The following is a 65,773-nucleotide window of genomic DNA, read 5'->3' on the forward strand; positions in this document are numbered from 1 at the left end:
TATTATAAGATAGATTAAATTGGTGGTACAAGCTCAGTTAAGTCCTCAACTTAACAAAACCAGGTAGATTGAGTCTCTCTATTTAAAGCACACACACTCTGTATACCAAGCCACAGTGTGCCATTATTTAATATGAGCCATATTTATACCATATGTTCATAATAGAACTGAACTTTTCACAAACAAAGGCTCACAGTTGGGTACTGTCTTGCTCGCAGATGCAATTGGGCAAAAGGACAATATTTGAGAGGGTTTGTACTGTGTTGTGTGTAGGAGGAATGATTAGCAAAACCAACTAGAAGCAGGATGGAAATGGTAAGCCTTGCACTCAGACACACTGTCTCTCGGTTAAATTGCTCAGTTGTCTTGGAATAAAAGGCCTGGTGCATGTCTGTGCTGTTAAAACTAAGTGTGCATTTTCGTTCAACTTACTTTCACAGCTGGGAATTAATAGCAGTGGCAATGGTGGGATGAAAATGACATGTGTTAGTACATGCTTTCATATATTCTAATTGGGTGTAACAAATACCTAATTTCATTACCCGGAATTAACAATAAGCCACCCAATTAGACCAAACAAAAAACACACACTGGATTCTTTTCTTGGGTGAAGATACATTACAAGGCCTCTGGAAACACAACTCCCTGCGCTGGTTTCAATTCCATAGCCTTTTAGGTCACAAAATAATGAGCCAAAATGGCTCAAGCATGCACATTATGCCCGCTGAATCATTTTCCACCAAACCAATTTACTTCCATGATTAAATATTTTTTCCAAGTGAGTCACAAAGCCAAAGCAGATTTGGATGAGGAAAGGGAACTTTCTGGTGTGGGTTCTGGTGCTAAACGAAAGCAAGGAGAGCCATTCTATTAAATCAACTAAAACTTAAAAAAGAATAGTTTTAATAGCAGGTATTTCCTGTCTCTTGATCTAGGCAGGAAAAACACATTTCTCTCCACAGGGTTCAGCTTATAATAAGTTGTAGTCTGATGCCAGAAGACTACAACAACTTTTATTGCAGCTCAGCGCAAAAAACAAGGATTTTTACACCAATTTGTGGCTCATGAGGACGTCTGGTTGAAAGCAAGATCGACAGCCAAACAACCTCTTCGGCATTCAATTGTGCTCACTCCCACACACAGCAGAATTTATACAGTGGCTTCAAGAACATTTGAACGCCTCAGATATTCTTAGACAAAGTATTTTTCATATTCAGAGAGAGAGGAAATGTGACTTAAGACAGGATGTGACTTAAGATCACCCTTCAAGGGTTTATAGTGGAGAAATGAGTTGATTCGTATGTGCAAGGACAATGCTGACAACCTAAAATGTGGTTTGTCTGGCTGTTCTAAAACAAGGAGACAGTACGTTTAAGTTTAGAATGAGCTGTCCATTAAAAATAGATCCACAGAACTGAGGTCAATGATACAACAGTTCCCGCTTACTTACAAGTGATAGATTGGCAATAGTGTACTTGAGGCATAACTTCATATAAGGATAAAAAGATACCATAGACTTAAGACAGAGGATGTCCTCTATAAGATTCAAAGATACTAAATTATGGGAAATGCTCTGCAGTATTTTAAAAAAAAGCATTGCACAGGGCATCTATTATGTAGCAGTGTGTTGTAGATTATTTTTGAGTGTTATTTGAAATGTACTTTAACAGCAGTATTTAGTTAATCTGAGGTAAATTCAGGCAGCTGTTTGGTTTGTAAGAGTTAATTTACAAATGTAATTAGTTACACTGGGTTTTGACTCATGTTCTTCTCCTGTAAACATGGACATTGGACCACAGCTGACCCAAATTGAATGCATTTTTCATAGACTATAACAGGATTCAAGTCTAAAATAAGTACTTTTGTCAATCGTCTGGAGACTATTCTTCTTCATTAAAAAATAGCCTTTCAGACACATTGCAGTCCTGCTACAAGGTTCCACCAGCAGTATATTGACAAGCGTGCAAAATGGCGCAAAGCCCCATAAGACATATAGTTATACAAAAATAGATCTGAAGTCCATCCAAAGCAGGTAGAAAGGCATTCTAACGAATGTCAAATACCTTTAGTCAGGGTACAGAGTCCTGTTCAGAAGAATGTGCCGACACAAGTCAGGACGACAGAGGACAGCATCTCTTGACAAATCTGTTGAAAAAAAGCTTGACAAATAAGTGAATCAAGTCAGAGGATTGCAAGGTCATATTACTTACAGTGCTGGAGGATTATGGAAGCTGGCACCCTTTCTGGCAGAATTCAGTATTGACACACTCATTTCCTATTTTCTAGAAAATGACAAATATTTCTGCAATCTACGTGTCTCTTTTTTTAATTAGTGATTGTAGCTCTCATAGTGTTTGAGAGCATTTTATACCTTAATACAGTAACTTTTCATGAACGAATGACGTGTGTCAGGCTGTGGGATTTGCCAGCAAAAGCTAATTCCATTACCGTCAATTATCACTATAAAAAGCTAGTTGTTTTGGCTTGATAATGAGCAGCTTGTAATTATAGAAAACACATTTTAGTATGAGAATGAATAGGTAACCATGGAAACTTCACACCAAAGGTGAGCTTAATTAGATAAAGCTTCTGGTCATACTTTACCACAGTACAAAAGCAATTTAAAAGCACAAGCTATCTCACAAGCAGTAATGTTGTAGAGAAACAAGCATTGTTTATTTCATTTTTCGGATTACCATGGATGCATTTCAATGACAGTAAATCAATTAGTCAGCATTTTGAAGTTAACTGTGCTAATGCTTTCAACAGCTAAATTGAAAAACACATTTAAAATGACATTTCGTAGCACCAATTGATGCTGTCAAAGCCAAGAGGAAAAATGCAATCTGTGTTGAATTTACACATTTTGCATCTATTTATAACAGAGCTGTGAAATATGGTTCCAAAGATCAGGACTGCTTTCTGGTAAATAAATACTTTGGTGAAGTTTATGTAAAGGCCAACCATCTTGCCCAGCTCTTTATTATTAATCAAATGTTTAAATAGTTGTGGTAGGCCTGTTATGAGTATTGCAAACTCATTCCATAAACCCTTGAATCACTGTCCTGCGGTTTCATGTGATTAATTAAAAGACACTTTTATATATGCAGAGTCTTAAGTGTCAGGCAGACAGACACTTGGTGTCAACAACCACATGTCTGAGGTAGGATTTACGCTGGGTGTTACATGTTTGCATGCCTGCTTGTTTTCTTTCCTTTTGTAAGTTTCTTTTTTTGGGATAAAAAGGAAGCTTTTTAGGATAAACATGGCATCGCATTTTAAATTTACAAAAAACACACTGGTAAAATAAAATGAAATGGAAACACAGAAATGGTAGGCAGCAGAATATATGTGTGTGTGTGTGTGTGTGTGTGTTTAGAAAAAAAGTGTGAAAAGGATCCATTATCACTGGTCTACCTTTTCTTATACTAAAAATATTGTATTTTGAACTTGAAGGAAAAGTTGCTTCTGCTTCCTTGTACCACATCACCTACTATACTGTAGCTCAGTTGTACTCCAATGATCTAGTTGCAATCAGGTGATCTACTACACAGGAAGTGATTAGATACCACAAAGAAATAGATTTGTTGTATTTAAAAAGCTGTATATTCTGAATGAAAGTATAAAAAACAAACAAAAAACCTGATGCTAATAAGATGTAATAAAAACTAATGCAGTTTTGTATTTGTGCATGTTGACACATAATCTACTTAATGGCACTTTAAAATATGGTGTTGTTAGGTTCTGAAACGGCAGCATTTTGTAAATCTCTGGTTCAACCTTTGCAAGTGAACGAAAGGTTAGTAAATCCACCTCAATCTACGTCAATGTTAAATGAAAACCCCAGTGAGTGTGATCTGCATGTGAATGTGTAGCCTGTCTGCAGCCCTGAAGCAGAGACATGTTGGGTTATTTTCTGGATGTTATTCATTGAGAAAATAATCCAACATAAGTTTGTTCAAAAGTCTCCACTTCTTCTTCCACGTGGGACTAGAAAAGCAGCAGGGTTACATCTGAATTACCCAGCCCTGCTAATAGAAGCAGAAAGGCTTTCTCATGTTGGAAGGATCATCCATTTTCTTAGACTGCCGTGAAATTTTATAGGCATATGATAGGCATATATATATATATATATATGAAACTAAGTCAAGTAGTCAGTTTTGGCCTATTTCAATAAGAAGGCGGCACCAGCCCAAACATGTGTCTTATAATTTGACCTTAGAATTCTGGTGGCATGGTTTGAAGCTATGGATTGTATATTGTATTGTGCTTGTGCCTGAAGGGGCCACATTCATAAAACCTAAACATGCATTGTATTATTTTTAAGACTTTCCAACTGATTTGTTTTCATACACATACACAGTAATATAAAAACATACTAGATTACTGTTTTCCTTTGCTTCAGTGGCCTCTAAAGAGTTAAGACATGTTGTTCATTGTCACATGATGTTGCGAATACCGACAAAACCTGATCCCCTAGTATGCACATCTTGCCTGCAGATGTGGCGATACCACAAACACTTCAAAGTGCCTCCCTCAGACCGGCTCAGTGTTCTGACGCCAACTGTAAATGTCCTGGACACGAAGAGTGGAAAATATTAAACATTTCAAACAGTCTCGAGGTTGCTTCAAAAACATTTTATTACAAATCTTGTGATTTGAAGAAAATTGCAACAAAGAGCTATCTCTATCCCTGTTTCAAGACATAGCCAAACACCAATTGCCATACTTATGTTTTTATTTGATCTGACAGCCTATAGGCCTGTTATTTACCCTGCAAAAATCTACCAGAGATCCATCAATACGAGCACCTTACATCGTAATTCTGGCCTTCAGCTTTTTTTGAAGTTAACATCATGTGGACAGCAGACATCCATTTAAGATTTTTTTTTTCAATATCCTTCAGTCTAGCATCATAGAAAGTACAATCCTCCAAGCTCTATGAAAATGACAGCAGTTTTTTTTCAACATTGATGGGCAATGCAATGACTTCCTTTTAGTATAGATTTATTATGGAATCCTTTATCTTGATACGAGGCTGCCTGTCCTAACTAATAAAATAAGACAGAAAATACTGGTTGGGTGGCTTTGTGATATAATGTAATGCTTTCACTGATGCAACACTGTATCTATTCTTGAATCTAACTCCAAATTATTTTCATCTTTAATGGCTGAGCTCCATAAATCCCAGGATGTTTGTGTTGAGTTGATTTCCTATAAATCAGACAGTGACCAAGATGTTACTGAAAATCAAATCCCATCATCATTAGACACATGTAAAAATCATTATCTTGTTGGATGTAGTCATGGTTTTCCAAAATTGTTAATTCATTTTGCAAGGCATACAAACACAGCCCTCTGGCAAACTAACAACATTCACGACACTGTAATATACAATAATAATAATAATAATAATAATAATAATATTAATAATAATAATAATCAGTCAGTGGCAGAGGTGGGATTTGAACAGGGACCAAGCAATCTCAGATCTGTGAAGCGAGGCATTGATTCTATTGCTCATCTCATATATATCATAAAAGTCAAGTTTTGGAAGCCAGATTGAAAAATTACATTTATTGATTGTATATCCTTGTTTGCGTCTCATAAACTAGTGAATCCTCATCAGGAACAAGAACACAATGTAATTGACATTTTAGTAATCAGTTACAATCTACACAAAGTAATTTTTAAAGTCATTGCAAGAAAAAAAAAGAATACAAATAAAAGCTTAATAGATTTTGATAGTGTTTTGGGGTTTTTAAAAAGGCAGTTCACGTAATTTGTAACATAGTTAAGACAATATTTCAGTTGGGCAAATTTATTTTAATTTCATCAGTGACATTGACCATTTCCACAGGGAAAGCATCCCTTGTCAGAAACCAATGTCTGTTGGCCCAAATGGTTAAGCCTGCATAATAAAGTCTTGACAACAATATTTCATTTAGTGCCTACACCAGAATGCTATTTTGCATGACGGAAGATACTATGCTGGCCAATGTTCAGGCTAGGCCTGATTAGAGAAGAAGCTGTACAGACAGGATATTAAAGATAATATTGGAGTGAGGAAAGTGAAAACAAACTTGTGTTTTATTGCCAAAGCATCCAACATAAAGGAAAGTTACATTTGTTAGCTTTGATTTCCTCAGTGTAAGTAAAATATATTGGAGATATTATTTTGTATTGTTTATTTAATGTAGATAATAGTAACAGTTCAATAATACTAATAGATCAACAATTGTGTGGAAATGCATAAGGGACTGCATTCATTTCAGAGAATTTAAGTTCTATGGTCCAAGGATGGAATTTTTTGAAGATGAAATGTATGGTCAACAACAGTTCAAAAAGACATGTTCTGGCAAAATACACAACCAATAATAGGAAAAAATGCAGAACAAATACTACACCCACCCAGCTCGCCTCCCTGTGAGGCCTTCGTGTTTACTAAACTGAAGACGTTAAAGGACATCGCACCACTATGGACAATGTTTCTGAAGTCAGGAAGACCCACCAGCAGTTGTCCTCAGACACACTTTTTACAAAGCAGAGATGAGAGGAATAAGCCAACAGTAGAACATTAAAATGTGGAGAGCCATGATGTTTTGTCAGTTATTAATTTAAAACCAAGTCAAAGCCAAAAAAATAAATAAATAAAACTTAATCTCTCAATACATTTTATGTCAGTAGAATTCTTATATTAAACACTGAGACAGTATTTCTTAGAACAGCATTATGGAATGCTGGGAACAAAGCGATGTTCTGCAGAGTTGCAGTTTTCATGTTGTCTCTGTTGATGCCACATGATGAAGAAAACATACAAGGAAAAGCCTTTGTATATAAAAAAGAAATGTAAGTCTGTTCAGAACCTCTACTTCTCATAAGTATGCTGATTCACCAGGCATAAGGTCTGCAGATGTCTAAACAGTTTACTTCCAAATCTGTCTGAAATATCTCTAGACATTCAATCTATAGTATAGAGAAAGCTTACCCACTGTGGAGTAGCTCATTACAAAAACTACAAAAACTGTCAGGGAGTGTCACAGCAACCTATTGACATTTTGTTCTTGCAGTTTTTCTTTGGACCATAGCAGCTTTGTTCAAATCCACTGTGGAATACTGTGGTGAAAAGTTTGTGAGCACAGGAAATAGCAGGCAATCGAAATTTTCGTCAAGCAGTCTGTATATATACGGACAGGCATATATTATATATAGTATATATATATATATATATATATATATAGATATATATATATTATATATATATAATATATATTTTATATTATATAAGCGCAATTGAAGACTATTAACCATATGAAGACTATTGACCATAAAAAAAACACTCGATTTTTACATTTTTTAAATATATTATTGATAGAGATATACTGTGATGTCTTGTATAAGAAATTGGCTTTCTTTAACCTCAAATGTTACATAGTAACGGCCTACTAAAAATGTTATGTTTGACGACTTGTATTTTCATGATTTTTTGTGTCATTTCTGTTTTTTGTTAATCACTGTATTCTTTAGTATATTATTGAAATAAATATTACATGATTGATGGATTTGGCTGTAACATATATTAGAGCCAAGCATACATCTGGTATTTCATAATCTGCAGCAAATCAAGCTGTTGGTCAGATTGTCATAAATGAGAGTTGAGTTCATTTTTCTTTTATACCGCAGTCTGGGTGTGTTTATGAATGACGGACAGGAATAAACATATTCCTTTCAAATTTTTTTTTTAAAAATCCATTAAAAGGAAAATATTAATCATTACTCACAATGTACAGATATGTCCAAAAGTTTTGCATCATCTTATAAACTTAACAAATTTTGTTTCTTAAAGTCAAATGAAACCTGGTGAATAATGTTACGTTAACACATTGAATTACACACCACTTTGTTGTTTTCCATGTACTTAACGAAAAACTGACAAAAATAAAAACATTTTGAAATCTAACATGAAATACTGTACTGCTATTATGGCATTCGGTAGACTTTTGCTATATCATTTTGTATTTTATTTGTTTACATGATCTAAATTCTATATTTTTAAAATTTTAATTATGTCTCAATCCTAAAATTTTAGGTGATGCAAACCTTTTGGCCATAGCTGTAGAACAGGGACTGTAATTAAAACTAAAAAATGTGAGAAAAAATGCATTATATATTTACATATATATTTGTGTTTTATTTTTTGACAGCAGCACTGCCATGTTGTCGTGTGGAAAGCTAAAAAGTAGTGGTAATACACACTAGACAGGGGTGTTTAGAAGGTCCAGGGTTCCAGATTTAGTTTGTTTGGGCTTCAGTTTGTCGCTCCATAGTACAAAACCCAAAAACCAGATCCATTGTTTGGGAACACACAACTTCTCGTAGCCAAACTAAAAAAAAAAAAAGCAAAAAAAACAAACAAACCAAGAGCTTGTTTTCCTAGTTAAATACAATGGAGTATAAACATTTTGACCATAGCCATCTATTATTGTGCCTAGTGTATTGTATTACCGTAATCCTAGCCCTAGCCCTAACCATAACCCTTAACCTTATTTATAGGTATTGCCAGCAAGGAAAATAACAGGTTACCACTATGATAACTACTTATTAGTTCTATATTTGATCACTGATTTTTCTTGAAGTTAGTACTATGCTTTGATATATTATGTGACAAGTAAGCTTAAACATAACTCATAAATCAATCGAATGAGAAAGAAACCTGTTTCTGCCATGCAGAGAAGTGCCGTGCAGGTGCTGGTTTTTAAATGCAGCCCCATTAGGCTCCACGCTATAAAGGAAAATTCTTATTTGACAACCACAAATAATAAGGTATACATCATCTAGACAAATCATGGCTAAATATATTACTTGGAAATTGCTTTTTTAGTCCACCCTTCAATAACAGATGATGTGACTGAAAGTTTGGTCAATCTACAGTTGATACCAATACACATTTCAATATTGTCCATCTGGATGGTAAATGTTAAAATAACATGGAGGATTGATGAGTTGTTGAAAAGGTTGTAAGAAGTCTTCTGGACTAAGGTATCAGATGTATATAATTGTTAAAGTGTTGGTACTGAGAGAGACAACATTATTTTACCCATATGGGAAAGAAATGCATATCCTGGCTAGATCTATATGAGGAGTTTGAGGCATATGGGGGGTTCTATGTGAGAAGTTTGAGGCATATTTTTAAAAGCATTTTTTTACTTTTCACATTTGAAACTAAATGTGATCAGATTACCCCATCCTGACCGTAATGCTTGACAGTAAAATGTCAGAGTGAGTCCCTAAAACTGAGTGTTACTGTCGCCTTTGAGATAAGTAAACACCATGCCCCCATCATTTATCTGAATGATGTTGGGTTACATTTAATTTTCCACAAGATAAACAAGCATTTTTTTCCAAAGCGTTGTAAACATTTAATTAGGTTCATAAAGAGGTTTAGATAGTAAATTAGAGCCGTCTGTGTGTGTTGTTTGAGTGTGGTTAGAGGGGTGGGGCAGGGAGTACAAATGTATTGAGCATATAAATCAGCTCTGGTCCTTGGGGGGGCCATGGTTCGTACAGCATTACCCAGCATTACTGGGGCTCAAGCCAGCTACTTTTTTTAATTAATATATAAAACACCGAGCAAACTATTTTCAAGGAGGGGGAGAAAGAAAGAAAGAAGTAAAGTCGAGCCACACGGATTTGCAGTTCGTTTGCCAAATGTGTCGTGTTGATAGTTAAGATTTAGTAATTCATAGCAGATGTTCATTAATGAGTTTTTTTAAACTTTTCAGGGAATGAGCTGTTAGAGTGCCCAGAAGGAATCTGATCTGAACAAGGCTTAGTCTGGATATTCTTTACATGAAGAGAAGTGTAAAAAGTGATTTTGTCTGAAACTGGGAAAGGTGCGGAAGACTGAAGCATTAGAGACTTCTGAAATTGAGCAACTTTATGCTCACACTTTTTTTTTCAAACACTTGATAAATCACTCATGGGTACCAAACGTAATTAAAGTTACCAAGTGAGAGTGGAAATGGGATGGAACTCTGTGGTATAAAGTAGGCAGTACACATCAAGCAATATTTCAGCTGTATAAAGCTTTACAACTTCACAAAAGCTCTATTTGACAAAGAAGCAAAGCGCAAGTCACTGAGTTTGCATTTGCATTTGTTTGATTTGGGTTGCCCTGCCTGGTTGTTCTCCACATCAGTATTAATAGAAGAATGTTACTTAGCTGTCAGTAAGGAATATTTTCCAGTGCATGTCATGTAGATTTGTATTGACTGACAGGGCAAGACAGCTTAAAGAATGCAGATATAGCTAATTACAGAACAAGCTGCCTTCTCTATTAGAAACTTCTTCTCTTTTGCTCACACAGTAATCCACAGTGACACATCTTTGAGGAAGCTCTGACAGTACAGCTGGAAGAACCCTTCATGTTGTGCAGGTGACAGATCTGTTGTGATTGCATCACTGGCCACTGCATACAAGGGTTTGTGTCTGGGTTGTGAGAACACTGTGTAATGGGAATATGGCTGGCCAGACAATTCATGCCCAGGGTTTATATGGAAGTCAGCAATCTAGAAAGGGGATGGAGCTATGGTACACTAAATCATCAACCCAGAAAGGAAAACAATGTGGCTGCCGCAGATTGGAGGAGCTGTTGCACTAGTTAACCAAGGGCTCATGATTGACAGTACAACAGGGGGACATAGCTAAGTGATCTGTTCCTTTTGTATGGTTAAAGCTGAACCAGAAGGAGAACATTAATTGTAATCATGAGTGTTTGTTTGTTTTGTCAGGTCTAAGGAAACACTTTGTTTGTTGTTATTAGATGGTTGAACACGATCCAGAGCTGTCGCCAAAAGCCAGCACTTACCCAATCTGCACCAATTGTTTCACGAATAAACAAATTTAATGCCTATTTTCTTAATGTCAAATATATTGGACACTGTGCAGCAAAGGGTTAATCAGGCCAATTTCTCACTATGTTAGCTGGAATAGTGTAGTCCAATGATCCCACTATAAAATTTGGAACCCCACAATATATTTGGACAAATGTGAACCTACACAAATACCTGTTTATAACTGTTTGACAATACTGGTAGATTATGCAGCAAGCAATCTCGTTTTCCTATAATAGTTTGTCCAAGATGTTGAAAGTGCCAGGCCAAGTGGCTTTATCATTATTTTAATCACTGAATAAAAAGTGAATCAGTTTCACTTTATTATAAAACACTTAATGCAGCCAGTATACACATTTAAATATGGTTAGTAATTTACAGAGTTGATTAGGAATGTGTGTTTGGAATCAATATTATAAAAACATATATACTTTATGTGTGAAGATTTAAGATGGTTTTCATGAGAGAGTTTGTGCAAGTGATTTGAAATCAGTGGGTGGGATCAGTCAACCGATTTATTGAATTTTATAATGAACTGGCAAGCATTTTGAAACTAGAAAAAATGGCCCATAGTCTGGTTTATCAGATTAAAGAACTTGACAATGTGGCTTCACTTTATTCATTATCTGTGTAAAGGGTAAGTTTGGAGATTAAAAAATCTCTTATTTTCTTTTCTTTTTGTTATAGTGTTTCAATAACTTTTATTGCAATTCCAAGTTTCCAAGTTATTTTCAACTATACAAAATAATTTTTTTTTGTTTTTGTTTAATTCTGTTTATATCGTACTGTTTTAAAAGATTCCAGTGTTTTGCATTAAGCCTTTACTTAGATACACAAACATCTTTGTTGAAGCATCATTACCAAACACTGGTAGTGGTAAGAACAAGCTATTACTTAATCTCTAGTGCTGACCTATTCCTGCAGCGTGTTACTTCATTATTCATTAATAAACAGCGCAACAAAAACAACAAATTACCCTTAAATAAGTTTGGAGAAACGTGTCTCAACTGGAGAGCTCTTAAGCAAACAGTCATCTCTTTATAGTTTTGGTTTTCAATAGAGTAACAATCCCATTCTGGGTTTTTCACATTATATTCACATAAACATCTCAGAGAAAAAAAACAGAACAGTATATATTGTAGATATAAAAGGTCTGTCATTATGTTGGTTTTTAATATCATAAAATATATTTGAAGCATCAAATGGAATAGATATGTTGTTGGGTATATTGATGCTTGTATCACACAATCTTCTTTGCAGGAGCAGCAGAACTTCTTGGTTTTCTAAACCTCCTCATCGACTGGTAAATGCTATGCTCAGATGGTAGCTCATGTTGATATAAATGACCACATTCATCATTTAGCTTGGCCAAGGATTCCTGTTTTCCCTCACTGCTTGAAGATTTATTATTAAAACTGTTTGATTATTATTTATTCTCACAGTCACAGTGTAGAAGTTGTATCTGCAGTTGCTTCCAGAAAGTGTAAATGACCATTTCAATAAATATGCTATTCTATTTATCGCAGAACAGATACGGATACTCTGAATAACTTGGCAATGCAGAACAGTTTCCAGTCTAAGGAGGTTCTAATTAGACATTCTCATGTAAATCCATTCAATATGTAATTCAATTCAACATGGTTTCAATAGTAAATTCGTTCCTTGTTTATTTATTTATTTTAGTTTTTTTGTTTTTAAATGATAAAATAGTAATTAATTTCCATTACTAATAGTTTTTGTTATGCACAAACACAAACACACACAAGGGATCACAGGGCCAGCATCTGAGTTTCTATGCCAAGCTTCTGATGCTGATGGGCAAGATTTTTATAATTCTTGCCAGATGTCTGCATATTCTCAGCTTGAGCAAGAGACAAAGAATAAAAGAGATGCAGCGCCAGCCAAAACCATCATCATTTATTTAATAACTGACAGAGATTGAGGTGCAATATGGTACTGTATTTCTCAACTGCAAGTTAAATGGCAATGGTATAGATTTATTTCGTAACTCCTTAGCTGTTAGATTTTTTTTCACTCTCCCATTGAAGAAAGAGTTCCTCACTGGCTCTTGTGCACAAATGGACTATTTACAATTGATCCCTGCCAGCTATTCATGTATTAATCCCTGTTTGAAGGAAGGACACATCCTTTCTCTCTTTTGCCAAAGAGGAGCAAACAGCAATATTCATCAAAATAGGCTGAACATTTTTATTCTGTTTTTCTTTCTCAACAAAAGTTATTACTGTCACCATGTTTGTAGTAGGTTGATGTATCCCAAGAAACGTTTTTTGCTTCTTTCCAACTTGACAGCATATGCATAAGGAACCCACTCACTCTATTCAATTACAACCCATTCAACCCTTAACACAGCAGTACAGATTATTCAGATGTAGACATCGTTTAGAACAGCCATCTGCCAGAATTTAATACTGAGGGGTCTCAGTGTTAGTATAAACTGTGGAAGATAAACTGTGCAAATTTCCCACTTTAATATTCATTTGAAATGTTACTTTGACAGTGTAATTACAAAGAAAAAATGTCTAGCTGAACCTGTTTACCAGGAGGAGATGTTGTTCTCTTTAATAACTTGCTGATTTATTATGTTTGTAGCCAGAAACAATTATGCCAACCTGCAATTCTGAGAGAAACGCTTGCTAAGCAAAGACAAAGCAATAAACCAGCCACAAAACAAGACAGTTTTGCAGCTGTAAAAAAAGTTACTGGTTTTCAAACCTCAATTATTCCTGCAATTTAGCACCTGACAATTATTTTGTTGTGTTGTGTTTTTAAGTAGTTTGCAATAAAGAAAGTTAAATGATGCATGAATATTGTTTACTACAGCTGTAATTACATGTTATAAAACCATACATCACACATGCGGTCTTGCCAGCCTGAGGGACAGGTAAAGAAACACTTTTACCATAAATAAATAAATACATAAATAGATAAATAAATAAATGTATCACAGAGAATTATTTTTATTTCTATGACTGTGAAACATGCAATTCACGTGACCAAATATCCAGAAACAATGCTCCCTTTTTATAGTAAAAAAAAAAAAACTGTTCTGTATAGTGTAGCAAAGCCAAATTTCAAGGAACAGCAAGACGGCTGTTGAAGTAAATGGATAATCACCCAAGGTTTACTTGTGTATAGCAGCACTAATGGTTACAAGCATTTAGAAACAGAGCTGCAGGGCACATACGCTATACCAATTCTCTGTAGGGAGCAAGTCTAAGTTGTCAAAGAAAGAGCAAAGGCATAATCAAATAAACCTACAATCCTGTTATTAGCAATAGTATCTCAGACACCAGATCAAGTTAACAGGCCATCGACCCCCTGGCACAATCCCAGCCTCCTCAAGCTCAAGCTCTCTCTGAAATGCAGGAGGTGAGTTTTGTACTTGATGTCAACCAGGGCTATTACGTCAAACACAGTGCAGATGGCAGGACCAAGGGTCTTAGATGGAAGCAAAAGAAGAACAAATTCAGAACAGAAGTCAAAGAATTATCAATGTGCTGAACAGAGTACTGGGAGAGGTCAGAGAGGCTAAAACAATAGGGTGATCTAAAAAAACAAAAATAATTAAGAGACAACATGGGGAGACTTGGTATACCAAAACTTTGTCTGTATTGTTGATATCAGCCTTTGTGTGTATCTGTGTTTGCTGTCAATGGAGAACCAGCTGTGGAACAAAACAAACTACTGTGTGCATCTATGTTTATAACCTAAATCAGTTGTTGCTCTAACCTGTATATACTTGTCAATACATATCACCTTTAAATTCATATAAAAGCAGTGGATTCTTTTTTTGGTTGATATTCCTACTTATAGCTCACAAAATCTAACTGTGAGTACAAAGCAAGTGCCAATGTGATACATACAACCATAACATTTATTGGATGTGTCCTGGGAAAGTGGCCCTGTACTCATGAAATGGGTCTATATACGTGGGTCTATAAATACTATACTGTATTGACTGATTTCCTAAGATTGGTCAATTACTATAGATTCTAGACGTGATTACTTTTTGGTTAAACGGCACCTTTCATTAAGGACGAGGAGGTTACTAGAGATCCTATTGAGAATACAGTGTTGATCAATTCTCTCTCTGGACAGGCCTTCTCATGTGTAACAGGGAATCTGCCTAGTCTCTTATAGACCCAGCTCAAAGCCAGCAACGCCTGGAAGGTGTTACAAATGACCGTTAAATCTTCTGACATCTGGATCCCATGTAAAAGCGTGTCTCAATGGCCTGTGAGATTTATACCCTCCTGAGGTGTTCCACATTTTTAGCACAGAAATAATTGGCTGCCAGATGTGAAAAAGATGCAGCGCTTAGTTTTATAGGGCGCATGTTTTATGGTTTTGTTTGCAAAGAACACAAAAGCGTGTAAAACATTACATGCCTGGTTTGTAATTTTGTTTTTGTTTGACCAAAGCGATACCATTAAAAAAAAACCATTAAAAAATAGACTATATATATATATATATCTATATTATATTATATATATATATATATATATATATATGTATATATATATATGTGTGTGTGTGTATGTATATATATATATATATATATATATATATATATATATATATAGAGAGTGCACGGAGATAGGCAGCAGCAGGGCTGGTAGGTGACATAATCACACACAGGTATTTAAGCCTGATATATGCTCCTTGCTTAGAAGCGAATCTTTTGTACAGTGGTATTTGTGCTATGCTTTAGTGCGAGAGGTCCCAGGTTTGTGCCCGCCCTCTGTCTGTGTGTGGATTGCCTTGCCCTGTGTGATGCACCTGCATGTGTTAACCTATTTCGCTACATTGGTGTCAGAAGTGGACACAGGTACCCAGGCACAAACTCCTCGGACTGTAGACTGGTGAGTTAGTCTGGTGCAGACTTAAAGCTGGCAGGGGAAAGTGTAAAATGCACAGGGGTAAGCAGCAGCAGGGCTGGTAATGGATTGGAAATTGATGTAATCACACACCTGCCCTCTGCCTGTGTTCGCCTGTGTGTGGATTGCCTCGCCCAGGATAATTGTGGTATAGATCGACAAATACCAAGCATGCAGAGTGATTTCCTAGTCGCAGTTGAAGTTTGATACACAGATACTGTTCCAAGTTTGGGAAGTCTAACTGTTCATTATTAGTTTAAAATAAATGTAACAGTAATGATAGATGTGATTGTTAGTTTAGTCTTAACTGGTCTGGCTATGACTTGTAGTCCCAGAAGCTGAGCTGCATAACCTGCCTTGAGAACCACTGTGATGTTTGCTATATTTAACATCATATTTTCCCATCTGCTATATTTATTAATCACATGCCTCCACCGTCTATTAAATGAGCAAGTTTTAAACAAGAATTGGTTTATAAAAATGTGTTTTCCTGGAGAAGTGGAAATTATGCCAACTGAGTTTCCCTCATTGGCTGTGAGGTTTCACTTATAACTGCTGCAACAGGAGGAAATAATATCCAAGCACTGTGTGTGAAAAACTGTTTTACATTGTCTGTCTAAGTAGCACAGGTTTCTGTTTCCCTGGAGGTATGGTAATGTATATGAGTGAGGCTGGGTGCTGTGAGTCTTCCGGTATCCCAGTATGATGCATTCTACTGCCAGGCAGTGGAACAGTTAGAGCGCTCAGGCTGGTGTAAGATGTTATGAAACACCATTTCCTGTTTCCTGTCTGAATAAGTACACCGCTACGGCACATCCCCTCTAGGGATAGGGTACACGCCACAACACATTTGTCAAAAAGGCCTGGCAATTTCCATGAGTTAACCAATTTCAAAGATAATGGAGTTTTGAGTTATAAATCATATCATAGAAATAAGGGATCTAGCATCTAAGCAACTAGAAGTTAAAAGGAAGCATATGGTTTAAAACTGTGTTCTGATGTTAATTGCAAAAGGTTCTCCCAATCAATAATTGTGGTTAATACTTCTTTACAGATAACAGATATCCATGTGTGTTTATAAAACTTGAAGAAAAGGTCTGTAACCAATTCTGCATTACTAAAATAAGACAAATATTTTGATGAGACACTTTTGCTAATGCATTTGATGTTACACAAAGATATTCTTTGTCAAAAATTCAGTTTTTAAAGAAATAAGTATTTATTTGTTTGGGTATATATATATATATATATATATATATATATATTATATATATTATAATATATATATATATATATATAAAACATCCTGAAATTATGGATGGTAATAAGTTTCACATCCTTACATTCTAGTTGGAGTCATCGAGTCTCTAGTGTGCATAATACACAACCAGCTTTTATTAAGTCTACTGGTATTTCATAGACATTTTAAATAAAAACAGCAATCAGCCAACTACCCTTTATATTGTCCATTTTAAACAGACTTCTGTTTCTAAGTGTGATGACAGCCAACTCTGAAAGACTGATGAGAGCATGGATAGCTAATCTGAAGATGAATGGTTTTATGACTCAAATCTGGCCACTGTGTTCTCTGGCAAGTGAACATTATGGCTATGTCTTATATTTCAAATATCAAAAGCAAATAATAGTAAATTGAGTTCTGGTGTTGCCCAAAAGACAGATGTGTTATAAAAACTACAGAACCAAACCAAATAGCTAAATCAGTATGTGCAATTGAATATGGTTACTGCATCATTTCAAAATCAAATAGAATGTTTTTCCATTGTTATGTCATTACAGTGTAGACAACTACACCAGCCTGTCACTATCCTACTCATTTTTTCACATCACAGCTATAACCCATTGCAGTGCTACTGCATGATGATGATAATAATAATAAAAAGTAGTTTGGATTTAATAGTGTGTCACTTTTGTTTTAATGGATTTTATCCTGGCATCTGCCAACTGCACTTCATATCAATTTAAAGTGCAATTACAACTAGTGAGATTCAATTTATATGGTGTGTGTCTTTGTTCTAAGCTGTTTTTTCAGATTTTGTTCCTTAGAATGCTTTTTTTGAATTCAACAAACTGGCTTATCCAACCTAGCTTGGCCCCAGATGTTCCATATCAAAGTCTCAGCTTTGCCAGTAAAGTCTGGCACAGTAGAAAATATTGTGAGTAATGGTCCTTTAAAAATACCCCTTTTTCCTCCATTTTTAGCACTCGGAGGCACTGGAGTTGTACTGCGGGTGTCCAGTGGATTACTCGTCGGAACTGAAGGCGCCTGGGCAACCCACAACCCTAAGGGCAATGTCTGGGGCTCTAACCTTTACACTGTCGTTGAAACATTTCCTGCTAATAGTTCTTCAATGATGAAGGCTCTTATTTTTGAAATGCAAATGAGGACAAACCACTTCAATTTCAAACAAGCAAGAATAACCACAGGCAAACAAACAAAAAAAAAATGCAAAAAAGCTAGTAGAGGGACAGGCTGTATAATATACTGTGTACTTGTTTATATACTGCACATTTCTTGGATAAATATTTTAAGCAGTTTGTACACACATAGAGGAGTGTTTGTAGATAAACTTGACATTAGTGCAAAGCATAAAGCAACTTACCAGTGATGTATCTGTAGCTTTGATAACTAAGCAATATTAAATTGTACCAAAGGGAGCCAATTATAGATAACACAAGTGGCTTTCCACAATCCAGAGATAAGAAGTACTTTCCAATTTGAAGAGCACAAATGTAAAATGGTCAAAGTCACTTCCATGTCAAGATTGATAACAATGGCATGTCCTTGTCCACATGTCAAGGTGTATTGATGAAAAATACCAAACCTGAAAATGGTCATAGACCTGAGTGTTACTGAATTAAAAAAGGTTTTATTGCAGAGCAATGTATAAATGTAAAGAAAATTCATAGCTGTAGTTATTTAGTTAAACGTGGTGTAATGGGTCCTGAAGTAATCATCTATATGAAAACAAAGCTACTATACATCCCACAGGAATCCATAGATAGCATTAAACCTTGTCTCTTTGTTCATACATCAAATGTAGAAGTCTCACAGACATCATTCAGTCCATGCTTGCAATTAACTGTCTCACTCAAAAAAAAATATTAATAGAAAATAAGTTCACTGATTTGTCTGAGTAAAGTTAAAATATTTTTAGAATAGTAAACAGATATATATATATATATATATATATATATATATATATATATATATATATATATATATATGTTATTCTTGAGCACTTTACAGTTATGTCAATTTTAAACAGACACTCATTTACCTTTCAATTATTTATTAATACAGTGTGAAGGTCAGCCACACAGCATTTAAAAATCAAATACCAACAACAGACCTTTATCATTTATTCCTCGTGGTTTTATGCAGCTTTCAATATCTTGGATTCCATCCGGAACCAGTGTAACTGACTTTAAGAATTTGATTCAGCGCTTATAGAGAAGTTGGCTTTATCTATGTATCTGAGCATTCCAAATCTGGTTTCTGCAAGTGATGTTCTGTTTTATATATATATATATATATATATATATATATATATATATATATATATATATATATATATATATATAACACACACTGCTATGAAAAAGTCTTAGAGATGTTGTATTTTTCTACTCTGATGCATTATGAGCATCAACAATTTACTCAAAGCAAAGAAAACAAGCATTGAATTAACAACAAAACTGTCAGAAAGCACATTGTCCATCTATCAACCGGTGATCAACAGTACGAAGTCACTCTTGTAGTCAGGACTTAACGGATGTGTTGCAGTAAGAATACATCTGTTAAGAAAGGGGAACAAGACTAAAAGGCTAAAATATGCACAAGAACACAGAAATTGGACTATGGAACCATGATCAAAGGTGCTTTGGACTGTTGATGGATGGACAATGACACCTGTGCCTTCGCCAGTTCTGTTGTTAATTCAATATTATCTTCAAGTATTGCTCACTCTTGTTAGACAGCTTTTTGGGTCTTCCAGTCCTGGGTTTGTGAATTACAGCTGTCTCTCTGTACTTGTTGATTATGCTTCGGGTACCACACCTTGAGAATCGTGTGTGCTATTTCGCTCAGTGTTTTTCCTTCTTTATGCAAGTCAAGGTTGTTATAATAGTAGAAAACACCAGTGGAGGCTTTGAGTAAATTGTTGATGCTCATAATGCATCTGAGTAGAAAAATGTAACATGTCTAAGACTTTTGCACAGCAGTGTGTGAACATTCCACCCCATTCTCAAGCCTGTTTAGTATTATAGCTATAACGGTGAAATGCCCTTAATTAGTATGTAAGGTACTAAAATAGAGGCAATGTTGTTTCATTGCCATGGTATTGATCAGACATGTGGTGTCATACCATAATCAGCCGCAGATGTCGCTATTACTAACATTCCTTAAAGATTTAATTATTTAGTGATATTGTTTTTTTTTATGGTACTAATTAGGCCAAACCCTAATCCTAAATAAAATTGTCTTAGTTGATATCCAGTAACTATATAATGTGTACTAAACAACACATTTTATAAATATCTTAGTTATGATTTCACTTTAGTATTTGTTGTACTAAATAGGTGGAGAGCGTCTTGCACCATTCGGTTCAGATGTTAATATAATACGAAGCCCAATTTAAAACAACGTGAGATCTCCTGGGAGTGTTGGAATTGGAAACAGCGCTATTAAACTGTACGATGCACAGCATAATATAACAGAGATGGTTCAGATAAGACTATAAACTAGAATATAAGCAATAATATAAACTAATGCCTGTTCAAAGAGAAATAAAAAGAGTTCATCTGTTTTTAAATAACTTGTTATTATATTAACTAATATGAGGCTGCATCTCGCTCTGGATACCAGCTATTCAGAAACTACACACTCTGCCTACAGTTGAAACGTAAATGTGACGATAGTCAGTTTCGTCTTTCTTTTTACTTTATTAATATTATTATTATTATTATTATTATTATTATTATTATTATTATTATTGTTGTTGTTGTTGTTGTTGTTGTTGTTGATGGTGTTGTGTTGTTGCTGTTTGTTGTTGCTGTTGAATTGTTTGTAATTGTGCATACTATTCAGAACATTAATAAGATAACCTTGGCAAGTCTTAACATGAATAAAGGGTGTAGTTTAAATACAAAATTGTCAGAGATGTTATTGGATATAATGCAACATTTTGGTAAACGTTATCAAATAGTAATTATTTTTTTCTTTAGGAAATGTTCACAATAGCATCTAACACATTTATTTTCTAGTCGTGTAAATTCCTTTTTTATCCTCAAAAGCTGACACCAGAAAACTGTATGAATAAATGCATACCTGTCAACATTGACTTTTCAAAATACGGGAGGTTTTGTAAACTGAAAATGCTAAGAAAGTCACAATGGTTTTGATGTCGGCCAACGTCCCGTTGTCATGGGAACTGCTCGAAGCACGTGATCGTCCCGTCCCCCGTCCCGCAGTAAAAAATATGATATGAAATAAATAAAATAAAATAAAATGAAATCCACCCACATATTAAATTGTTATGAATGATATTCTTTGATCTAGGGTTGTACAATTCATGTAAATCAATCGCTTTGTCAGGCTTCATACCTGACTGCAATAGGGGTCCTCGTTTGGGTCCTGTACGTACCTGTGGTGGTTGCTTAGCAAGCAAGCAAAGAGCGTAGTCATTTTGAGTTATGCTTATGATTTTTTTAGTCGTTGAGATTAAAGGATTTTGTCGTGCACTTGTGAGGCTCGGCAATGGCTGGCTGGGCGGGATTTTCAGAGGAAGAACTTCGTAGACTGCAGCAGAAAGGTATGGGAAACTAGAACAATTATTGATTAGGGCTTTGCTTCATTGCCAGTCTCGCCTGTGTGGTGCAAAATGTCTTGTACAAAATCTGTGTCACTAGCACTGTAATGCAATACGTGCCCACACAAGGTAGTTTTAGGAGGATGGGTATTTTAATTAACATTAACATTTAAGTACCTGCCTTTGTACTGCAGCAATCAATGTATGTATGTATTTGTTTTATGTAATTGATTATATTTTGGGCAATAGATTTGTATTAATAATAACATTCTGCTATTAAATTTCTGATTAAACATTGGATAATATGTTAAAGCGAAGCCTGCGTTAATTGAGGATTCTTGTGTTTGGAACTAAACAGAAGGGAAATTCTTGTCACAATTCAGTGACCAGTAAAACAATAAATAGTAGCATATATGTCAAACAAAACACAGAAATCCACAACATGCATGTCAAATCGTCAGACACTTCAAATAAATTGCTCTGCAATTAGGGTTGTATGTTGGGGCTTCTGTGAGAGTGGAAGTGGTTCTCTGAAATGTTAAATATTTTTACTTGAGGCATGTCTACTATGAAGTACATAGGAGTCCTGTCTTATTGCCTGTAATGATTATTTGGTATCTTATGAAAGCACACAAAAGTAAACATCACAAAGTTTACTTTTGGGATGATTTTATTTTCTGCCTGGTGCCCTACAGTATGTCTTATTACTTAACTTAATGGTAACATTCCAAAATGCCCAGTTATTGTTTGATAGTCTCAGCTCATTTGTTTTGTGTTCTCTCACAGAACAACCTGCACGTAATGGCCCAGTGCGGGGCCGAAGACAACCTCTGACCAATAGGAGCCGTCAGCAGTTGCAGCAAGAAAGAGCCATGCATCAGGCAGCTCAGCTGAATGAAGCCCCTTCAATCCCTCCTGAGCAGCAGCTGTCCTGGCCCAAACCACAGCCTTCTACTCAGAAGGCACAAGCATCAGCACCAGCACTAGCCCGGGAGAAGGAGGCCATTCACACAGCTAAGAGCCAGGAGAATGAGCCCCGAGTCCTGACCTATCCCAAACCACAAGGAACAGAAGCAGAAAAGTGTCCAGCCTTTGAAGAACCAGAGAAGCAGCAGTTGGAATTGTTAGTAAGTCTATGAGTTTAAGGCGGGTCAGGATTTAGGCTAATTTTTGCTTGAAAAATGTAAGGCATGTGGTTATAAGTGACTTTTCTCATAGGCCTTATGTATAGAGCCATAGACTGAATTTCCTACAAATTGAAACTATTGAATGTTAATCAGATTTATTTTTTAAATACATGACTTCCCATCACTTTACTACATATAAGAAATAGGGCAATCCTATTAATTTAGTTAATAGGTAAATCAAAATTACTGTCTTACTTTGACAAGAAATTAGTCGCAGGGTGCATAAGAACATTGTAGCTGCTCTATATTGTAAAGCTGTGTTTTAGTTCTCAACGCTGTTCACACTATTCTGTTGGTGTTCTCTTAAAGGAGAGAGAAAACTCGTCTGCAGCATCTGCAGCAGGAACAGCGATTCATGGAAGAGAAGAATAAACGGAAAAAGGCAGTTCTGTCAAAAGCCATTGCAGAAAGGTAGGAGCAATGCACATTACTAATGGAACAAGAGACTGGAGATGAGATTGTCAGCAACACAAATGTTGATTGTTAATACTCTTTTCTATTGTTCTAAAGTTAAAACTGATTTTCTTTGTAGGTCTAAGCGCACACAGGCAGAGGCTATGAAACTGAAGCGAATCCAGAAGGAGCTGCAGACGCTGGATGACATGGTGTCCAATGACATCGGGATTCTGCGCAGCCGCATTGAGCAAGCCAGCTGGGAGTATTCCCAAGCAAGGTACTGTAAGCACTTAAATGGGCTAGGGGCTGTAGTTTTCTTTTTAAAACAAGACTTGGCAGATTTGTGTATTGTTCCATTAGTGTGTTGATCTGAAACGTTACCAAACTTTTCGTGGCCTTCTACTGCAGTGCACAGAACAACATACAGAATTTTCAACTGTAGTCTCTTTTGATTGTCCTCCTGACAGTAAATCTGCCCCCCAACATGACATCCCCTGAAGAGCTACATTAGGAATCATTCTATTCTCTACTAAACAATTACATACATACATACATACAGCTCTGGAAAAAATTAAGAGACCACTGCAAAATTGAGTTTCTCTGGTTTTACTATTTATAGTTATGTGTTTGGGTAAAATGAACATTTTTGTTTTATTCTATAAACTATTGACAACATTTCTCCCAAATTCCAAATAAAAAAATATTGTCATTTAGAGCATGTATTTGCAGAAAATGACAACTGGTCAAAATAACAAAAAAGATGCAGTGTTGTCAGACCTCGAATAATGCAAAGAAAATAAGTTCATATTCATTTTTAAACAACACAATACTAATGTTTTAACTTAGGAAGAGTTCAGAAATCAATATTTGGTGGAATAACCCTGATTTTCAGTCACAGCTTTCATGCATCTTGGCATGCTCTCCACCAGTCTTTCACATGGATGTTGGGTGACTTTATGCCACTCCTGGCGCAAAAATTCAAGCAGCTCGGCTTTGTTTGATGGCTTGTGACCATCCATCTTCCTCTTGATCACATTCCAGAGGTTTTCAATGGGGTTCAGGTCTGGAGATTGGGCTGGCCATGACAGGATCTTGATCTGGTGGTCCTCCATCCACACCTTGATTGACCTGGCTGTGTGGCATGGAGCATTGTCCTGCTGGAAAAACCAATCCTCAGAGTTGGGGAACACTGTCAGAGCAGAAGGAAGCAAGTTTTCTTCCAGGACAACCTTGTACTTGGCTTGATTCATGTGTCCTTCACAAAGACAAATCTGCCCGATTCCAGCCTTGCTGAAGCACCCCCAGATCATCACCGATCCTCCACCACATTTCACAGTGGGTGCGAGACACTGTGGCTTGTAGGCCTCTCCAGGTCTCCGTCTAACCATTAGACGACCAGGTGTTGGCAAAGCTGAAAATTGGACCCATCAGAGAAGATGACCTTACTCCAGTCCTGTACGGTCCAATCCTTATGGTCTTTTGCAAACCTCAGCCTGGCTGTTCTTTGCTTCTCATTGATGAAGGGCTTTTTTCTAGCTTTGCATGACTTCAGCCCTGCCCCTAGGAGCCTGTTTTGAACCGTCCTCGCTGTGCACTTCACCCCAGCTGCCGTTTGCTATTCTTTTTGTAGGTCACTTGATGTCATCCTACGGTTGCTGAGTGACATTCGAATGAGTTGACGGTCATCCCGGTCAGTGGAGAGTCATTTTCGCCCTCTGCCGGTCTGTAGCTTTGTTGTCCCCAATGTGTGCTGCTTGACCTTGTTCTTATGACCCGCCATCTTTGAAATTTTAAGGATGGAAGCAACCGACGCTCACTGTACCCCTCTGCCAGTAAAGCCAGAATTGAACCCTTCTTTTCCTCCCTCAAAACTTTCCTTTTCAACTTTTGGGCATGGTCAATAGTTATTTTTTTGATTCCAATTACTTTTGAGGTACTACTAGCACTGTTTTGCCATCCAGCTGGTCCTATTGCAAGAGGATAGTGATGACCACAGGAGTGGTTTTTATACTTTTCCTCGTTAAATAAGATTTGGTTCAGGTGATCCCCTAATCAGTACCTCATTTAGTAGAATGAGGTGTGCCTGTGTTGGAATTCAACACACTGGAATGGAATAGCTGCCATACATGTAGAGATGCTGATTTAAGAAAAATTTGCAGTGGTCTCTTAATTTTTTCCAGGTGTGTGTGTGTGTGGAAGGGGTGTGGGTAGTTCACTGACTAGGAGACAGACAGGTGTACTTGAAAACACCACACAGGGTGCCCAGTTTTATTTGCAAACAGTTCTTGCTTTTTCCGGCAGAGGGCACTGTTGACCGTGGGCTGCCTATCAACGATGATAGACAGCACCACGGAAATACCACAGCTGGTACGTGAACAGCAAGTGCACTCGCAGGTGCTCAAAGAAATAATAATGAAAACAGAAGGCGAAAAGAACAAGGGAAAATAAAACAGTAATAAAACTACAAATAAAAGGTGCTGCACTCGGCAGCGTTATCCCGGTCGTCGCTACCCGCACGACCCGGATCACCGTCCTACTCTGTAGGCTAACTAGCCTGTTCTGTCACAATACGCTGGGGTCTGCCCAAGGGTTCCCCGCTCTCTCTGTCTCGCTATGCAACTCTTTGTTTCGCCTGATTCACGGTCCTGGATCAGAGCTTCCGCACTCTCGTTGCGTCTAAGTGGGCAGACCTGAGGAAACAGCAGAGCATTTTTTTATAGGGCTAGCAATCTGCCAAGACTCGCCTCTCAGCCATTCAGAGAGGGGGAAAGTCCACACACCCACTTTCCCACCTCCCCGTGTCACTGCCATGACTCACAGGCGGTTGTTGGACGACTGTCGCCCTCTTCCTGCAGCCCGTGAACACGCCAGCAGAGTCAGCACAGATCTCTCCCTGTTACAATATATATATATATATATATATATATATATATATATATATATATATATATATATATATATATATATATATATAACATTTATTTATTTATTTGAGGAGTAGTGTTCCATTTTTTTAATAAACAAGAAGCCCTTCAGGTTTTTACAAGCAGCGGAAGAGTAAAAAAAGTGGGTGAAATGTGTGCTAATGTATAAATAAAAGGAAAATATAAACAAATCAGTTATTTAGTTCTAAGATGCATGTCTAAGTCTGTGACTTATTATTGTATTGTTTGGGTTCTCTTTCCAGGAAGCGTTTTGAAAAGGCAGAGGTGGAGTATGTGTCAGCGAAGCTGGACCTGCACAAGAAGATGGATGTGAAGGAGCAGCTTACAGAGCACCTGTACACCATCATCCAGCAGAATGAGCTGCGCAAAGCCTACAGACTGGAGGAGCTCATGATGCTGCTGGAGATGGAGACAGATGAGAGAGGCTAGAGCTGAAGATTGAGGTTGAGAGGCTGTTGTGGCAGCAGGAAGCTCAGTCTGGGAATGGGGAGGGGAACAGCGCACAGACTGGAGACCAAGCAAAGGAAGACTGCAGCAGCAGCAGTACAAGTGGAGAAGAGGAAAGCAGAGGACAGTAAGCTCTGTGACTCTGCAAAGGAGCAATATTTTGAAGACACTAAATCACAGAATTTTAGTATGCATTGTGAAATGCAAGCTGCTGAAGAATGAAGGGTCCACCTGCACAATATGAGAAGGGTGGTGGGGGTATAATGTATGACTAACAAGATTCCCAAACAAGATTTAAAATTGTTGGCAGTGATACAGTTTTTTAATAGAATGAAAATTTTAATGTGATGGGCATAACTTCCTGTCTCTGTTTTGAAGCAGCCTCAGGATACCCGGTAGTGACATCATAGAGGGAGAAGGCAAACAAAGGACAGAATGACATTCACGGAGACATACCCATTTTTAAATGCTTCTTATTTGTGTTGTAGCTGGTTGTTTCAATCAGGCAAACGAACAAAAGAATATTAGTATTCACCGTTTTCCGAAAGACCCAAGAATGCAGCACATATGAGAGAAAAGTTAAAACAGCCTGCGCGAAGTGCAATATGTCAAACTGGAAGTACACCTACATATATAGTGTGCATCTTCCGCCAGATAGTTTTGAAGAAAGACCTGTGATGATGATGATGGCAGAGATTAATTTGTATTTATTTTTAGATTTGGCGTATTTTTGCTGGTGTTTCTTTTTACCTTTGAGTGATGCCCACCATTTTTGCCACAGTATTTGCATAGTAGTGTCTCAGACACTAGAGTTCTTTTAATGAATGACCATTCTGCAGTATATATTTCTGACAATTAAGCCAACCTCTATTTTTTAGATGGAGGAGAGTCTGATAGTTGTGGTTTGATTTTTGACTCCTATTATTTAATAACCAAGTAAACATGCGATTTGATAATGGAAGCAAGGTGACATTTGTGCGGCAGTTTCAGTTTCTAAACTGGTTAATAAGCAACCTGGCTCAGAGATTTTTAGTATGTCAATGCTGCAATAAACTGTCAGTGAAATATAGTATTAAGAACCATGAATTAATTAAAAAAAATAAACCTATATTAAAATAATAATATTTTATGAACATTCAGGGAGTATCCATCATTTATTAAAAAGCGTAGTATTCCGTGTTGCCAAGACGCTGATTCTTCGTGGACGTCTGCTGTCACTCCGGTCCTTCTGCGTTGGTGTTGTTGGAGTCTCTTTCTGAGTTTGACCCTTCTGATTGAGAGGCATAAAGCTCCAATTGGTACGGGACACAATCCCTGTTTTCTCTCTGTACATCAGATCCATCACTACATGATTCACATTCATAAGAGGTGTCTGAAACTGACAAAGTTAGGCTACTCTTACTTTCACTGTCGCTGTCAGCAATACTGGCAGATGCAAGGAGCCTGCGGGTATCTCCCTCTTTTTTATGTTTTTGGTAAAAGTTAAATTCCATGTCATACATAAAAGAAACACATTTACACATTTAGGCAGTATACCACATGAAAATATATCTATGTTATGGTGCAATGTAAACTGCTCTGAATAAGGGTTTTCTGATGGTACTGTAATCACAGAATATAAACAAGGTCAATCCAAACTATTTTCATTAACATTGTTTCCAACCAAGCTTTACACACACATCCACCAATGTTTTGCTTGTCAGTTGTTTTGTACAGGGGGTGGTGGAAAGTTATATATTGTATTTAATATTTGATACAAAGATGAATGTGTGTAAATACTGAATGTAAACTCTTCCATACATCTTCCTGTTCCATCTGCTAGTATATGGAAGTCTCATACATACATCACAAACATTTGAATGACTATACAATGTATCTTGACAACTGCTTCTCAATTATGATGAAGTTTGGTATTGAATTGTGTTCTTCAGCATTTGAGAATGTAGATTGTGGTTGCCTCATTTTCCTCCAGTTTCTTGAGCGCTCCGATTGGTTAGGTTTAGAACTGACATCCTGAATTTGATGGATGGGTGTAATAAATGATTCTGCATACTGTGGGTGTAGAGCATGGTGATTTGCTTTTTTTTTTTTTTTTTTTTTTATCTTGGGAACCCTTCAATTGTAATATGGTTCATGGGCATTTGTTAGACATTATTTCACCTGTATTATGGTTTATTTATTTGTGTTTCTATAATAACTCTTGCAGTATCTTTGGGAGGGGGTATTTAGAATTGCATCTCGTTTACGGACCTTGTCACAACAATGATGGCATCTTGAGTTTGGCAACAAATACAAAAGTTAGGACTACCAATAAATTGCTTGATAGCAATTAAGGCACTGTACTTAATTATTTACAGACTTTTTACATGCATTTTAAACAAAAATGTTGGCTAAAGTCAGAGGTTGTACAAAATAAATGTTGATAGGTATTAGTTGTTCATGTTTGATGCCTTGCATGTTTTATTCTGCTGCTTCTGTTAATCCACTAACATCTATTACATTACAAATGGATGGTGTAAATATTACTTATCATTCAACTAGTTGACAAATTCGTCAGATTTATTTTTAGTTTAGTAGTTGTTTGTCTTATGATATGTGTTATGGAGTCTTGGTGGTCCAGTGGTTAAAGAAAGGGTCATTTACCAGGCGGTTCCAGATTCAATCCCAACCACTGACTCACAGAGCAAGTCACTTACCCTCCTTCGGATGAGACTTAAAACCAAGGTCCTATTGCAAGTGACTCTGCAGCAGCAATTGTGATGCATAGTTCACCCTCAAGTCTCTAAGTCGCTTTGGATAAAAGAGTCTACTAAATAAGTGTTCTACAGTAATACCTATACCGCATGTGAAAGCTTGAACAGGCTTTTGACGTATAAATGATCACATACTGATTAGTCATTGACTTAAAATAGCAGCCTGTGATCTAGCTTTAATGTTTGAAATCCGTGAACACATGTATTATTAGGCAAACACAATTACACTTTAATTTGAAACATGAAATGCCACTGGACGAGTTTGAACAGTATCTAACTTTAATGTTGATTCATTAATAAATGTGTTCATCCCATTTTCCAGTGACTTCTGAGCCACTTTGTCTAAAGTGAAATGAGATGTATATCTTGTGTAAATGACTGCAGGAGTTCTGACTATAGAAGTTGTCTTTGGGAACCTGACATTCGGTTTATACAAATGTGCCATGAACGTTTGCTTTTTTTGAGTTAGAGCAGCCTAATAATGAAAACACTGTTCCTGATAAGGTATGTTACCAAGTACGATTGAGTCTGTCAGTATTGTGCTTCGTTTGTGTTTTACAATGAAAACTATGATGATGATGATTTTAACAAAAAATATTTCAAAGAAATATTCTGCAGTCCAAAGATAAAATCATTTTGCAATACAGCCAATATCAATGTTTAAGTAATTATGTGTTTACTTTGTTTACACAGACTTCATTTAAAAAAAAAAGTACATCTTAAAGTATTTGTAAGCAACACTAATGTGTGTTTTGGTAAACAAATATTACTTTTACTTTTTTATTGTACCTTATTCTCGTGTTTTTTTTTTTTAAAACAACTTAAAACTATGTTGAAAGCTTGATAACTTACCTTGTATCGTTATATCGTTATAAAAATGTTATAATTAAAATACACGTGGAAATAAGATTTAGTTTTGTAAATCATCCGCTTTACTGTTGCTGCATAGTGTTCCGTTTACATTCTAAAACATTTAAGTAAGAACATATGTGCGCAGCAGCGTCGCTAGGGCAAACATGACTGCGTTTGCGAAGTGCTGAGACAGATTAGAAATCGAGTCTCATGCCTGGGCTAACGCATATCAAATAGCGAATCATGCGCCCAGCCAATCAAAGCACAGTTGGAGAGTAATGTTACAACCAGTAAAGATTCAAAATTCCCTTTAAGAGGACCTGTGCGTCTGAGAATACTTACGAAATAAAAGTAGTAATCTATATGCAGAATTAATTTACATATTTTTCACTTGCTGAGCGAGCGAGCAATGGGTGAGAGAAACATTTTCACTCAGGAGTTTTCCCTAAGTTTGGCATGAATCGCTTACCTTTTGACCGTGAGCACCGTCACTGCCTTTGTTTAAATGTGTTCCAGTTAAAAACAATATGCTGATGGTACGCATTTGAATCTTATACAACAATAACAAAATCCGTTTTTTTTTTAAATTGGTCCGCATGCGTACCTATGAACCCCTGTCTAAAAGGATTTGTCTGACCTGCCTGACACTTGCAGCATCTGCAATCTACTCTGGTGTTTCAAGTTCAGCATCTGCTTCACTCAAACCCTGTAATCTTTCCTCTGTGATTGCAACATCCATTACGTGCAGCTTGCGTAAAACACAAGAAGCCAGGGTGATATTGCTAACCTTCTGAGGAGTGTGCTGTAGTGTTCCCTCAGAGACATCCAATTCACATTTTGAGGATTCGAAATGTTCGTTCAGTTGCAGCACCAGCACATTTAAAGCTGCTGCCACCTGCGAATTAGCGTGGATGAACAAGTCATGAGCGGAGCAACGATAGTCTGCATACACATGTGTGATGTAGTTGTTTGCATCACAGATCACACACTACTTGCATGTTGATAGAATAGGTCCCCTTACGATTTACATAGAAGTATATATTCTGTGTTAGTGCACGTACCTTAGTGCTACAAGCAGTGTGCTCTCCGCATGTCTCCTTCCAGGTCAGTCTGAAGCAGCTGGCAGATGTCAGTGATTGTCTTTAGAGGCAAAATCGCTGCATCTATTGTTTGTCAGACTGGCTCAGAAAAGACAGATGACTTTTAAATATCTGGGAACGTCTCCCTCTTCACTCTCTGTCTGGCAACGTATAAATTATTTATTTATTGATTTATTAGTAGCCAGCCTTAGCCAGGGCGACTATACAATTGAATCAAAAATACAGAGTATCACATTACAGAGTATCACATTATAAAATATCACATCAATCCAGTGTGCACTGCATACTTCTCTTATTTCTCTTTTTGCCCCCTCTTCTTTGCCTGCTTCCCTGGTAGTTTCACCAGTATTTCTAGTCGACCATGTAATTTGCGCACACTTTAGACCTGGTTTTCACAGGTCTACTGAAACGCTAACGCTGCTGATAGTTTGCTAAATCGCTACATTATTTAAATGAGGACACTCCCCAAGTTCAGCCCATGTCAAGCACTGACGCTAACTTGCCGAGTGGTCACAAAAACACATGTTGCTAAAGGATGTGTAAGCAAAGTCTGTTTGCCTGCACATGCTCCCGATTCCGGTGTGCTAACTATGCGCAAAGTGTTTTGCGATTGCCTCAGCGGTTTGCGAATGTTGCTAAACAGGGCAATAAGAGTTTTTTTTTTTTTTTTTTTTTTTTTTTTTTACATGTACATACTTACTAAAATGTTTCGATCTTAACTGAACAAACTTTATTTTTCATGTACATTTTAGAAATAAGGTGCTAGTACGAATGGTCTAGGTCTGGGAAGGTTTGCCTCCCCAAACGGTTCTATATGCACAATCTCTGGTCTAAAAGCTGTTTAATAAACTGTGAATAACTTATATGTTTCAGCGGCTTGCAGGTTTATCCACTATTAGAACAAATGTGTTAAATCCAACACAGTTTAACACAATCCATACAAGGACAACACAATTTTGTGTTAAAATTAACAACACAATAACGTGCTTTTCTTCCACAATACTGCATTTAGCCACATAGACTTGTTAAAATGATACATTATTGTGTGGTGATTTGTTCATTTCAACACAAAATTGTGTTGTCCCTGTATGAACTCAGAACTGTGTTACATTTAATACATTTGTACCGCGACCTTGTAAAGGATTAAGCGGTTAATGATAATGGATGGATGGATGGATTTAATACATTTCTTCTAAGAGTGCGCATTGCCGTTTTCTTCTGCTCACATATAATTAGGACTTGAGGCAGTATCCGCGTGCATTTTGTTTTTAATGCACCTTTTTTTTTTTTTGTAAATACTCGTTTCTTAAAATAATAATAATAATAATAATAATAATAATAATAATATAATAATAATAATAATAATAATAATAATAATTACAAAAGATTATTTAAAAGTTTGGAGTCTGTCATGTTTTTGTAAAAAAAAATCAATGCAAACTGTAGATAATCAAGTTAAAAATTTAAAAATGAAACACAAATTATACACATTTTACTTTTTATTATAATGTTTTAGATTTTTTTTTTTTTTAAATAGATACAAATACAGTTAAGTCAGTTCAAAGACAAAGGCACATTTACTGAGAGCATTACAATAATTCCACCTGTATAAAACGAGCAAGACATTGTTAATATAAATAGTCTTTCGTGCAATTAAGTTTTGTTTCTTGCTAAAAAAAATAATTTTAAAGTATTTATCCCCATCATCCTTATTGCCGACCTTTGCACTTGCTTCAATATAGGGATACAAAGAAGGTCTGTGTTTTCTTGAATCCACTTCGATTTTTACAGTGTAGTTTATACTTTTAAAAATATACATGGAAATGTAAACAATAAAGACATGCATTCCTTACAAGTTGTTTGGAGCTCATCTCCTATCAGCCCTGCATGCTGTGTGAAAGAAAAAATAAGAAGCTGCACAGATCGCTTTTGTTTTTACACGAAGAACCACCGTTTTCCATCCCCTTCATATACTTTTGAAGTATTTAACAGCGGATTATAAATATACAGAGACATACAGCTATAAATGCTTTCAATCATTCCAAACGTCACCTGTAAATAACCAACATAAAGGAGACCCCTTTAGCAGCGCACATTTTCAAACAGAACAAGCTTTGTATCTTCAAGAATGAATCAGGATTGTAACTTTTGTAACGTTTGTATTGCCTGTACAAATATAATCACCTTATTTCAAAACAATAATCATCAGTGCACTCGACATAAATAGGGGAGATTAGCAACTTGATTATAATGACTTGAATTTTCCCTCGGCATAATGAAAACCATACGACGGGGCAGAAGGGGTTGTATAGCTATAACATACATTAGGTATAAAGGTATAACATTCAGTAAAATGTAGGATTTGACTTCAGATGACTACTTTCCCTTCTAACTGTTCGTGATTTATGTGGAGCCAGTTTCCCCAGACAGGTTGGAAAAGGCTCTGTAACCCGAGAAGTGAAAAGACGATCAGCTTTTATTGAAAAGATGTGCCTCTGGCATGCATTACTTGCAGAATTTAAACATTGACACGCATGTATACGAAATAAATTAAATTGATTGGATTAACACAAATCATTAATTATAGGAGCATTTTTAGTGTTGGGTATTTTAGAGGTGCACTTTGGAACTATAAACTCCGCTTTGTTAACCTTTTACTCCGACAAGGTAACAGGACGCTTAAAAAAGAATACCACAATGCCGAAGTACTGCAGTACATTAGAGCAGTTTAAGCGGAATCTGTTACAGACATATCTGTCATGCAGTTAAATGTTACATGGGGGTTTAATATCATAATAGGCCCCTATAGCCATGCCTACTTGTACAGATGTAACAAGTAGGTCTATACTTTTTTAAACGCAAGTCAGGCTCAATGTTGCATGCGTGCTGTTTTGATTATTTTTGTACAGTTATATAGTTTTGATGCTGTATACAGTTTTTTATTTTGTATGCAATATTCCTCTAGACAGTATCATACGCTTTTTATGAATAAATCCAGTTATCTCTTTTGTAAACCCTTGTTATTATCGAAATGTGTTAACACACTTGGGAATGTTATACATATACAATACTATACATTCATTGTCTCCAAATAAAAATGCATACATTGAAAGAATTTGAGAACTGTGTCTGGCTTCTGTTGCCTGCACAAGATTACACATTTTTGTCTTTTACTCTAGTGTTGTTAATGTTGATTGTTTTTCAAATATAAAAAACAATACGTTATTTGTAATCTGCAATTTTACAAAAGCCCCACAATATACAAAGCCACAAATGAGTGGGTAACACGTTTGAATAAAAGGATTAGAACCTACCATAACGGTGTATAATAGTGTATATCAAGGGTTATATCGAAAAGTATTGATATTGATGCAGACCTGTTGTAAATGTAAACATTTCCATAAGCCTGCATATTAATAACTATATATTAATAATAAATGTATGCATTGTGGTATCACATACCCACCGTTCAACAGAAAAAGCGAAGTTGCAATGGGTTAACCATTAAAGGAAAGCTCGCGCTAAATGACAAATTAACACATTTTTTATGCATGCAGACAACCTTTCAAAAAAAACTGCAGTTAAAATAGAATTTAGTCCCATCAATCTATCAATCTTATTCATTGAAACATTACAAGATATTTAGTAAGGAAATGGATTACGTGTTCGAGAAAAGTGAAATGAGACTTAGACAAAAAAAAAAAAAAAGCTATGTGTAACAAACAAGCACTGAATCAGTTGTTAATCGTTGGATTGTGGCAGTCCTGTCTACAATAACAGCACTTTTTTCACATATATTCCAGCGTCATTTTTAATTAATACCATTTTAATACCGTTTCATTTTAGAATCAGAAACATATTTAAAGCGAGGAATAATTTTAGTAAGAATACAAAGTGGCACCTGTCTGTAAAGCTATGAACCACACACATACAATTGACATTTTAGAATTATTTACATAAAGTAAAAACAGGTGGCGCATAATTAACTTTATCGTTAACAGATTCCATAACTTGACATTTCGGGTTTGAATGTAATAGGCTATTTAAAATGTATGTAGTTCATGCCCCCATTGGACTTGTTTCTAGAAAATAAACATGAAAAATAGCTAAATAATAGTTGCCATTTTTGTAGAAATGCTATATAGTTATGAAGAGACAATTTGATGGATAATTACTAGATAAGGACCGTCATCATATGTTAATAAGCATCGTTCATGAAATCACAACCACCAGCTTTTATTATATGATGTTATTCAGCCTTCCAATTATTCCATTGTGATTCTCCACAGTCTAGCAAACGCTGAATCCCAGAATCCAAAAACATTGATCATGGGGCATTTTCACAAGGAATCGTTGGATTTCCAAAATGTGTGTGCTTGCACCGTTCTCTTCGACTATATGTGCATCCCAAAAAGACAAATGTTTAATTACCATGCGTACCATAAGGCAATACGGTTTGAGTCAGATGCTACCATATCGTGTTGTCTTAAAAGGACAGAAAAAATACATACAAGAGCGCAAAAAAAAAAATTGGTTAGCTTTTTTTTTTTTTTTTTCGAATTCACAAGAATAATACTCTACAAATTCATTGGCTTACTGATTAACAATATGTTTGTATATATTCTTTTGGTAACGCCTTATAACTACGTATACCTAAATTGGGAACTGAAATGTACTCGGTGGTAATTATAGCATTAGAAGAAGGAAGGAACATCCTGGTGGTAGTTACACACACTTTCAAAACATTTTCAACCGAAGATCAACAAGTATTGAGTAAGGCTCAAACCACCAGCAATGATTTTATTATGTAAGTTTAAACCTATACATTACCCAAAAAATAGTGATGGTGACGATTATTAGGCCTATTGATAATATTAAATCATAATCCAATTAAATCTGAACGGCGTAAATATGGATTTAGTTTTTCTAGTAAAACAACCGCGTAAATAAATTCGACACGCACCTTGTAAATTCTAGTGAAGTGAAACTTTGAATAAAATAACTCTGTTTTATTGAAATAAAACAGAGGAATAGTTCTGCCGTTTTTAACTAAACTCATATGTATACTCTAAATCAAACCAATATTTAATCCCAGAAGTATAAATGTAGCCGTTTCTGAAATGTAAATCCTATCACATACATAAATGTTTTTTTTCAATGCATTTTTAAACCATTCATAAGCAGCCGTTGTACTATATATGCAGTGACTTGAAGACCACGCAAACAGTTGTTTAAAATGTCATCAGCGGCTTCCCATATAAAATTAAACAATACTTGTATGAGTCTATTTTACACCAAAATCCTTCATAATGATCTCGTAATAATTATTAATAATAATAAAAAAAAAAATGTATTTGATGTTGCTTTATTTTAAGTGTACTTGGTGTGATATTCTGAATTTATAATAAATTAGCGGTGGACATAAAGTAGACTATATACTTTTTGCTTTACCACATTAAATTGACATTTAAATAACAATTTTAATCAAAGGTGACACTTTACATTTGACACATTACATTTTATATTTGCACTAAACTGTGTGTGTGTGTGTGTGTGTGTGTGTGTGTGTGTGTGTGTGTGTGTGTGTGTGTGTGTGTGTGTGTGTGTGTGATCTGATTATTACATTGGTGTTAAATGTTTCTTGAAAAGTTAAATTGAATTTATGCGTTTTTAACATGTTAATTTCTGTTTTGGATGGATGTCTAAAAAAGATCTAATGTAAAGTGCTAATATACAGAGAAAACCCTACATGTTAAACTGGAAACAATTATATATTATAATATATATACTATATATAATATATAGTATATATATATATATATATATATATATATATATATATATATATATATATATATATATATATATATATATATAATATATATATACACACACACACACACACACACACACACACACACACACACACACACACACACTATACTATAACCTAAAGATCCAAATACATTCATTTATGTAATTTTTAAGAAAACAAATCCAGTGCCTTCTTTCCTCTGGAAAAAAACAAAAAAAAAACACAGTGGTGCCAATTTGTCTGCCCAGTCTCATTTCTTGGCTTTAGTTTTCAGTGAAGAGAAATTTGTGGGAATTCTGTCCCTCCGGGGGAGAGTTATCTGATACCCAACCGGGACCGAGGTTTGGGGCCAAACTTCAAAATACCTTTTTTTTCCCCACTAAATGTGTATCAGATCTACAATTTCCGTTGGGCAATTATCTTCGTTTTGACTTTTCTCGATGCTCAAATCGCGTTTTTCCCCTTCCATCTCAACCCGACCTGATTGATTTGATCCTTTTACCATTCTCGCCTGCCCCGCTTCACGAGGAACAGCGCTGTCCAGTGACCCCAGGTGCTGATTAAAGGGGCGCCGTGACCTCGGGTTGGTTTTATTTCCCTCATTTGGCAATAAAACTCAGTCCTTGATGCCTCGTGGCGCTTACTGCTTATCGAAACTTAAAATGCGACAGTCACGTTCTATTTTTGCAAAGACAGTTTAAAATGCTTCCTCGATTCGCTGCCATGATGCACCGCTTCTTGTTCAAAAATATGAATTCCTTTACAAAAATCGAATGCCTAATTCTTTCTTTCTTTGATCGATAATATTTTCTATGATGCTGGTAAGAAACACATTGTTGTTTTTTGATAGGTATATTTTGCAGTAGATTATAAATGCATTGCTTGTTTCCCACTGTATTAGTTAATTTGGTAACCCGAACTTTGGTGCGTGAAGTAAATAATTAAAATAAACCCCAATATGTGTCTATAATATGTCCCATCAGCTGTTTGTTTAATTCTTAAACGTTTGTTTTTGCTGCAGTAACAGTAATATTTAAAAGCTATATTTATTCATTTGCGTGTAATGATTCAATGCTGTAATGTATTTCCGAGACATTCTGATTTGTATAGTTTCTAATAGGCAAAGATGTGTAATCGTTTAAAAAAACAAACAAATAAACAAACAAAAAACACCCTGCTGATATTTCAGAGCGCGAACATAACAGTGTAGGTGTGTGTAGGAATCCTGTCATTAACATTCAAATGAGGAGCAAATATTGCACTGGAGCAGAAGCTTTGTCAATCTGTCCCCGAGTAGCACAGTGCATCTTTGTCAATCTGTCTCCGAGCACAATGCATCTTTGTCAATCTGTCCGCGAGTAGCACAGTGTATCTTTGTCAATCTGTCTTCGAGTAGCACAGTACATCTTTGTCAATCTGTCCCCGAATAGCACAGTGCAGCTTTGTTAATCTGTCCCCGAGTAGCACAGTGCATCTTTGTCAATCTGTCCCCGAGTAGCACAGTGCATCTTTGTCAATCTGTCCCCGAGTAGCACAGTGCATCTTTGTCAATCTGTCTCCGAGTACAATGCATCTTTGTTAATCTGTCCCCGAGTAGCACAGTGCATCTTTGTCAATCTGTCTCCGAGTACAATGCATCTTTGTTAATCTGTCCCCGAGTACCACAGTGCATCTTTGTCAATCTGTCCTCGAGTAGCACAGTGCATCTTTGTCAATCTGTCCTCGAGTAGCACAGTGCATCTTTGTCAATCTGTCCCCGAGTAGCACAGTGCATCTTTGTCAATCTGTCCCCGAGTAGCACAGTGCATCTTTGTCAATCTGTCTCCGAGTACACAGTGCATCTTTGTCAATCTGTCCCCGAGTACCACAGTGCATCTTTGTCAATCTGTCCTCGAGTAGCACAGTGCATCTTTGTCAATCTGTCTCCGAGTACAATGCATCTTTGTTAATCTGTCCCCGAGTACCACAGTGCATCTTTGTCAATCTGTCCTCGAGTAGCACAGTGCATCTTTGTCAATCTGTCCTCGAGTAGCACAGTGCATCTTTGTCAATCTGTGTAGCGCAGTGTATGGTTCATCTCCGCTGGCTGAGCCCGGGCGGCTGCACATTAAAACTGCCCATTAATTCTAAACACTAATCACAAACTGCTTGCGGTGTTCCCACATGAGATCAATCTGCTGTGAATTAGCAACGTATACAGTTTACCAAGCCCGGCGTGAAATTAATTTTAACCTAATGACTGGACACAAGACACGTCCTGTGAAACAAGTTTATATTGTTTCATTACAATCTCTGAGCATTATATATATATATATATATATATATATATATATATATATATATATATATATATATATATATATAGGCTTCCAAATGTATACTAAAACACTACAGATGTTACTCCCACCAACTAAAAAAAAAAAAAATCTAATTTCTCCTGCATCCAATTGTTTATAAAGATTTCAGCAGCTAATTGTATTGTTATTTTCTATGTCTTCAGTTGTCGATGGTTCATGCACTGCTTTTAATTAGCCTGTGTATTGTTTAAGAAACATGCCCCAGTTACCCTGCAATGGCTCTGACAAAAACTGGGACGTGTCATCGAAGCTATTATAGCCATGCATGGCTAAACTGCTGGTCGGCTTTTATGCCACTACTTCTACTTTTTTTTAAATGCTTTTTTTTTTTTTTTTTTGCCCTCATAACATGGTGTTAATTTAAAATAAGAAGGAAAATAGTTGACGGATTTCTGACATTTTATTACAAGCTGGTATATTTTGGTCCACGGTCAAGTGCAGCCGCAGCTGATTCTTAAAGCGAAGAGGATGAGTATCAAATACCCGATCTCCATATTGCCAATAACACGGAGCGAAGGGCAGCGTGTAATTTAGGCGTCGCGGGGTGCAGAGTGATATTTTCTGCACTGTATTTACATTACTAATTCCTACAAACGATATTCTGCAAAAAAAAAAAAAAAAAATAGCGCCCCCTAAGGTTCTCACTAAATTGGAGGAACCTCTTGCAACAGCATAGACACGCCTAGGCATGACGTCTACAAGATGCTGGGATGTCGCCTGAGGGGAGCTTCAAAACCTCAAACAGAGAGAGTAGTGTTGTGGGTTGGCGTCGTCTTGCCCAGAGACGCCTGGAAGTGACTGATTTAATCATTGTACCGTTAGCCGAGTAGGGACTTGGGGATCAACCGTTGACCCTGGGATGGTTCACTGATCTTATTACCCGTCAAACAAGTGGAAATGCTCTACCAGGCACGCTGCCCAATATAACGATTGATAATTAGGGACCGGTTTTAAATATACAATGGGGACTCGTCTACTAGATTCGGAACGGTATTCTGGTTTCTGAGTGACCCACACTTTGGTTGAACAGTGCACATATTTGGGATTTATGTAGCAAAATATGTTCAAGAGCCAGGAATATCAAGACTTAGGAAATGTTTTCATTTTATGTAAATCCTAATCAGCGTCGTAACCAGATTCTACCTAGGTCAAACTTTGCTTTCAAGCTATCTGGCAGTATTTATATGACTGCTTGGTATTTACTATTCAACCTTAAAATCTATATTACACGGCAAACCAACAGAGTAAATGAAGGAGTGTTTTGCACCTTAGTCAAATTTTTAGCACCAGCATTACAAAAAAACTGAGGATACGAGTGTGTCAGTGTGTCCTTGTAGTTACGACCATTGTCTTAATGATTAGATGTCTATTGGTATACTGTGTGCTTTAAAAAAAAGTATTATTATTGTTTATTATCACCCAATATTAAACAGCAGGGAAATGTGAAATGTTGGGCAAATTACACCATAGCGAATGCTTCTGAAATGTGAAAAACGATTTTAATAAATCATATCCCACAGAAAAGTACAGGTATGCTGATTTGTAACAATGACGTGTATGTAATGTACCTATGATGCAACTGCGTATGTTATTATTCTTGTTATTTCCCCAGATCTATAGCCCTGTATTAAGTCTTTGCATCGGACATTAGAACAACGCTCTAAAAGAGGCATTACATTGTTATGTGTCTTAGTCATATCAATCATATTGCAAAATCATAATATTCTCAATATTACATTTAAACACGTCTGTTTTTATGTTTGTAATTGTTGTTTAATCGTATTGTTTATTACGAACTAAATTTACTACCGAAGCCATCATTGCATAATCACCACCTAAAGGGGGTATTATATCGTATATATATATGGTTTACTTAACCTAACTCATCCCTCCGTAGGATAGTGTTTTTTTATTTATTCCCACCGTTAGAATGACAAATTTGCGTCTACTAATATATATATATATATATATATATATATATATATATATATATATATATATATATATAGTTTCTTTTAAACAAGTTTTTTTTTTTCCTTTACCTTTTTGCCAAACTGATTTTAACAGAATTAACTATTTTTTTCAGAATTAACTATTATTATTACTGAAGTTGACTATTTTATCTCACTGGATCCAGACGAGGACATAGTCTATATGTATAGCAGATGCTGAAAAAATATAATTTTACCTTAGCGGTATAATCGAAGCTTACAACGAAATCTGCCCGCCCTGTTAAAAAATAGTTTACGCGAGAAAATAACAATATTTCTAACATGATAGCTTTTTTAAGGTTGAAAAATAAACACATCTCTGAAAGGTGCGATTAAAAAATCAAGCAAAAGCTAGTTAATAAACTTCCTGCAGAGTTCATTTGACGTTTCCTTCCTCGTCTTTGTGTAATCGAAAAAAAAGAAAGAATACTTTCTCCAAACACGTGTTGACAGGGGGTTGAATTTGGGAAGATTTGCACTAGATGAAAAAGACAGACATATTGCACTGGCACCAACATGGGCGCTTAGACTTAAAGGGGAAAGGGGATCTGGAGGAAAGCTAATGATGAAAAAGGTCTCCTCCATCCCAGCTCCTTAATTAAATGCTGGAATGAACGGAGAGGCACATCTGGTTTCAATCTGGATCCCTTTGATGGCATCAAGTGTTCTTTTCCCAGATCAGGGGCTGGAAGCCATGGGCTGGCTGTCTATGGCAGCTTGGAGCCCAGACTCCTGCCATTTGAACACATGGAGACCCTCACTCAAGCGCACGCAATCCTTACTTTTAATGCATTTCTTAATGGAAACGCAACAAAATACTAACAGTCTAGAAGATCACATTTTAACTGCTTGCCACATAGTAATGTACTTATAATGACAAGATTAACGGTGGGTAATAATAATAATAATAATAATAATAATAATAATAATAATAATAATAATAATAATAACAACAACAACAACAACAAGATCCAACCGCATGTAAACTTTTTTTTTCTCAATTACTATTTAGCTATTTTTCCAGCTGTAGCCTATTCATTACGTGTTAAAAATAAATAAAAAATAACGACAAAACACAAATGTATTTTTACCCGTTGTCAAAATAATGCTGTGCAGTTCTATTATAGTGAACGGGTTATTGAGGTACGGTAGTTAGGTAAATTGGATTATCATTAAAATGTCGGTCGGCTGTAATACACACACCCAGGTTCACTTACAGACTATACATTAAAAGACAGTGATTGTTCTACAATAAAAAAAAGAAAAACATGGTCTCTACAGTGAGCCTCTCAACTAAAAGTAACTTTATTTTTACTGTACACCGTGTCTGTTTAGAAATATATTGCTTTTTATATTCTTTCGAGCCCAGAGCGGAAAGCATACACAGCAGGAAACAAGAAAGTTGATTGCATTGGATGTGGAATTTTTCCAAAGGTCTTCCCTGCAGCTCTTAACAAAACATGCAAATTCGATTTTTGACCAGGATCTAAAACAAATGTGGAGGAGTTAATTCCAAATCAAAATAATCATTGTGTTTGAAGTGGACCGCGTATCCTAGCTGTCAGTTTCTCTTTGTTATATTATTTCGCTAGATGCTAATTAGGTCTCCTTACGAAACCCCGGGGCTCCCTGCCCAGCTCAGATGTTGCTAAGGTTTCCCAATCAGACTGTTTTGGTGGAAATGGTGCTGTGTGCGTGTGTGTGTAAGGGGAGGGGTGGTTTGTGATGGAGAGAGTGGTCTGTAAAACGTCAGAAGCAGCACAAAGGCATTGCCACGTAATTACAGGCTCCTATTAAGTCGATCTACCCTCCCAGGGGTCTCACATTTTCATGTATTCCCCGTAAAGGCTCACCAGCATGCCAGTGTGTGCCTTTTGAAGTGCATGAGAGTTACTTGATCCAGCTGAGAGAAGAAATCGCTGCTAAAAGCACAGTCTCCAGCTTTCTTCCTCCACGAGAGTAATCCGAGTGAGTTTACTCATATCTACATCTGTAAGACATCATCTTTTCTGTAACCTTAGTCATCTATGTGAGTCAACAGAAGTAAGAAAGGAGGAACGATTTCCTCGTAGACGAGGCGAGGCGTTTATATCCCGAATGTTCTGTGTGTGGAAGTAAGGAAGGGCTGAAGCGAAAACAACGTGTTTACCAATCTCTGCGAAAGAAAACACGCTCTTGATCTGCGTGACCAGACCAGTGATCGACAAGTTAAAGAAACCTGTGAGCTGATTGATAACGGTTATTCCATCTGGATAGCTACTATTGTGAACTTTGTGTCCTTTGTTTTGGTTTTTTTTTTTTTTTTGGTGCTGCTTGTGGTTGTTGTATGTAAGGAATATTTTGGGTATTTCATTTTTTCTTTGCGCATTGAACGGTGTGAGTCATGACTTCTGGTTATGCCCATGTAATGGACAGGCAAGCTTCGATTTCCAGTCGTCTGGAGAGCCCGATTACAGCAAATCTGGAAAATCTTCAGGCTAAAAAGAACTTCTCAGTAAGTCACCTGTTGGATCTGGAGGAGGCAGGGGAGATGGTGGGGACTCACCAGGAAGAAGGTGCCGGAGAGGCGGGCAGGAGTATGCTGGAGTCTCCTGGGCTGACAAGCGGCAGCGACACCACACAGCAGGAGAGTAAGTGAGAATTAAACTCGCGGGGAAATATATGGGGGCTGGAGCTGTGATTAACACCTTAATGAGGACATTATTGTCACATTAGCACATACATGTCAATTAGACGGCGCCAAATGATCTGACATCTGTAAGACACGAGAGAATAAAATGAACATAACTCGGTGCATTGTATTCTTTCATAGGCCTACACATATATTTAGAAGAAGAAGAAAAAAAACATCTACTCAGTAGGGTTCATTGCAGTAGCTTCCACATGTGTCATTGTATTTTGTAATTCGAATGCGACTGCAGACTAAATGGTTCAATTTTCTCTGTCATTTATTTGCCATGATGTCAGTGAAGCGTGGCGGTGTGAGTTGATATTATCAGTTCGAGTCTTCCTACGGGTGAATGGGTACAAAAGAAGAAGTATGCAGATATTTACCATATGTTTAGAATGGCAAAGTAATTATATTAAACCCATGCGCTCGAACTTATTGTTTGGTATTATTCTGTGTGTTAAATGGAATCTGATGACCCTTACGGTCTTTGTATTTTAACAATAGGCCTAGTGTATTAAGCCAGTGGGCTCAGGACATTGTCACGGCATTTAAATAAACTAATGGAGTGAGTAGAGCACAAAGCTTAAGATGCCAGTATATTCAACGGTTAATAACACTTCAGCGCTGCATGGACTTCATTTTAACTCTAGCTTTAGTGAACTTCGGGGTTATAGCCCACTGTGCTATAAAACATCAAACTTTTCAGAAAGACCGGAGTCATCCTTTATGGAGATCGTCTTAACTGGTAAAGAGGGTTTCTGATTTGGAATCAGGTTTACATGTGTGCAAAAAGAAAAGTTGGGAAATAAATATTGTGATTTGATTAATTATTTTAATGTATATAGAATGTGTTGTATTACAATTATCAGAGAGACATATATATATATATATATATATATATATATATATATATATATATATATATATATATATATATGTCGTACACATAATATGACAGCTGTTCAATTAGCCTGATGAACTGCTGCGTAATTAACATCAGTAACTAGTGTGACCATTGCTTAAATAAATACAGCATAGCTACAGATATGCAGTCAGATACGACAGCCACTTAAAAAAAAAAAAGAAAACTGAACGAAAAACAAGCCTGTAATTTTCATGTTATACACCCACTCTGTATGAAACATCCTTTGCTAAACTTTAAAAAAACAAAAAACAAAAACAAAAAAACCTACTACAGCGTTAACTTGGCAGAACTTTGAATTCGTTCAAACGAGACATTTTTGGCATGAAGTTTAACTGCAATTGAACTGCTAGTAGGCCTACTATTAGGTTAGTCATTAGATCGAAATGATGGAGTTGTGCATTAAATCTCGAAATCAGCACCCGGGTTGTGTGTAGACTAAAAATAATACCATTTTCACACTCAGGCTGTTTTAATTTAGGTCCACAATGTTTAACATTTTACAAAGTCGACATATGCCTCAAAATAATTGGACTTTCAATTCATTACCCAATCTGAAAATCTCTCAACAGGGTGAGTTTACAACCAAATGCGTAAAAGACTTTTCGTTTAAAAGGCGGATTCGATTTTAAACATTTGTCTGCTTAAAAATGTGTACTTAAAATAAAGAAATAAATGTTAATGCAAATAAATAAGAGGTATTTTTGTACGTCTATTATTATTTATTTATTTATTTTACAGTGTAGAACCTTTTTGGTTTAGAAGAAATGTGTCCAGTGTGTTTTATCACAGCGCACTTGACAAGCCCAGGTCACAATAATTGTAGTTTACAGCAATGACAGTGAGCTGGCCAAAAAAAAAAATGTATGGTACAGGTAATATCGAAAATAAAATCGCAATGTAATATCTCAGTGGAGAAGAGGTGAACAATAAGTGGACAGCAACAAGAGTTACGCACGCGGTCTGTGTGCAATAACTGTTCCATTACAGAAACTGTGTGCTGTTGTGTCAATTTTAATCTGCATATAATCAAACGAAGGTGTCTCTCACAGCATAGAATTCATAAATTAGTGGAAACAGATTATTTTAACAAGTTCATTGTGAGAAACACATGTAACCAAGAAACGGTAGGAATGAGCTGGTGAGGTATTCACACTGTAATGTCCGTGCGCAGTTGGGGTTATATGGTCACTAATCTGATTACATAGGCTACATCGATTAGCCATGAATCACATTTAATACACGGGCTCTCTGGGTAGAACGAATTTACCACTTAAAGAAGAAAAACAATATATTTAGCTTTCCGCCCCCTTTCACCCTAAATAACATCGTTTTTTACATGGTGTGATTCTTCCTGTTTACTTTTTAGTTCTCGTTTTACACACAAACATGTTTAACAACAGTTGAATTTATTGGCTTAAATTATAAATAATGAATGTAATAACAATTAATTAATGATTAAACTGTTAATGGTGTTGTGCCATCATTATAGCCTATAGAAAAACACTTCTTGTTTGAGTAGCTGTAGCCTATAGGCCCCTAAAGTTCAGTAGATCGTAGCCTCGTCGCAGGCTGTTTTCTTATTGTACAATTAAAAGTTAAATAGTTTATTTAAAACATAAATAAATAAATAAACAAATAAAAACATGGACCCCAGTTCCCACTTTTAAATTAAATAAACATACGGAAAATACTTTAAAATACAGGCAATGTTTATGATTTTATCTATTTTACACGAACTGATCTTAGACATGAAGCATACGCTTCTACAATGAATGTACATAGTTTAAAATCGGAATCATTTTATTTTAGCCGTCTCCTGAACCAGTGTTTTGTAAGGACTACAGAAGTAACATTACTTGTTTCACCGTCTGTAACACCACAGTGATGGTGGATGCTTTGTGAATATGGCCCCAATGTTTTTATAGCTACTCATATTTGTTATTTTAAACTATATTTATACAGTGTATTCAAACTCTTAAAAAATATGTTGCAGTATAGGGCAGGTTAGTGTTTTGGACACATTTAGCATATGCGTCCAAAAGTGTATTTTAGTGACTATACTGATGATGTGATGTGTTTTATTTAATAGCCTCGTTTTATCTATTGCACAAAAAAGTCCTCTGGTTTGGATACAATTAAATTAGAACTAAACAGAATGAAAGATATTTTCTAAATGTAGCTTACAGACGAGTGGCCTTCGGAGAAAGCCAGCCGTGCCACAGACACACTCCATATTATACACATCAATCAGACCTTAAATCACCCCAATAAAACTTCAGAGCAAAGAGAGAAAAGTCTCCCGTGATGAATGGATCAGCGCTGAACTCTAAGCCCTCTTTATCTCAAACCACACAGATGAAAGGGAGGCTGGGTTTGGTAAAGTGAACACAAAAGATCTCAGGACAGACACAGCGTTGCTGATGAAGTCTCGTTTCCATGATCAATTTTACATTTGAAATGGTAACTATAACCTACCTTTTATATAACCCATAAAGTATATTATTTATTTATTTATTTATTTTTCAGACATCGGTATTGCGTATGTAGATAACCGAAACGTGTACTGCGAGAGAATGCACACGGTATTGCAACCCCCGTTTAACAAATTCTTTAAGTAAATAAATAAGACGATTCCTTAAGTAAGTGTTGTTACACTGCGTTACACAACCTTAGTAACATCTTTCAATATATAATAAATACAAGTACATGCATAACAACACCTACATAACCAATAAAACATCTGACAGCGAAATCCCCTCAGCTGAACAAAGTAAGGCTCTGTTGTCACTCGATTGCACAACAAACTTTACGCGGTCAGTTTTCCATTCTGACAATCCACAAACCATAATATGAAGATATATCATGAACACGTATACAATGCAGTGTATATCTAATAATATATTACGTTTAGGAACTGTGACATTATTGTGTTGTTGTTGTGGTTGTTGTTTAAGGGTTCACGAATCAAAGGATACAAACAATTATTAATGGTACACTTTTAATGGTAAAGTCTTTAATAGGTCTACGCTTCAATGTTGTATAACCAAAGTGTTTAATCGTAGGTCTGTAGGCCGAATTACCACTTTGCCTACAAGGAAATGTATATAGACAATCAGAGAAAATGTGAAAACTGGTCTAATCGATGAAATTAAAGGTCATATGTTTATATGTTATAGATTTTAAAATCTATCTTTTGAAAACCGTATATCCCAGTGCTATTACAATTATTTAAATGTGCGGAAATAACGATCATTACACTATTTTTTGAGCGTCGTAAATTATTTAAAATAGATAGGGGTACAGAAAATTCTGTTTTATTTAATTTACAGAAATAGTAATACTTCTATACAGTTTCCAGTTATTATTATTATTATTATTATTATTATTATTATTATTATTATTATTATTATATTATTATAAATAGGTAACGTAGGTAAATATCGTCCCCAGTCTTATAAGACATATTGTAAATTGTCATTTATTTGTAATTTTAAAATAACTTCATACTTTTTAACAATTTAGAAACTTGGATTTTTCTACCATCTTTTAGCACTTTCTAATATATCGTGTAGAAATAAAATAAAATAAAAATAAAACAACAGTTTTGACCGTTTTGAATAATCTGTTAGCCTTATTAAGCATACGCGATACACTCGAAGACTGTAATGGAACAAACTTCTCGTTGGTCCTTTGAAAAGGCTAATGGGAGTAAGGTGTATGCTTGAAATAGGCCGAGGACAAATTTGTATTGCTCTAACTTAAGCAGTTCGATTTGTTTTTTAATAAATGTGATCCCAATTGTGATTTTCACTTTTATTTATTTGGTTACACATTAATATAATGGAAGCAAATCCCTAGGCATTCCATTGCATTAGCTTATATTCCTGTGGGGTTCCACTACAATTTATTACGATTTTATGGCATTAAAAAAAACCATGTATAGGACTATCATTACAAAATAACCCAAATCATGTGTTTCTCAGATGCTGCTGGTATAAATTTTCGGCCATTAGTTTAAAATGTCACCATTATGTACCAAAGAGTATGGTTTTAGATATAGCCTACCATTTAGCAAACAGTAGCTGTGTGAGAAATAGCACTAAGTTTCCCTATACAAACACACACTGCTAATATTAAACCCAGTTTAATAAATTAGATAGTTATAACCCCCCAGAAAACATCTCCAAACCATGCAGTTTCCAAAATTAGCATTTATCCAGATTACCAGAGCAGTGGTAAATCAAGCCTCCAAAGGTTAAACCCATATCACAAACATTTCAAAAACTTATTATTATTATTATTATTATTATTATTATTATTATTATTATTATTATTATTAGTTTTAGTAGTATTAGTAGTCTTAGTCGTAGTCGTAGTCATCATCGTCATCATCGTCATCATAGTAGTAGTCATAATCGCAGTAGAATAATATTTTGCGTTAAACTTTAACTGCGCATTTAAAATAAAAAGTAAAGGCCTACTCAATTTTTTGTCTATTATTTTCTAGTTTTAAAATGTTAATGTAGCCCTATATATGAAAACTAGAAAACTTTAAGCCACAGTGGTCGCCTGTATTTTTGAAGTTGCAGTATAAATGCAACCTTTTAGGGGGGCACTGATCTCAACATATCTATTCAAATGCATTCAACGTGTGAGTAAAAACCAACCAGTCACTGCCAAGCCTGTCGAAAAGCTATGCTATGAGATCCTATAGTGAACAGCTTCTTTAGGGTTTTAACACATATAAACTGGTGGAGTACATGGAAGTCAGTATATAGTAGCACATAATGCTGCATTTTGGGTGACAACTTTGGGGAAGATACATTTGTATCTGTGTTAAAATTGTATTTATAATTGATACATTCAAAGTGGGGATTGGCTGCTATTCACATTTGGAGTGTGTGTGTGTGCGTGTGCTTTCGTGTGTGCGTGCATGCATGTGTGTGTGTGTGTGTGTGTGTGTGTGTATTGTATACTTTAATTGCAGAAAGTATTAATTTGGGGTTAATTCTATGTTGCACTAAGGCCATATTGACCAAAGACTTTTATATTTTTGAGAAAACATCATACATATATCTACTTTTTGATCGATAAAATATTCCATACTGGTACCTTTGCAACTAACAAAACACTAAATGCAGTCAAATATTGTCAGAGATATTAATTCCATAACTTTTCATTACCCTATTTTATTATCTAAATGGCTGCAATTGCAATGGTTAGATTTTTTTTAATTGTGCTATTTCATTGTTGCCTATATATTAAAAAAAAATATGTGCATGCATGTAAATGTAACTAGGGGTGCTCTGGCTTACACAAGTTTTATTTCTGAAAACTTTTTTTTTTTTTTTTAATATTATTTAATTCCAGATGATCAATTAAACTCAGAGGAGAAGAAGAAAAGGAAACAGCGACGTAATAGAACCACGTTCAACAGCAGCCAGTTACAGGCACTAGAGAGAGTTTTTGAGAGGACGCACTACCCCGATGCCTTTGTGCGAGAGGACCTGGCACGCAGAGTGAACCTGACCGAGGCCCGAGTCCAGGTAACACACACACACAGGATCCTTCAGCATAAGGAAACTGTTTTTACACAGATGTGATTTTTCCTTTTCTAGTTTCTATTTATATGCATAATTGTATTTGGCAAAACCAGCAGACTAAAAGGCATACCTTTTATGCAACTGATATAGAATGCTGCAGGCGTCAGCTGTGTCACCATTGCATAGAATGCTGTTTTTCTCTGCCTTAATCAAACAGCTCAGCATTATGACCTGTGCAAAAGGCAAAATGTGACCACAGAAATTCACACCCAATATCAACAGTAGACCGTTGTTTCAACTTTATCGTGAACCAATGTCTAATTATGAATTGGCTAAGAAGTTGCTAGTGTTTTCTAAACCATCCTGTATTTCATTTTGTTTTTTTCTTTCTTTCTTTTTTTTTTGCAGCTCAATTTTCATAAACCACAGCAGCCAAATTCACTGTATTAGTGGGCTGAGACTGATTGTAAAAAGTTCAGTCAGCGATGAAAATCTCTCTACTGATCTAAGTTAGTGTAACAGTTTATTTAGCGTGGTGGTAGAATTTATATTTATGGTGACAAGGGAACCATTATTATATGTCTTTTAGCCATTTATCTGCCTTCATTTTCCTATGTATGTGGATCGTCTTTCAATATATAATGTTTTCTTTTCATTTGTTTCCAACAAATGCCAATATCAGATGGTAAACATATATCTTCTTTAAAAAACATTTACAGGTGTGGTTTCAGAACCGAAGGGCCAAGTTCCGTCGGAATGAGCGAGCTATGCTGGCCAGTAAAAACGCCTCCCTGCTCAAGTCCTACTCTGGAGATGTGACGGCAGTGGAGCAGCCAATAGTGCCTCGCCCTGCACCCCGACCCAATGATTACCTGTCCTGGGGCACTGCCTCTCCATACAGGTACGAACACTTCTGTTACTCTTTCCATCCCTCCCCTGTCCATCTTGTATTCTCTCTCTCCTTCCATCTTCCACTGCCTTCATCTCATCTCTTTTTCTGTCTCGCTTCACCATCTCTGCCTCTTTCTTTCCCTTTTGCTCCTTCTTCTGCTTCTTTAATCCCTCTCTTTCTGTCATCCTCTTTTCTTGCTGCTGTTTTACTGGTTTCCCACTGGCCATTCAGCTGGTTTACAATAGAAAGCAGCCCAAGTTGACAGCAACTTGATATACAGCACTACCCAGTACATTTCATTTTAGAAAAATTCAATGGGCTGTAGGTATTGGCATGAAAAAAAAAAAAAAAAACGTTTGAACCAGCAAAATAGGCTGAAATCCCACACAGTCTGCCTTCACCAGTTTTAAAACAGTGCTGGTCATTTCTAATTACACAGGGGTGCCAACCTTTATGTAAATATATATTAATTTTATTTTTAAAAAAAATGAATATAGAATATATACTGTAAGTGTTTTTGGCACAGATTTTTGTGTGACTCCCATTGGCTTGAATCTCCCATTTGAAAGAAAGGTAGATTTTACTATAATTCTGTCAAAATTTATTTCTCAAATGTTATTTATTTTATTTTTTGTAAGGGGTACTTTACAAAAAATAGGCAAACCTGCCACTAACATTTAAACCCCCTAAACAAGTGAATGCAGGCACAACAGGGCCATCACATGTTCACAATTTATATATTTCAAGCTGGTATCCAAGTCCGGAAGGCGTGCCAATGAGAGTCTCACAGAAAATGCTGCCTTCAGAATGCAAGTACTTTTTGATTTTATTAACCTCAGTGTTACCTTTATGTGTTTTACAATCCATCCCCCCATCCAACAACCAAGGAGATTGACAATTATTCATAATTTTAGTTCAAATTTACAATCAGTTCTTTTTATTTTCTTGATAACACTTTTTTTTTCTCTCAGTTTCTCAGGTGCTTACTTTCTACACCCAAGAATTAGCTTTCTGCCTTTTGAATCAGAAAAACAGAAATGTCAAGTGACTGAAAACTACTGTCAATGTCTCGTTTAGATATGAAACCATTGTCAGTGTCTTTTTGAGATGTATTATTCTTTTGTCTACTTGGGTCAAATTAATAAGGAGCTGGGGGGGGGGGGGGAGAAATAAGAAAGAAAAACAGTGAATAAATAATACAAATAAAAGAACCAGATACATTGTAAACACTGATTAAAATAAGAAAATGTGTTTTTTTTTTTTTAATGGGCTAAATGGTATTAAAGGAGTTGGTAGCTCTGCCTCTTGTTACAGTTACTGTTTGAAACATCTAGCTTGTGTCCCATATTACACTTAAGAGCCACAGACATCACATTGTGTAGGTTGTTATTAATGAAATTAGATGCACCTCTACATTCTCTATACACTGAGGTGTATGCACATGAAGAGCTTCAGTTAGTACTGGTATCAAGTTTTTTCACATAAAAGTATTGGCTACAAATTCCAATATCCTTTAAGATAACAGGGATTTTACCCATCTTAAACATGTGGGTACTGGCATATAAAATATAGTTGAAAAATGTTTGCATGTTTAACAATCTTGAATAAAATAGGTACAATATAGTGTGTATCAAGACTGTTACACTAAGGCATATAAAATATAGTTGAAAAATGTGATGCTGAATTAGAATAGATATAGTGTGTATCAAGGATATATAGCTGTCAGACTAAGAAAATTTTTATACCGATATATTAACGTAATAATATATTAATTTTCTTTTGTGCAGTGCCTGGTACCTACCCACCATGTTTCATCTGTTTTCTTTTTCTTTTGCAGTGCCATGGCTACCTACCCACCCACATGCGCTAACACCAATACCACCCAGGGAATGAACATGGCGAATAGCATCGCCAACCTGCGCCTCAAAGCAAAGGAGTACAGCTTAAACCAGGTGCCAACAGTGAACTGAAAGCAACAACCAACATGCGCTACAAGATTATGACTGCACCTGCTTTCACAAAGACCTGCCCAAGACTGACCATGGCTGGCAAAATCCATCTCTTGGGAATTACAACTAAAGCTTACTCTAGGTTGTGCATCACTCCACTGATGAACATTTCTAAGATGCGAAATCCAATCAGACAGTAAAAGACTGAATAAAACTTGAAGTGTTAAGAATATTATGCCATGGCATGCTTCTTTAGACACTGTAACACTAATACACTTGTATATAATTAGAACAAATATCGCCCCCCCCCCCCCCCCCCCCCCCCCCCCCCCCCCCCAACAACCTGTTGTAGACACCATGCGTCAGTCTCTGCTGTTTGAGAAGGTATCACCTTGCCTTTTCAGAGGCGCCTTTATTGAAGACAGTGGATTTGAGAAACTTCAATCAAAAAAGTGAACCTCAATCACCCTATCCTTGTGGACAGCAAACAAGCACAACCTTTCTGTCTCAAACAACAAGCAAGTTTTCGGATTTTATCGACTGATGTCGCTGGGAATTATAAGAATAATACAAAAGCTATAGACTGGGTTGTCTTAATTAACTGTTTCTATTTTTATTGTTTCATTTTATACCACTGACTAACACGTGTTAACAAAGCATTTTGTTTCATGTAATGTACGTTATACATTTTCAACAAACAAAAACATACTTTTGAAAAAAAAAAAATTCTTTTTGTATTATATCTGTATTTCTTACTGAAGATTACAATTTTGAATATAATAAAATATGCTGTACAAACAATTTGGTGAAATTGTATAACATGGGTTGGTATAGAAATGCATTGTGAATTTGAGAAGGGGGTATCATTTGCAGTGCTGGTAAAAATCTGAGTCTTTCGCTGTAGTTTTTGGGCTGCTGGCTGTTTTTCTGGCTTGTTATCTTTTTCTGGGAGCCGAGCTCTCCCTTGTTTACGCTGCTACTGACTTTGCTGAATGGGAATATTTATTTTAAAAATAACTTTTTATGATGCAGGAAATCCTTATTTCTTAGAAGTGGACCCTGTGGTCTCATCTAGTTTAAATGCAGTTGTAATGTTATTTTTACCAAACGCTCTTCTAATTTTGCCACTTGCATGTGAAATATAAGCCACGGTGATAGTTCATGCTTTCCTTATACGCACTGATGTACAGCACCGAATATTTTAAGCTTGCAGGGGAGATTATTCACTTTCTCTTCTAGGAAACTTTTAAGCTGCCGATTCTTCCATATGTCTTTCCTACAATTCATTCAATTCCCCGCCATGTTTTATTTTCAACTTTTCAATTATTCAGTACATCTTCCCATATTGCTGCACAGTTTATGATCTGGCTGAGTAAAGGTCTTTTGGTTTACGGTACCGTATGTAGTAATAAAGACTTACTGATTTCAAGATCTTAAGCAAGATGCTCAGTGACTCCTATACATCTATACAAACTGCTTCCGAAGCATACAGGTACCTGGAGGAGGGATTGATCAAGGGAGCTAGTGTGTTATAATCTCTGCACACACATTTCTTAGTTTTTAAATTACACATTACCTAAAAAGGATCAACACAAAAATATGTTAAAAATATAAGACTGAGGGAAACAAAAAACAAGACCATTTTTTCTGCTGCTCAGGCAAGAAATTATGTGAACCAGCAAGAGAGGAAACCAGTGGAATTGTGATATACTGTAACATAGTTCAAAAGTGAGTTTAAATGAGTGAGTGTGAGTGTCAGTGGCATCTGGGTCCAGTGTCTCTGACAATGGGGCGTCTGTGAAAGTTGTATTGGTGCACTGCCATGGTCTTTAAGACTTGGAGTCTCTCACAGCTTGAAACATCAGCTTACCATGATTTAAGATCACGGTTCTATTGCTTTGGCCCATTCTGTTAATGCTATTTTAAATGCACTTCTCTTTTGAAATCCAGGGTACACAGCAGCATTTGCTATGAAGTAGGAGTGCCCCCTGACCACAGAGTGAAATCATTACAGTTGTGCAAGAAGGTGACCTGGTTCTGAGCTGAAAATGTGCTCTTGTCAATATTTAAAACCCTATTCTTCCTTATAATATGTACACATTTTCAGTGGAATCATATCTTGCTTTGAGGTAGAGTGAAACTTCATCTTAGCCACTAAATATTACAGATGCAGTTGTACTATATAGCAATTTACACATATTCCAGTATATTACTCTAGACAAGTTATAGGAGTATAATATTGTTATAATCCATTATAAGCGGTGAGTGTGCACTGCACTACTCAGACAGGGAGAATAGAAAGCATCATCAGTATTATATGACATGCTTGGCCAATGAAGATGATTCTACTCCCAACCAAAGTGACCCTGAGATAAATGCGTTGATTTCAACAAAACATGTCTTTGCAACCCTCAAAAGAGTCATCACTTAGATGTGCTCGGTTAGGGTTGCCTTATAGCAGTGACTACAGCTGAACCCAATCTGATGGCCAGTTCATCAATCAGCTGGGTGATTGCCTTCTGTAAACTCCTGTTTAACTTGTCAAACTCTAGTCCTCAAAGGCCGCAGTCTTCTGGTTTTCATTCAGACAACTTAAGCTCTCTTTTACAGTTAATGGTTTTAAAAAAGCAGTTGATTCAAGGTACACTACCTATCAAACAATTAGACCAATTAAGTAATTGAAGGCTCAGGTGGAGACACTGCGGCCCTCCAGGACCTATTTGACACCCCTGACTTAGGGCCTTCATGTTTCCTTTGTAACTTGTCCTTGTCTCCAGGGAGCTTCTTAATCTTAACCAATGGGAATTGTGAACATTAGTGGATATCCAGATTCTTTTTATCTTTGTAGTCCGGCAGCTACTTGCTGGCTCACAAATAGCCTGGTTTCTGGTAACCACACGTTTTTTAATTTTCCCAGGTGAGAACATTCCTTGGCAAACTGTTTTTGGAAGATATTATTATGCAGAACAGCAGGGCAGCACGAAGCAGCAGGATGTATTTACTGTACTCAACTTGAAACTCAATTTAGAATGTCTTTGTAGAAAAATAATGTATGGGCTATTTAGAAGATTTTATTTTTTTTTTTTTTTTTTTTTTTTTTTTTTACAGGTTGGGTTGATTCCCAGTTTCAGATATTTCAATAAAAGCACTAATGTGTGAAGTTTAAAAAAACTACCTGAATGTTAATAGTTTTTCAGTAGGTAAACTTAATCATTAAAGAGCAACTATTTTATGTATAGTCTTTTGGGACACTGCTATAAGTATTTAAAGATTATTGAAACATATTTTTTGTAACTGGAAATAATAAAATGTTCTTACAAGTCCCATTAGCTCTTTTCACATAAATGTAAGACCTATAATATATTCCTTATAAAAGTAAAATGATGGTGAGTTTTTATATCCCCTAGTTGCAAGTCTAAGTTAATTTAATTGGAAATATAACCTTTATGCCCTTGCCAATTATTATGTCACACCAGTTCAAAACTAAACGTACTCAAAGAAGTTACAGTACTTAGAGTCTTCATAATTTGGAGTTTCTCTGATTATTTTAGTCTTGTTTTGTCAGTGATTTTCACTGGTTATCAGGTATCTGTTTCTTTATTGATAAACATTGCCATGCAGGATTAGTTGCACTAAATCTCAGGTGCAGGCTCCATACCACCAGTTGGTTGTAAAATAGTAGTCTTTTTCTCCTCTGTAACCAGTATAGAAAAGCTTTTTATAATGACTTAACCATAGATATATTTGTCATACTCTATCTTTATATTTTTCTCAATAAGATATTTTCTTTAACATTGCAACACAGATACATTCATTTTGAATGCTGTGTAGAAAAGGTACAAAGGTACAAAGAACAAAAAACTTAATATGCAGAGGCTTTTTTTTGTAACATACAAGACAGTGCCAAACACTTCCTCCTTGACAGGTTCTTTAAAGACTACCGTGGACAGAAACTGCTTGGACATGTACTGTTTTTACAGTCAACTCCCTGTGCAGCACTCAGACCATAATGAGCGTTCACCTTCTCGAGTCTCACTCTGGACTCTGGTGTCATGGAGCTGTAGGGTGTCCCGAGTGCTTCCAGATGTCTCTCCTGCGTCTAACCCCAAACACAGCCTTCTATCAGCACTGACAGCATCCCTACGGACAGCCGGCTCCTTCCAGTGCTGGATGACATACAGGGAGTTCACCTCTTCAACTTTGCATCTGGAGACAATTATATGTGGTGCAGTTATAGACTTAGAGTTATTATGAAACACAGATTCTAGAGAGGGCTTGGTAGCTGATATGACTTTGACAAACTGATCCACTATATTAAAAAATGTTTTTTTTTTGTTTTTTTTTTAACCATATCAAATGTAGCCATGAGACGTCTGTTTGACAAATAGATTGGTAATAACAATGAGCTACCAGTTTACCAAAGAGAAAACAGACCTGTTTATAAAAAATAAAAATAAAAATCTTCACCACTTAGTCTCTTGCGGTTTAACTGACTATATTCTATTTCTCTTATAGAGGAATGCTGGCAGATCTAAATGCCACCATTGTTTGAATGTGAAAATACTGTCCTCCCATGTACTTTTACAGACAAAAATACACTAAAGACAATCACATGCACTGTTAAAGATTTTTTTAAAATCCTAGCTTTGGCTCACAAAAGTTTTGTTTTTATGTTTAACACAGGGGCCCATAATGTGGTGACGATCCCTATCCCTGAGGCTTGCTGTCAGTGGAAGGGTGTTGCCCAGAGCAGAAAGACCAGGTACAATGTTTCTGTTTGCCACAGTTCCGGCCACAACTCCTTTTCTATTCATGCACACCCTGACCTGTCTGTGACACACCGTCCTCCACTTCTGTTCAGACATGGATTTTAAAAGCCATGTGTATTGGGTTTTGTTCTTTATTTTTCATAACCACCACACAATACATTAACCAACACTACTGGCTGTTATGGTTCTTGAGGGAACCATTGTTGACGTAGAACAACTTAAATTTTTTCTTTGTATTACAATACAATACTATAATTAAACATTTGTCTTTTTCAAAAGTGATTATCGTGTAATACACTTTTAAACCACTATAACCAGCAACTGTATATCCCCGACATTGGATCGATTAGCATTTTAATTTTCTTAGCCACAAACAGGCCACTAATAAAGTTCAGAGGGGAGCAATTTTTTATTATGGCTCGGGGCATTCGTGGCAGCATTACCATATAATCAACTTTTAATGTATACAATTAGAAATGTTTTTAAAAATAACTCCTTTCAATCATAGTATAGCAGGATAAATTCAAATGGTTGCATCATTCATCGAATACACATTTTAACAGATCTGCAGCCAAGCTGTCTCAGGAAGATTAAACCTCAGCAAACAATGATCAAACCACTTTCGTAAGCCTTCCAAAGTTGAACCTGATGTGGCTCCATCTACATATTCTATTGTAAATGTTGAATTAGAAAAATATGTATGTATTTATGTAGTTATCTATTTATTGATAATAATTAAAGTAATAATAATTTACAATAATTCAAGTAAAAAATAAAAATTGAAAAAAAAGTTTAGTTTGAAACAAATACCAATATGTAAATGTATAGTTACTGTATGTGTGTGAAACACACAAGATGGTTTCCTCTGCAGCTCCTGTGTTGTACTTATGCTGGCAGTACATTAAATGCAAGCTGTGTACACGCCCACTGTATAATTTCACTGATGATCCACGTACAATTCAAGAATAAAAATTGCTTAAATTACAATGACTTGCAAGACACAGTAATTCAACAATCCGTGCTCACTTTATTGTTTACTTGGGGATTATTCAGTGCTAGTATGGCTTGAAATGTTTAGTTCTAAACCTTTTCACTTGTTATTCAAATAACTAAACCAAATTTCCATAGACATATATTACTGCTTTTGTCACATACCTTACTCCAGTTCTGTCCAGAAAGTAACACTTTTCTTAGAATGTGATAATACTGTTAATCTAAACTTGTTACAAAAGACCAGTTCTTAAGATATACTAGAACAGGGTTCAGTCTAGTTCCCAGAAGAGGAAAAGAACTCAGGGAGGGACAAGGGTGTGGTTTAAACTGAGGGACTGCTGTGGTACCAGCCCCCCCTCCCAACTTAACCTAACCAACTGCAAGACGACACTGACTTTATCTCTGGTTCACCAAGGGGATTTAAATGACAAGCTGGGGAGTTTAAAAAGATTCCAAACTATGAGAAATTCAATCACAGCAATCCCTTCTCCTAGGTCCTTTCATCTTATGGGAACTAGCCTTGACTATTAGAATAGGGGTCTTTGTCTGCATTATTGAAACTCAAAAGATTTAAAACAAGTGCTCAGAATCGGTTTAGTTATGCAACCCAGTGGAGGACTATCATCGCTTCCACCACCACTCCTTTAGGTGGTGACATAACCTGAGCTCGTAAGCCCCATTTCTGTAATGACCCTGGACAAAAAGAGAGGGGTGTTTTATCTGTTAATCTCTAAAATGTCACACGTGTTTTGAAGGTATTCAAAGAGCTTAAGGCAAGACTGGTTTGATTAACCTCAGCACTTAACTATTAGTCATTTAAATTACAGCATCTTCCTTCTTTCATTATTCTTGGCTCATCCATAACATTTTAACATCTAAAAATTTGACAGTTTAATTCGGCAGGGATTGCTTGAGGACTGAGTGGATCTTAACTTTAAATTGTTGACCAGATTTCCATTTCAACTTTTGTTGGAGAGTATATCATTGTGATTAACAACAAGGGCAGTTTTAATTAGCTTGTGATTATTATTTTTAATAATCTGAATTTAATTTATCTGAATTTCACTTTTTAAATATGTTTTATATACGTAGGCAAGACCTAAAAAAAAAAAAAAAAAAAAAAAAAAAGAAAAAAGAATAGTTCATTCAAGTCATTGGAAACCAACACAAATAAATTATAACTCCAAATGCATGTCAAAACACAAACTACTAAGGAAGCATCAATGTCTATACTGTACAGTGTCCATGAAGACTTAATTATGTAATTAAACAAATGTACAGTTAGCTCTGTCATTCACTGCAAAATGAACCCATAAAAAATATCTACTGTTACACCCCATGTCTCAGGGAAGTAAAACAGACTTTTTGAGAGCAGTGAGTTTTTTGACAGAGCTGAACAAAACTGCCATTTTTGGAGTGAGTTCTTTAAAAAGGTGCAGCCATTCAGACAAAACAATGTATCTATTAGTTTTGGCATAAAGTTAATTTAATCTTTGGTTTGACATCGAATATTTCTGAATTCAAGATAATTTCATGGAACAAGTGATGTCAGTAACAAACAACTCAAAAAAGTTGCTGCAGCTATAGTTTGACGTAAATTCGTTTTTAAAATAATTCCATGAAATACGAAGAACAGTGCCAAGAAACTTACAGATGCAATACTTGTGCCAAGAGTAATATAACACATTATCTGAAATATCGAGGACAGAGAAATAGCGAAGGGCCCTTAGATGGAAAAAATGTACAATTTACTGTCAATGTGGCAGGACTGAAGCATCTTGAAATCAGCTATTGGCAGGTCCAAATCCTAAAGAAATATGTTAAAACACTGTCTGCTTTTGTTTCTGGCTTTAATTTAACAATCACGAAAGAGATGGATTAACATCCTTTTAAATAAAGGACTCTGTTCTCTCCACTGATCAGCGACAAATATCTAGACGCTTTGCTTTCCCACACTGTTTGCCTAATGTGCTATAGGCCTGACCTGAAGGGACCTCCATGAACAGTTTATACATGTCATTTGTAAAGTAGGTTTAGTAAGCGCAACATTTCAGAACAATATGCCTTCTGGAACAGTTTTAGCAAAGATTACATTAAACGACATCAAAGCGAACAAACACAACTTCCTTAGAGCATCTAACAAATACAAAAATGCAAATTAAAAGCCAATAGAAATGTGGTATGTATATTCGGTTCCTGACAAGTCTAATTAAGCAGAGAGACACGCATCCCTCTGTTTATACAAGAAAATCCTGAGGTGCCTTTATAGACTGCGGCAGAGAACCAATTAGCTTAATTTGTGTGGCAGAGCACTGCAGAGTCCGATTGCCACTGGGTAAAACATTGTTTATTCTAGTAACTGCTATTGCCCTGGTCACACAGGGTTGAAAGTTTAGCACATTTGTTTTCTGTCAACTCAGGGGAGAACACTGAAGTTAATAATAAAATGTGCCTTTTTTAAAATTAGAAAATATTACTTGAATATAAGTAATTAAAACCATGGTTTCTGTACTGAATTAATTGTCAGTACATGTTTAAAAACATCTGGTTAGGCGTTCAAGCAGGCTGATTTGATTGACTTCACCGCTGAACTACAGGGTATTTCTAATTTACATTACAGTACCTCCTCCCTTCATTATTCTTGGCTCTTTCTTATCATTTCACCATCTCCTAAAACAGCACTCATTTAGCAGAGCCTGCACAAGGTTTTATTGAAGTTCAAGCCCAGACCGACCTCTCAAAGGAAGCTCCACCACATTAAAACACCAGGAGAATGAAAGCAAAGCCTGGTGTAGGAGGACCAGAATAAAGCTGTTTTTCTAACAAGAATTCCAAACCATAAATCCTTGAAATCTTGCCGTTAAAAAGTCAGTAAAATTGGATATCTCGGGGTTTACATTACACCTTTCCACTCATTAACAGATTTAAATATTCAGTACAAACTGCTCTTTCACAATTAAATTTTTACTTCATTTGCAGTGTGGACTTTATTTTCCTTGGGAACATATTTAATACTGAAAAGTCTTTCTTGTTTTAATTAAAGGAAGAGTAATGCCTCAAACACGTTTGTGAATACTGGTTTCTATAAATAACTTTATTGTTTAAAGCTTTTGTAAACTCTGTGTGTAAATTGTGCTAGTTTTTAAATTAATATTATTGTCACATCTTGTGCCAGAGCAAACTCAGGCCAAACATGGCAATTTGGAGCTGATGCCTGTCTGTAAAATCTGACTGTAATTCTCCCTGCTCCCTGATGGGCTGACTTACTCATTTCCACTAGCGCAGGCAGCTGGTGATTGGAAACTGAACCTCAGAGTTTATTTTTTCAATTGTCCATTAAGTGTAAGTGGCACACTTAAGATGAAATATCTGTTGAAAGGACATTGTATTATTATACAAGGGCACTTTACTTAATACCTGATTAAGTGGTCTAAAATAAATTCAAAGATAACAGTTTAACCCAGTTGTGCACAACTCAGGTCAAGGAGGGCCAGAGTCCCTTCTGGTTTTTGTTCTAACCATAGCCTAAATTAGTTAATTGGACCAATTAAGCTTCTAATAAGGTCCAATAAAGTACTTTGGGGTGCAGTTGGAATAAAAACCTGCAGGGACACCGTCCCCCCAGACCGAGTTATGCCCCACTGATCTAACCGTATTTGCCTATTTTTTTGTTTTTTGTCAAGAAAGGTGGTTTCCTCTAATTTTATTCATATACCAGTTGAGCATAATACCGGTCTTGGTAATGTCTTTAAAACAACATCAAAGGACTGTGAGTTTTTAAGCCATTGACATATCATTGAAAATATTGTTTTGTTGGGTTCCAGTATGGTTTTTGTTTCTTCACCATAAGGGCCCGACACTATTTTTTGTTTCATTTTTTAAAATATCAAAAGGCTTTTATTTTAGTTGCGTGCTTTTAATCTATTTTCTTTTAAGGGTCACAGTGGCAGCGGCAGATTGAATCAAATCAGTTTCAATGGAGTCAGTATCAGTTTGCAGTGCTCAGTGCATACTCAAGTTCCTAGTAATTCTGACTCAGAAAGCTGAGTAATTTTATAGCACTTATCTCTTTAACATATACAATGTCAGTTAATAAAGACTGGTTCCATTTAATGGGGTTTTCAAAGACAGTTTAGTTCTCTGGTAATGATTTACAATTAATTGAAATAGGCATGCAAAAATAGGTATGGAATAATACTGGTGTGAAGTAGTGGGGATGTAAAAATAATGACAATCCAGTTTCCTCATGAATATTTTTATTCATGTTATCTATTGACCACAAATACGGATGCATTTTGAAAACAAAAACGTAGAAACTGTCAATTACATTAAAGTTATACAGTATAATGGGTGAATTCACGTATTTTAGATATTTTAGCCCTCTAGTGGTTACAGGAAATGTTTCCCTGTAGGAATAATGTTATGGTCGAAACGATTTGGACCGTAGTGTAAAGGCAGGAGCTGGTTATGACTTGAAAACCTTTTTTTTTTTCCAAATCAGTTCAGCTCAGTTTTGCATTTCTTGTACATTTGAAAGACAACACACGCTAGACAGCCTATCGCACATCTGTTTCAATTTGTCAAGTAAAAAAAAATAAAAAGGGTGATGATAGTACACCCTAAACGAAAAAGCCAAATAGGTTGAACCCAGCTCTAAATAATGAAACACAAATTTGAGGAAAACACAGAAGAAAAATGTGGATGAACTAGTATTTTAATTATGTTTTTTATCCACGTGGTGGAACTACTGAAATAAGAAACTTGGTTCTGATTAAAACTGATTAAGAGGGCTTCCAGAGCATTTGACAAATGCATTGGCAACCAACTGAGCCAGTTTTTAAATTGAATTCCATTGTGCATGTGTATTTTATTTACATGTTAGGTTATCAAGATTTCTTTATTCCCATTTCATGTAGAGAGCTGGCAGTTAACCCTGACAATGTGGTTAGTTGTTTGAATTAAAAGGCCTTAAAGATGTTAAGATTTTATCTGCAGCTATGGCCAAAAAGTTTCGCATCAGCTAGAATTTTAGAATTAAGAAATAATAATTTAAAAAAATAAATAAAATAATAAAACTATAGGAACAGAATTTAGATGTTTTATTTACCATCATGTAATTAAAAAACAGACAAAATTTTTGCAAAAGTCTACCGGAAGCCATAATAGCAGTACAGTATTTCACGTTAGATATTGAAATGTCATATTTTTCAATATTTGTCCATTTTTCATGTACTGTATATGGAAAACTACAAAGCAGCATGTAATTCAATATATTAACGTAACATTATTCAGCATGTTTCATTTGACTTTATGAAGCAAACTTTGTTAATTCTATAGTGTGATGCAAATAACAAAGCTGAGGCACAGCAGTCTGTTCATATAACAAGACAAACCCAGTCTGCTTAAAAACTAAAGATCAACGTAGCAGTAAAAAAAAAAAAAAAAAAAAAACTAAGATCAGACTGCATAAAAAAATACTTCCTGGTCATCTGGAAATTATGACTACTCTGAGTGAGAGTACTGAAGACGCACCACAAGTTTGTTTTAGCTTTCATGAGAGAGAAAATCTGTTTTCCCAAGTGGAGGACAGTTGTACTGTAAAGAGTGAATATGAATTAGTGCACAAACGCCCATAAAATACATTCTTATAAATCAAAACATTGGCTTGAAGAGTACAATAGAGGCCACTTACACACATCACAGGGCAGCCATCTCATGGTTCTCAGTTCTGATGAAGCTGCATAGTTTCAAACTTGAGCATCCACTGTGGGTTATCCCTGTCCAAGGGGACCACATTATGCATTCCCGATGGATGATATGGGAAAAGTATTGGAGAGTAGGTGTTGTGTGCCTGCAAAAGAAGAGATGTGTAACTCATGTCCAACATAGGGAGAACATGTGTATAGCCGGTAAAAAAAGAAAAAAGGTAACTATTTTTTTTTTTTTTTTACCTAATTAGGTCAACTTTTATCTAATTTTATTCCACGTGGAGGATGCCCTTGACAAAAAAAAATGTTGGTATAATTTTAAAGCCAGTTTTAACGGCTTTCCAAAACAAACAATAATAATAATAATAATAATAATAATAATAATAATAATAATAATAATAATAATAATAATAATAATAACTGCCATATAACAAATAAAATTAATCAAAACACTAACCCTCAATATTGGTTAATCATGTTCTGATCTAGATGTTGGCTTTATGTGTTGATTTCACAACCCTAACAAAATAGGCAGACTTTTAGAACAGTGTGTTCTATGAGTCTGCATTTGAGTTTTGGAATAGCGGAAAAAGAAGAACATATGTAAAGAGCCCATTTCCTTGAGACATTTTAAATAAAAAATATATTGAAATAACCAAAGGAAAAAAAAAAATGAAATGTTTATATATGAATATGATAAGCAGAAAAAATGATTTTTTCTACATATTTACCATGAAAATACAATACAGTCACCTTCACCCTTCCCACAGCCAAGAGTTTATATATACAACATATAAAATGCATCGTTCCTATATGTCTCTCCTTGTTTTAATGTTTGCTCTTGCTAGCTTTCAAGCTTGCC

At 35.9% G+C, this 65,773-nt stretch overlaps 2 protein-coding genes across 4 annotated transcripts; both read left to right on the forward strand.

Annotated features, from left to right (window-relative positions):
* Nucleotides 1–21,475: 21,475 nt before the first annotated feature.
* On the forward strand, nt 21,476–30,116 carry LOC121326441 (RAB6-interacting golgin-like). The gene is given in 6 exon segments (XM_041269707.1): nt 21,476–21,621; nt 22,405–22,741; nt 23,115–23,216; nt 23,338–23,478; nt 26,389–26,567; nt 26,570–30,116. Coding segments are annotated over 6 exon segments (969 nt in total). The 5' UTR covers nt 21,476–21,566; the 3' UTR covers nt 26,725–30,116.
* Nucleotides 30,117–43,241: 13,125 nt separating this feature from the next.
* LOC121327218 (paired mesoderm homeobox protein 1-like) lies at nt 43,242–53,758 on the forward strand. 3 transcript variants are annotated; one of them, XM_041271105.1, is made up of 5 exons: nt 43,242–44,091; nt 50,428–50,603; nt 51,320–51,501; nt 52,240–52,305; nt 53,330–53,758. In XM_041271105.1, exons 1-5 carry the CDS (start codon nt 43,845–43,847, stop codon nt 53,460–53,462), a joined length of 804 nt encoding a protein of 267 aa, XP_041127039.1. In that variant the 5' UTR covers nt 43,242–43,844; the 3' UTR covers nt 53,463–53,758. The 3 variants fall into 3 exon arrangements, with proteins under 3 accessions (XP_041127039.1, XP_041127037.1, XP_041127036.1); XM_041271103.1 differs by having other exon boundaries at nt 43,247–44,091; nt 52,240–52,301; XM_041271102.1 differs by lacking the exon at nt 52,240–52,305 and having other exon boundaries at nt 43,249–44,091.
* Nucleotides 53,759–65,773: the final 12,015 nt, after the last annotated feature.

This window comes from Polyodon spathula, chromosome 14, assembly GCF_017654505.1.
Source record: "Polyodon spathula isolate WHYD16114869_AA chromosome 14, ASM1765450v1, whole genome shotgun sequence".
Classification (NCBI taxonomy): Eukaryota; Metazoa; Chordata; class Actinopteri; order Acipenseriformes; family Polyodontidae; genus Polyodon; species Polyodon spathula.

Bases quoted from the DNA above. Each gene is read 5' to 3' on its own strand.
- LOC121327218 (XM_041271105.1), top strand. From the start codon at position 43,845: ATGACTTCTGGTTATGCCCATGTAATGGACAGGCAAGCTTCGATTTCC. The intron at 44,092-50,427 runs GTAAGTGAGAAT...ATTTAATTCCAG, and splicing joins CGACACCACACAGCAGGAGA to ATGATCAATTAAACTCAGAG. The intron at 52,306-53,329 runs GTACTTTTTGAT...TTTCTTTTGCAG, and splicing joins ATGCTGCCTTCAGAATGCAA to TGCCATGGCTACCTACCCAC.